The following is a 72,089-nucleotide window of genomic DNA, read 5'->3' as shown; positions in this document are numbered from 1 at the left end:
TGTCCATTTGTAAACATAAATATCAACAAAACTGACCATATTGATATAAAGCTGGCGGTTAGTGTGGTCTGACGTACTGTCCTTTATTTGAAAACCTATTTTCTCGAAGAGACAAATGTTAGTCTCATGTATTGTCCTTTGTTTGAAAGTTAATTCTCGGAGGAGTCGGAGATGGTGGTTTGTGATGTCTGATGTCTGATGTAATGTCATTAATTTAAAAGCCTATTTTCTCAGAGGAGTTGGTGTTGGTGGTAGGTAATTCTGTTGTATTGTAATATATTTAAAAACCTATTTTCTTGGGGGATTTCGGAGATGGTGGTTGGTGTTATCTGATGTAACGTCATTTAGTTGATAGCTTTTTTTCTCGGAGGAGTTGGGTGTTGGTGGTTGTTGGTCTGTTGTATTGTCATAAATTTAAAAACCTATTTTCTCGGAGGAGTTGGATGTTAGTGGTTGGTATGATATGATGTATTGTCATAAATTTAAAAGGGTTTTTTCTCGGATGTTGGTGGTTGGTATGATATGTTGTATTGACTGTCATAAATTTAAAAGGCTATTTTCTCGGAGAATTCAGGTGTTGATGGTTGTGGTCTGTGGTATTGTCATATATTCAAAGCCTATTTTCTCGGAGGAGTAAGATGTTGGTGGATAGTGGTCTGTTGTATTGTCTTATATTTGAAATCCTATTTTCTTGGAGGAGTCCGTTGCTGGTGGCTGGTTGTCTGTTGTATTGTCATATATTTATAAGCCTATTTTCTCGAAGAAGTAGGATGTTGGTGGCAGGTGGTCTATTGTATTGTCATAAATTTAAAGCCTACTTTCGCGGAGAATAAGGATGTTGGTGGTTGATGGTCTGTTGCATTGTCATAAATTTAAAAGCTTACTTACTCGAGTAAGATGTTGGTGGTTGGTGGTCTATTGTATTGTCATAAATTTAAAAGCCTATTTTCTCGGAGAATGATGTTGGTGGTTGGTGGTCTGTTGTATTGTCATAAATTTAAAAGTCTATTTTCTCGGAGAAGTCGGGTTTTGGTGGTTGGTGGTCTATTATATTGTTATATATGTTTAAAATCCTATTTTCTCGGAGAAGTCGGATGTTGATTGTTGGTGGTCTGTTGTATTGTCATAAATTCAAAATTCAATTTTATCGGAGGAGTCGGATGTTGGTGGTCGGAGGAGTCGGATGTTGGTGGTTGGTGGTCTATTGTATTGTCATAGATTTAAAGCCTACTTTCGCGGAGAATAAGGATGTTGGTGGTTGATGGTCTGTTGCATTGTCATAAATTTAAAAGCTTACTTACTCGGAGTAAGATGTTGGTGGTTGGTGGTCGTTTGTTTTGTCATAAATTTAAAAGCCTATTTTCTCGGAGAAGGATGTTGGTGGTTGGTGGTCTGTTGTATTATCATAAATTTAAAAGCCTATTTTCTCGGAGAAGTCGGGTTTTGGTAGTTGGTGGTCTATTGTATTGTCATATATGTTTAAAATCCTATTTTCTCGGAGAAGTCGGATGTTGATTGTTGGTGGTCTGTTGTATTGTCATAAATTCATAATCAAATTTTATCGGAGGAGTCGGATGTTGGTGGTCGGAGGAGTCGGATGTTGGTGGTTTGTTGTATTGTCATAGATTTAAAAGCCTAATTTTTCGGAGGAGTCGGATGTTGGTGGTCGGAGGAGTCGGATGTTGATGGTTGGTGTTCTCTTGTATTGTCATATATTTAAAAGCCTATTTTCTCGGAGAAATCAGGTGTTGGTGGTTAGTGGTCTATTGTATTGTCATAGATTTAAAAGACTGCTTTCTCGTCGGTGAAGGATGTTGGGGGTTGGTGGTCTGTTGATCTGTCATATATTTAAAAGCCAATTTTATCGGAGGAGTCGGAAGTTGGTGTTTGGTGGTCTGTTGTATTGTCATATATGTTTAAAATCCTACTTTCTCATAGGATTCGGGTGTTGGTGGTCTGTTGTATTGTCATACATTTAAAATCCAATTTTCTAGGAGGAGTCGGGTGCATATGGTTGTGGTCTGTTGTATTGTCAAAATGTAAAAGCCTACTTTCTCGGAGGAGTTGGTGGTTGGTGGTCTGTTGTATTGTCATAGATTTAAAATCCAATTTTCTCGTTGGAGTAGGATGTTTGTGGTTGGTGGTCTATTAAATTGTAAATTTAAAAGCCTATTTTCTAGGAGGAGTCAGGTGTTGGTGGTTGGTATGAGTGTTAGTGGTTTGGGGTCTGTTGTATTGTCATTCATCTAAATGCCTATTTTCTCGGAGGAGTCGGGTGTTGATGGTTGGAAGTCTGTTGTATTGTCATAAATTTAAAAGCCTACTTTCTCGGAGGAGAAGGATGTTGGCGGTTGGTGGTCTGTTGTATTGTCATAGATTTAAATTCTACTTTTTCGGAGGAGTCTGTTGTTGGTGGTTGGTGGTCTGTTGTATTGTCATAGATTTAAAAGCCTATTCTCTTAGAGAAGTCGGGTGTTGGTTGTTGGTATAGCCTGTTGTATTGTATGTATACGTACTTCGGCAGTATTTCTGATTTTTATGATCTTGTATACATTTATAACTCGTTGAACTGCATTTTGATACATAAAAAGTTATATAAGTAGCACTATACTTCCAGGAATAAAACTAATGCAAATTGTGAAACAGGTCTATAAATGTATTGAGTGTTCAAAAAGGCAACGTAAAATGCATTCATTCTCTTTAATTAGCTATTTGTCGGAAACATGTGTACAAAGTTTTATTTGAAAAATTTTTATTGCTATGAATATTTCCGGTTTATGATATGATATGAAATTCATATGAAAGTTAGTTTTTCATTAAAAAAACAACTATATTTAGTGAGAAAATAGCGTCAAAGGACAAAATAAAAAATATAATCGTGATAAAATCACGTCGTTAAATTGCATTGTTTTTCATATCTTTTGTTTAACTTTCGCTTTAACTAAAATAATTATAAAGCGGAAATGTTCACAGCAATTACATATATATCTATGTATGAAAAATGTGTGGACGGAATTATGAGGTATCATTTTTTAAACTTAACAAACTGCATTTTTGCCGCTTTTAACGTGCAGTATAGAATTTGTAGATCTAATTCACAACTATCCTCTTTTCGGTGATTTTGATCTGAGTTATCCTGCTTAGTCCGATGATGATCGCCTTTAACAATTTAAAATGAAGGAAAATGGAAAATTACACAATTTTAAAATTCCGCATATTTTTACAAAATATGAAACATAATTAGTATATAATACAACATTCTTTTTGCTAGCAATATAGGAAGAAATAAAAATTCAACACGGTCCTGTAAAAAGATAAAATTTTCTATTACATTGCCTACATTATGTAATCATATTTACAACGATCTGGATGGATATAAAAGGGGAGGCAAATAGGTTTACCTTGTAATATTGTTGAAATATCCAGTTATTTCCCTTTTATTATTACATTTTAATTATTATTAAAAAAAAAAAAAAATAAAAAAAAACATTGTTGCAATACTTTTAAACACCCTTACAAGCGATTTATATCAAACTGTTATATCTGGTCAATGTACAAAGTATTTAGAAAACTTAACCAGAATTCAGGTCTTCATTTTTCCATTTTTTTCCATTTCTTTTTTTTTAATTCGAGTTAATCAGATGTCTTACAGAATATATAAACTGAAGATAATCTAATGAATAAAAATCGATGAAAACTATATAAAGTTAAAAGTCCTCCTCTTGGACTTTGATATGGGTAAGACTATTTATGTTTAGTTTTAACGATCATATGTCGCCGGCAAAGAGCTGTATTCCAGTGGATTTCGTTGGTTGCCGTCTGTCATAAATGTCTTTGAAAATATTATTTGTTTGTTTGTTTGTTTGTTGTTGTTTTTAATTTAATCAAACCGTTATTCAAGTCCTGTATAGAGTACAATAACAGTACAATTTCTGGTCGTTTGTCTGTGGTGGATATTGTCTCATAGTCAATCGTGCTTTTGTATTTATTGTTTATGATTCTTACATCTATTCTCTGTTTGTATGATACAAAATGCAAGATGTGCCATCAGCTATGAAGTACATGTCATCAAATTCAGACGATATTGTTCATGCTGGTCCGGAAGAACTATAAACTTTCAATTTTAACATGGTTGTTAATTTTTAACATTGCATTTAAATGTCAAGCATGAATTGTCATTAGAAGATTCTACACTTGTGTGCATGATGCAAATAACAATAGTTTGTCAATAACTGTCAAGTGCCATTATGAATCAATAATAGTTTCTAAAACAAAAATTAACGGAAGTTTAATTATATTAGCATGGAAAAGAAGAGAATCCAATCGTTTGAATAAAAGGAGATTTATGGTATTCGTATTTTTAAATTAGCTCACAGACCTCACAGAGCTAATATAATCGAAAAAGGTATAAATGTATACCAAACCAAGATAAAAAATCAGAAGGAGATTTATTCCTTAGTTTCAAATCATTTCACATTCTATCACTGCGAATTTTATATAAATACAATATGCGTTATAAATAATATGTATTTTTTTTCACGCTGTACCTAAGTACTGGGCTAAGTAATTGTACTAAAACAAGCAGCAGTCAACCAATATTGAGCTAATAATCATGTACGAATAAGCACGTGTGTCTTCTTCGTCTCTAGATCTGTCAAATACAAAGACACGGGTGTCTGCTTCGTCTCTAGATCTGTCAAATACAAAGACATGGGTGTCGTCTTAATCTCTAGATCTGTCAAATACAAAGACACGAGTGTCTTCTTCGTCCCTAGACCAGTCAAATATAAAGACATGGGTGTCTTCTTCATCTCTAGATCAGTCAACTACAAAGACACAGGTGTCTTCTTCGTCCCTAGACCAGTCAAATATAAAGACATGGGTGTCTTCTTCATCTCTAGATCAGTCAACTACAAAGACACAGGTGTCTTCTTCATCTCTAGATCTGTCAAATACAAAGACACGGGTGTCTTCTTCGTCTCTAGATCTGTCAAATATAAAGACATGGGTGTCGTCTTCATGTCTAGACCTGTCAAATACAAAGACACTGGTATCTTCTTCGTCTCTAGAACAGCCAAATAAAAAGACACGGGTGTCTTCTTCAGCTATAGAACAGCCAAATACAAAGACATGTGTGTATTTTTTATTACTAGATCAGTCAAATATTTAAGAATTGAATGCTTCTTTTTGTAAATTCATTGGGGTGTAAAAGCGTTGACCGAAGTACATTTTGTATGAAGCGCTTCATTCTAAAAATGTACGCACGGTCAACGCTTTTACAACCCTATGAAATTACCAAAAAGAAGCATTCAATACTTATAGTTTCATTTTTTCGCTATGATCATGAATAAACACGATTACTATCAAGTTTTTCTTTTATTTACCTGTGCATTTTATTGTGGAAACGTGTGTCATCATGTATGTTTCAATTCATGCAATTCATTTTGAAATGAAGAATGAAGCGAGATTGCTGTTAGCCAATCAAAATAACGTATGATTATAATGAAACATACATCTAATGTAATTATAAAGAAATGGGTATCTTCTTCAACTCTAGATCAGTCAAATATACAGACATGATGTCTTCTTAATCTCTAGATCAGTCGAATATACTGACGTCTCTAGATCAGTCGAATATACAGACGTCTCTAGATCAGTCGAATATACATAATACAGACATGGATGTCTTCTTAATCTCTAGATCAGTCGAATATAAAGACATGGATGTCTTCTTAATCTCTAGATCAGTCGAATATAAAGACGTCTCTAGATCAGTCGAATATACAGACACGGGTGTCTTCTTCGTCTCTTGATTAGTCAACTTAGTCAAATATAAAGACATGGGGGTCTTCTTCATCTCTATTCAGTCAAATATAATGACACGGGTGAATTCTTCATCTCTAGATCAGTCAAATATAAAGATATGGATGTCTTCTTCAACTCTTAATCAGGCAAATAGAAAAACATAGTTGTCTCCTTCGTCTCTATATCAGTCAAATTAAAGACATAGGTGTCTTCTTCTGGATCAGTCAAATATTGATAGAGGATCGACAAAGTAATTGTGTGCCTACTTTTCCCAAGTTAATCGATAAGGTACCTCGAACAAATATCTGTTTTGATCGTTATCAGCTCCAATAAAGGCGATATATTTTTTATTCGTCATGATCTTATCAAGGTCATTTTATAAACATCTTGTTAAAAACAAATATGTGTAATATATATTTAATATCCCTTGAGAGCCCTGCATGCATACATTGTATGTACACAACTACAAGTCACCTCTAATAACTTTCAACATTGAGCAAAACCCAAACCTAAATGTCCCGGCATAACAAAATGTGACAAGATATAAAAGAGGAAACTCAAGGCATGATTTGAGTTTTAACATCAAACGGAAAATGAATATAACAGACGGTAACGATAAGTTATTATTCAAATCCCAGCCTCTTATGGGGAATGGGTAATACTCTGTGTGTGTTAGAGCAAAAGTCTTTGCAGGGTCCGTGGAGGCTATTGGAAAGCAATAGTTTTGGCTCTATCTATTATACCCTCCCTCTTATTTACCAAATAGATGATAAATTCATTACTTTTTTATGATTGAAGCATTGGACTACTATAGACATTAAATCTATAACTTGTTTATGATTAAAGCATTTAATTGATTTCTAAAGACAATGAATCTATTACTAATATGTATTGTCTTTAGAAATCAATTGCTTAAATCTTAAACAAGTAATAGATTTATTGTCTATAGAATTCCAAAAATCATAAGCAATTGATAGATTTATTGTCTTTAGTAATCCAATGCTTATATCATAAACAAGTAATTCATGTATTGTTTATAGATTCAAAACTGAAATTAAAGTATGACAAGCAAGTCTTCTCTGACATAGCAGACATGGTAATAAAGTCTGACAAGCGAGTCTTCCCTAACATAGCAGACACGGTAATAAAGTCTAACAAGATCTTCCCGATAGCAGACATGGTAATAAAGTTTGACAAGCGAGTCTTCCCTGACACAGCAGACATGTTAATAAAGTCTGACAAGCGAGTCTTCCCTGCCATAGCAACATGGTAATAAAGTATGACAAGCTCTTACCTGACATAGCAGACATGATAATAAAGTCTGACATGCGAGTCTTCCCTGACATAACAGATATGGTAATAAAGTCTGACAATCGAGTCTTCCCTGCCAAAGCAACATGGTAATAAAGTCTGACAAGCTCTTACCTGACATAGCAGACATGATAATAAAGTCTGACATGCGAGTCTTCCCTGACATAGCAGATATGGTAATAAAGTCTGACAAACGAGTCTTCCCTGACATAGAGGACATGGTAATTAAGTCTGATATGCGAGTCTTCCCTGCCATAGCAACATGGTAATAAAGTCTGACAAGCTCTTACCTGACATAGTAGACATGATAATAAAGTCTGACATGCGAGTCTTCCCTGACATAGCAGATATGGTATTAAAGTCTGACAAGCGAGTCTTCCCTGAAATAGAGGACATGGTAATTAAGTCTGATATGCGAGTCTTCCCTGACATAGCAACATGGTAATAAAGTCTGACAAGCTCTTACCTGACATAGTAGACATGATAATAAAGTCTGACAAACGAGTCTTCCCTGACATAGAGGACATGGTAATTATGTCTGATATGCGAGTCTTCCCTGCCATAGCAACATGGTAATAAAGTCTGACAAGCTCTTACCTGACATAGTAGACATGATTATAAAGTCTGACATGCGAGTCTTCCCTGACATAGCAGATATGGTATTAAAGTCTGACAAGCGAGTCTTCCCTGAAATAGAGGACATGGTAATTAAGTCTGATATGCGAGTCTTCCCTGCCATAGCAACATGGTAATAAAGTCTGACAAGCTCTTACCTGACATAGTAGACATGATAATAAAGTCTGACATGCGAGTCTTCCCTGACATAGCAGATATGGTATTAAAGTCTGACAAGCGAGTCTTCCCTGAAATAGAGGACATGGTAATTAAGTCTGATATGCGAGTCTTCCCTGACAATAAATGCACTACAACCGCTGTCTACTGTTCTTCCTGACTGCTCCAGATTTGATTATAATATATACAAAATAGGATACGTAATTATAGGGGTAAAGTAATTAGGATGTTATTGGTTATAATTATATACATAAAAGCATTATCCATGGCATTAAAATGTGCACCTTTCTTACTACTGCTACAATTTGTCGTTTTGATACGGGTAGGATAATTGTTCATTTAATTAAGACATAAAAGCATGACAGTCTAGTTTTGTGATATCGTCTTGTGATGTCTGAGGATATCAAAGATTGAGGATGTCAAAGATTGAGAATGTCAAAGATTGTATAGAATTTCAGAGAAAGGGTATATTAAGGATGGAGGATGTCAAAGATTGAGAATGCCAAAGATTGAGAATGTCAAAGATTTGGGATGCCAAAGACTGAGGATGTCAAAGATTGAGATTTTCAGAGATAGGGTATATTAAAGATGGAGAATGTCAAAGATTGAGAATTTCATAGATAGGGTATATTAAAGATAGAGGATGTCAAAGATTGAGATATCAAAGATTGAGAAGGTCAAAGCTTGAGAATTTCAGAGATTGAGAATTTCAGAGATAGATTATATCAAAGATTGAGGATGTCAAAGATCGAGAATGTCAAATATTGAGAATTTCAGAGATAGAGTATATCAAAGATTGAGAATGTCAAATATTTAGAATTTCAGAGATCGGGTATATTAAAGATAGAGGATGTCAAAGATTGGGGATGTCAAAGATTGAGAATTTCAGAGATAGAGTATACTAGTAGCAAAGATGGAGGATGTCAAAGATTGAGAATGTCAAAAATTTAGAATGTCAAAGATTGAGAATTTCAGAGATATAGTATATCAAAGATTGGGGATGTCAAAGATTTAGAATGTTAAAGACAAAGATTGCGGATGTCAAAGATTGAGATTGTCAAAGATTGAGGATGATTAAGATTGAGAATATCAGAGATTGATGATATCAAATATTAAGGATGTCAAATAATGAAGGATTTGTATATTTATTCATCGTTTATTTGTTTCTCCTAACAGAGTTTCTTCTGGCAACAATATAAACAATGCTATAAGTAATTTTTCTTTTGGAACAAGTATTATATACTCTTAATTCCATCAGGAACAGATACTGTGATATGTCTTCCTGTTGAAGTAGTATTCCAGGATATTTATTCATTTTGGAACAAATATTACAAAGAATCTTCTCTTCCATGACAGTTCAATATAAAAATATCGATATGTGGTATAATTGGAAAATTCATAAAATACCAAAGGACAAAGGAGTGAAAGATTGCAGGCCACAGAAGTGCTTTCAACAATGAACAAAACTAATACCGTATAGTAGGCTATAAAACGCTCCTGGACGTCAAAATGTGAAATAGCCTAATTTAAAATTAAAACTAACGGCCTGATTTTAGTACAAACATGCACGGAAACAATTATGACATACATCAACTAAAGACGTCCACTAGATAACAGTCTCCTGTCTTTGGACAGACACCATTTTACTTTCCCTTTTAGTACTTTTAGTTTAAAAGTCTAGACCATATTCATTACGGAAAAAAAAACGTAGATGGTAGGCGCTCAACCAAATAAATGAAAAATATAAATCATACCTGCAGTTACATAACTTGTACGTGCACATACAAGCAGGTACAGTTTATTATTGAACTCTCATTTGCAAATATAGATTGAAATAGTGATACTGCTGGTTAAGTGAATAAATTGGATAAACTTTACGTATTTTCTAACAATGTCCTTAATAGGAAGTACAAATCAAAAACATTGAGACTCGTGCACTAGATGTGGTAAACATATTAATCACAACAAAAAATAACGAAAGAACAAATTACGTTTGAACGTGACAATCAACGTGCTGTATTGAATAATATATTATATAAAATACCGTAAAATGGAAATATAATATGCGTTAATTTTCCTAGACAAAAATACAAAGGCTTCGAAAATCGTTAGTATAAAAAGGCCAATATTTTGTCTAAATTGAATAAATCATAGCTATGGCAATATCATGAACAAATGAAACACTTTGATCAACTGTTCGGATAACTGTTAAATCGGTAAATAAGAATTCAAGATTTTACCAAACAAAAATTCCCAATTTTAAAAAGGACCGAGTGGTGACATGCACAGTTCAAAATTGTTTCATTAAAAAGAATAGTATCAGCTATATAAATATCTTGTGTTAAAAAATATTAAAATCTTTGTATTATTGTGCTACACAATAATACAAAGATTTTTATACATCCAATCTCCCAATTTTTAAATGCTGCAACTTTCAAACGAATGCATGGAAATTAATATGGGCAACAGATTAATCTTTCAAATGACTGCAATGTTTATTATATGCAACTATTATGTAAACAATTATGATGTAATCAGTTGAATAAATCACGCTATGTAACAACAAAAGAAAATAATAAAAAAAAAAAAAACACTTCTGATTCGAACAAAAAAAGTTAACAGATGTTGCCTGATCAAAATGCGTGGTTGACACCATATGTGTTCCATTTCTTAGGTGTATTTTTTAACTAACATGTTATTGCCGACTGTGGCAGTAATCGTACATATGAAGACTTCATACATGGGCTTCTTAAGAATAATTAAAAGAATCTAGAATCATGATTTACATTCACATTCCGCTATATAGACGATTTCCCGCTATTGATTAAATCAAAGTTAGGATACTATGTTGATCAAATTGGGCTTTAAATAAAGGGTCATGAAACTTCATATCTTGACTTACAGCTATAAAACTTAGGGTTTGTCGAAAACTAAACTTTACCATAAAAGAGGTGCTTTCATGTTTCATATTATAAACTTTCCATGGCAGTTAAACCCTCCAACTTTCAAGCAGCACCTGCATATGGAGCATACATTTCTCAGTTGGTGAGATACTACAAGGCTATCATGACATCTTTGATAAAGCTAACTGCGAAGCAATTGAACAAATGATTTTAATGGAAGAAAAGAAGTAATTCCCTTGAAAGTTTTACGGTGGCAGACATGATTTGTTTGATCGTAAGGAATATCTGTGTAACAGATGACCATGGATATGACACACAGAGCCGCAGTATCTTCCTCCTCTTCTCGAGTATTCTTAAGCTTGAGATAAATCATCAAGATTCTGAACTAACAATACTCTCTCACGTACACGACGACCAATTATAACCCAGACATGTTCAATCGATTATTTATCTCAAGCTTGGCACCAGGAATGGCAAAGACTGACACAAAAACAAATGTAATCGTTACGTAGTGGATTTAATGTTATAAAGAGATAGTCATTGTAACGCAGGGGATATACATGTACAACAATACACGAATTCCTGTTCGTACATTCGAATAAAAGTATATATTTATGTAAACAAGATCTTTATAGCTGCTTACGTCATTTGGACTCATGTGAAACGATGTAGCATTGAAAATCATACCAATTCTCTCTATTTTTAAATAAGAGTTTTTTGCGTCAACCCACTGAGGAGTTTACGCCTATGTATTGGTGAGTTTTGGAAGTGGGCCATTCGATATCCTCGGAACGTTTCGAAAATTTTCGATCATTTATACAGGTAGTTATCTATGTTTTTGATACGTTCCCTCTATGGATAGGCTACCACGCGACATTGTATATTTTAACAATCAAAGTTCATTTGTAGATTGGAAAGTAAAACAATAAAGACTAGGCTGCAGTCAAAAAATCATATATATGTTAGAACCTGTTAGCCTTTTGACAAAACATATGTGTTTTTAATAATGTGAATGTTTATTAAATATCAAGTATAATGATAACGCGATTATATAATTCATGCTTTGAGACGGTCCATGTATCCGTTGTGTGAGTAGTATTTAATACAGCGTGCTGTTGTGCATCGTGACAATAAACCTGGGAATAGTTTATTGATATATAATGTCCCAGAATAAACTGATTATTTCTGAAAGTTTATCATTTGATATTTTGTATTTCAATCATAGCATGGAAAAATATCGAAAAGAATGAAGAAAATTAAGAAAACGATATTTCTGTTAAAAATATTTATCTTAGGTCGGAAACACAGTGGTCGGAAAGCAGAAAGATAATCAAACAAAAGGATTGTTCTGTCAAACATATCTAATGTCATTAATAGATACTACCAGACCAAGAGAATATTCATTATTAAGTTTAAACTGAGACTAAATTTATTCTTTAAGTTAATAGAATGTAATTGAAATTGTTATACATACGTGCATTATGTCTCACAGGTTTGAACAGTCATTACATTATGAAAATATATGTAACGTATGAGCACCAATGAGCAGGGATGTGTACTTAAAGTTAGCTAAATATCTAAATTTTATTAAAACGGTCGTGAATGAAAAAAAATACTTGCATGGTTTCAATTCACAATGATTTTAAATCTTTGCATTTCACAAAAAACGTAATTAATATTTTACAATAATCATTACAAAATTTAATTACTATCATAATTAAATGTTAATTATTTTATACTGTTTTAGTATGGATTTATAAGTCTCTGCTTATATTTTGTATAGCAATATATTCATATAGTGGAATGTTAGACTTTAAAAAGAGATTGATTTGATAAATAAAATGTCCATCCGTACTTGACGTTTTTATTGATATTATATTTTAAGTTTTCGGAAAAAAATCACTAACAGGAATGTATGTTAATTATAAAATTTCAATTCTTTTTTTGTTTGTTTGTTTGAATAGTTCAACCTTATAGCATCTAAATATTTGTACTATGGTACGATTTTGAAAATTGTATTCATTGTGTTGACCAGCTATCATTCACATTATATCATCACCTTGTTCACACGCACACTATCGGTTTGCGTTCACAAAAATTCCAGGTAAAATATCAATGAATCCAGAGTCAAAACACTTGAGGTAGGTAGTTTGACATCCGAATTCAACTATTAGATTAATATATGTGATGACGCAAATGCGTATTCTTATCTAGAGTATCAGTGCGTATGCTTTCTATTTACTATTTCGTGCGCAAACATACCACGTGCTTGCATAAATATTAATTTCACTCGTGAATGTGAATTTTCGCTTTTCTTATCTAAATTCAGGACACGCAGTAAGAGCTTGACATGTGACTTTCAAGCATGCACGGTCATCATTACTTACGGCATTTTGACCTCTAGCTGTTTCTCTTTTGTTTTCTTTTTTGAGTCACTATCCAATTATAAACTTTGACATTTTCGAAATGCTACGGATTTTCTACCCAAGGAATAGATTACTTCACTTCGTACTTTATTTGGCCTTTTTAACTTTTTTTTATTCGAGCGTCACTGATGATTCTTTGTAGACTTAACTCGCGTCTGGCGTACAACATTTAATCTTGGTATCATCTTTTCATATCTACATATCTTTTTATATAAATTGGTTCTTTTGAGAGTATGTTCAGGTATTCATTAACTTCTGAAAATAAGATATTCTTCAAAACCAAGTTTTCCTATAGAATATTTGGATTGATTTAAGTAAAATCAGGAAACCCTTAAAATTTGAGATGTTTTATGAGACCAAAATAAGTCTTCATATAAGAGGTCCCAATGAAGCTGGTGTGTTACTCTCAAGAAAAATATACGAAACCTTCTTATAAGTTGCATGCCACAGGGTTTCACTTCACATGGAAATTGGACATTAAATTTATCAATACAACACCTACCATAAGAACAGACAGCTTCAATAACGAATTGAGAATAATTGAAGGCATCCAGGAAACAAAATATGAAGATATGATAGATAAAATAAATGCATCCAGATTATAAAGCAAACTGAGTGCTTAAATTTATATTGCGATTGGTTTGTGCAATTTGCATTAGACATCCAGTTTGTAGAAATTGGGAATTGCAAAAGGGTTCTGAAAAAATGATGTATATCCCAAGAAATAAATAAAATAGTCGAGCCTTAAAATGTATATTCAAATAGTAGCTGTATATATACACTTTTCTATTTACAACTATCCAAAATTGCTTTCAACTGACTTGTGCAAGAATCTACACACAATTACAAATCTTTAATAAAGGAGTTTTAACATCATCATTATCTTATTATATTCACAGTGAATTATTTCAATTCAACATCAAACAAAAATTCAGCAACAGTTTTTTGGTGACCAGTCAGGGATCTTGGGTTCACGTGTTGCTTTTCTTTTTTAAAGAAAGCAACTTGTTTTCTTTAGCAACAAAGTTCTATCGTATGCTTGTATAATAATATCGTAGAATTTTAGTCAACAACATAGGTTTTTACTTTTAACTTAACCTTTTTAAACTTTCAAATATAAATACATGTATTGGAAGATGTTGGGTATGCGTAAATGGGACAGTAACCCAACGACACAAATAACTAAAAGACATCTAGAAGGCAATTTGCGGTCTTCAACGAAAGTCAAATAACAATGTCATGTTTAAAATTGTTCCCAGTCGATATGTTATATCTTAATGTTTAGTTACTGGGTGTTAGTGTCAGATCTTTTGTTCTGTTCAATATATTCTCAACTTTTTACTCAACAAATAACAGTCTTCAAAACACAATAAGAAAAAAACACTAAAGACTGAGCAACACGGGCCCATCAAAAACCGGGGGGATCTCAGGTGCTGGAAGGGTAAGCAGACACAGCTCCACATGTGACAACTCTCGCATACTCCTATATAATTTGTTGATAAATTATCATTTAATGATTAGGTGACATGCAATAGACTCATCAGTGACGCTCGAATAAAAAAGTTTACAGGCGAAATAAAGTACGAAGTCGCAGAGCATTAAGGGCCAAAATTTCGAAAGGATTTTCCAATACAACTAAGGTCATCTTTTCCTGGGGTGGAAAATCCTTAGTCAGCCCTAAAACTTTTTGAAATTGGACAATTTCTTTTAATACAATACAGTGAAGATAAAGTTATTCGTCTATGGTTGAAATTCCAAAGGAACATTGAACGACCTATGATTATTTAGGATTTAATCTTAGGTAAGTATCGTGGGGGTATATGTTGAGTTTCCAAGTGAATTGTCAAGACCAAATTCCTTTATCAAGCAGTTTATGTAAATATTTACACACAAAAATAATGCTGTTTGGGTTTTAATCTGCGTTGAAAACAACATATTTGTCATGAATGTAGGACAAGTGCTTAGCGACATTTGGGTCTGTATAGACCCATTCAGTAGTTTAATTGTAATTTGAATCAACGACCTCACGTGTACAGTCTCAGTCATTCGTAAGGAGTATTTACGTCTTCTTTTTCGCGTTTAGCCTATTGCCTGGTATATTTCTCAGCTGAATCCATCAGTATTTGAAAGTTTGTTTCCAATTGATGGCTTAAGGCTGACAATATCTCGGGTCTTTGGATAACACATTTCGCAGAGAAGTGTCATTGACTATGTTCAGTTCATGAGTAAAAACGGAGGTTTTTTTCTATTGAACTGATTTATGATGAAGGATATTGCCAAAGTAGATGGCTTAGAGACCTTTGTTGGCAAAGAAACGTCTTAGAAAGGATCTTTTCTCCGTTCTGTCTTTTCCAATGCGCAGTCGTCCCGTCCCGTTGGTTGGAATAGTCGGACGTTTGGTTTTGTTAGGTTTTATGGACTTCCCCCGTTTTGAGTCTACTTTGGGGTTCGGTATTTTTGTTAATACTTTTTAACAATCCGAACCGGTCTGAAAAGTCTGTGACCGGCAATATCCGAGATAATAGCTTCAAGTTTGTATTAGTTTGAATGGGGATTTGTAACAGTGGTTTCCAAACATAAGTTTTGAAAGAGGTAGTTCATAAAGCTTCGTGCGAATGCGGTATATACTACCCAAACGGCTTATGAGGTCATTAATAGCGACATCGTAGATACTAGTAGTATGATTCATCACATTCACTGAGCTACGGGAAGGACCAACTAGAATACCTATATACCGTCAATTTTGTCATTGCAACCATATGGTGTCACAGTTTCCAATTCTCGAATCCAGTGGTTTACCTTTGATTGTTAGTCCTGTGGTATATTTCAAGATTCAACGATGCAAACCCTCATAGAAAGGATTGAATGATCTGACTGATTAAAATGCTGGTAAACAATGTCATTTGCGTTATTGCCAATGCCTGATCTATGACATAACAGACGTTTATCAAGCGACATATATCAATCCACAAAGTTTACACTCTAATCCGCAGAGGACATTTGTTGATTTACAATTCAGATCATCGTAGCTCCTGGTTAGTTAAATTGCTAATAAATTGAGCATCTGTGTACTAAAATTTTACCTGTTTTGCAGTTTTTTAGTTTTACATTTACATTAGACAGTGTTGTAAGTCATTAAATTTTAGTAGAATTGTATACGGTACAGTACAGTAAATATTAAGGGGGAAATACAAAAACATACAGTACGGTACAGTACAGTACATATCAAGGGGGAAATACTAGTACATACACATACAGTACGGTACAGTACAGTACATATCAAGGGGGAAATGCTAGTACATACACATACAGTACGGTACAGTACAGTACATATCAAGGGGGAAATGCTAGTACATACACATACAGTACGGTACAGTATAGTACATATCAAGGGGGAAATGCATAAACATACAGTACGGTATAGTACAGTACATTTCAAGGGGGAAAAAATACACATACAGTACGGTATAGTACAGTACATATCAAGGGGGAAATACATACACATACAGTACGGTATAGTACAGTATATTTCAAGGGGGGAAATACATACACATACAGTACGGTATAGTACAGTACATTTCAAGGGGGAAATACATACACATACAGTACGGTATAGTACAGTTCATTTCAAGGGGGAAATACATACACATACAGTACGGTATAGTACAGTACATTTCAAGGGGGAAATACATACACATACAGTACGGTATAGTACAGTATATTTCAAGGGGGGAAATACATACACATACAGTACGGTATAGTACAGTACATTTCAAGGGGAAATACATACACATACAGTACGGTATAGTACAGTACATTTCAAAGGGGAAATGCATACACATACAGTATGGTATAGTACAGTACATATCAAGGGGGAAATACATACACATACAGTTCGGTATAGTACAGTACATATCAAGGGGGAAATACATACACAAACAGTACGGTATAGTACAGTACATATCAAGGGGGAAATACATACACATACAGAACGGTACAGTACATATCAAGGGGGAAATACATACACATACAGTACGGTACAGTACAGTACATATCAAGTGAGAAATACATATACAATATATGTACATTGTCGGAAAATATAAAATTTATTTGTATGAGCTTTAGAAACAGGACGAAAAGCGAGGCTCGCCGAGCTTTTCTCCTGTTTCGTAGCGAGTACAAATAAATTTTATATTTTCTGACAATTTACATATATTGTTTTTATCCTGAAATTTACACCCAACACTTGAAACTTTAGTTGTTAAAATCTAAATCATTGTCTCTAGTTTTTCTAAGAAATCGACATAGTTTAAACGCGGACTGCGAAGAGGACCCCAAAATGAACTGGTACGCAAAAAGAAATATCCACATTACCGCTTGCTCAACATGGAAGCGGGGTAACAGGAGACTTTATTTGTACAAGTACAAATAAAGCAAAAAATTATTTGTGTACCTGTTATTTGTACAATAGTTAGCTGATTGCAGGATAAATAAAGATACAAACAATGCATAACATTCCTTATTGTCATAGAAACTGTACATTCTATTCATTAACTAGGTACAGATTTGCACTTTATCACGGTTACTCGAAGTATGTACACTTTAGAATGAAGTACGGTGTCACCAAAACTTATCAAATACAATTCTAAATTGTTTTCTGGTATATTGTAGCCTCTAAACACACTAATGCTCACTAATTGGTGCCATTTCTGACAAAGTTATAGTAGTGGTGATGATGGTAATTACGTAACCACATAAATCTACTATCACCGGTTTATTTAAACCAGACGAGTATACTATTACCCGCGGTTTACTAAAACCAGACAAATCTACTATTACCGGTTTACTAAAGCACACTCCTTAATTCAATGGACCGAAACATATTAATGGGAGAAATATTTTACTAGGAGTTAAGAGACAGTCAATAATTTTAGAAATAATAATACTTATGCTCACTAAATAAATGCTACATTATTACTTGCACTAGTAGAAATATTATTCATTGTGTATTTGTTGTGAACAAATTATTTTTTTTCACAAACTACAAAAAGTGTTTTTAATCCAGCCAAGCTGGAACTATGTTATCACTCCCGATTTTAAGATGGTGCAGAATTCTGAATTGAAGGCATATCATGAAACCGTAAATATGTCTTCTGGCGTTTAATTGATCTGTAAAGGTATAAAGCACCATTGTAATCAACTACAACTATCTTTTGACATGTTGTTTGCCCTTGAATTAAAAAAAAAAGAGATTGAACAGTTACTAAATTTAGATAGACGCACTTGCATATATATAGTTCCTTTGTAAATCAAAGTTTATAAAGTATTACTATTAATGCATTAATGTGAAAGGGCGATACCAAATTAAAGCGGTTTAAAAGAATTATGAAGTATTTGAACACCATTTTAAGCTTGACCGTAAGTAATTGTATATGAAGTATTTATTACCATCTTAAGCTTGAATGTAAGTAATTGAACAGCATCTTAAGCTTGAATGTAAGTAATTGAACAGCATTTTAAGCTTGAATGTAAGTAATTGAACAGCATCTTATTTATAAGCTTGAATGTAAGAAATTGAACAGCATCTTATTTATAAGCTTGAATGTAAGTAATTGAACAGCATCTTAATTGGAACACTTATGAACAACATCAACAAACGACAACCACTGAACACCAGGTTCCTTACTTAGGACAGGTGCAAACAAATGCAGTGGGTTTAAACGTGATAACAGGCGCCAAACTTCACCCTAACCTAAAATAGTAGTGTAACATTACAACATAGAAAGACACACTATAAAATATCAATTGAAATGGCTTAAGTCAATCAAAAAGACATATTAACAAAAACAAGTAAACATGCACTGAACGAATTAATTTGATCTATGACACTAGATGAATACAATAATAAATAAAAAAAAAGGGAGATGTAAAACAATGTCAAAAGGACAACTATAACCTTGGACAAAATGGCGTTAAATGAAATGACGTACACAGGTAAATTTAGATATAATAATTTTGTTGTTAGGAGTACGGAAATATTTTTTATAAAGTAAATAAATTTGTTGTTCATAGTACGAAAACAGAAGTGAAAATTTATTCGTCATACTAAATACTTAGTTAAACATTGAATAACAAAAATGCATTACAAATTGTGTCAACAGGTCAATTTAACACGAAAGTACGATTTGAGAGTACGCACAGTTACTGAAAGCTAGTTAAAAGCCAAAAACAATTAATTATAAAAAATCGTGCATCAGAGACTAAAATCAACTAGGGATTTAGTGTTTTAACTCCATGGACAGTCAAAGAAGACATGACTTGTGCAATGCCAATATAAAAGTATCGACAGGCAGTAGGATAGTTGGGATTTAACCTTATAATAAATATGAATAATGCTATATATAAATAAAGCAATCTCTAGATAGGAAATGAACGTAGATGTGTATTTATTATACACCCAAAAAAACATTCGAAAAGAATACAAATTTATAGTTATGTTTAATTTGTTGATGACAAAATCGATATTTGTGCCAATGTAAACAATATACAAAGATCTTATTACAACATTATTAAGATAACCTTTACTAATAAGTTTGTTTACAGGTTCGATGAGTTAACACGGATCACATAGTGATTTCCGCGCTTTTAGTACAATATTACCGTAAAATTTAAGATGTTTAAGCTAAATTTAAGCTTGAATGTAAGTAATTGCATACACGTTGGTTCAATCTGCGTATCTATTTCGCGTGGATTCCGTCACTTTTTACAAATAAAAGAGGTAGGGCCATTTTCCCGTGAGTTTTTTTTCATTTGATTAGCTAGGTAAATTATGTTTTTAAATAGCCCGATAGATGCTAATTATAGTATATGAAAACACGTCACATCATCTATTTTCATACCTTGAACAGGTATTCCTACAATAATCAAGGCCAAGACTATTGATTTTTTTTGTTTATCAAAACCAATATTGATTTTGTTTGTTAGTGCCCTTGAGGAGCATTAAAATATGAATTATCAACTAATAGATATTCAAAATTAGTTTTGTATTAAAAAAAAACATGGTGCTTCAGTTAGCGTGTTAATGTTGGTAGGTGATTTGTAGCGTACATGTATTTCACAGCTTCGATTAACTTAAAACTAACAAAATATTAAACAAGAATGTGTCCATAGTACACGGATGCCCCACTCGTACTATCATTTTCTATGTTCAGTGAACCGTGAAATTGGGGTAAAAACTGTAATTTAGCATGAAAATGAGAAAGATCATACCATAGGGATCAAGTGTACTAAGTTTCAAGTTAGTTGGACTTCCACTTCATCAAAAACTACCTTGACCAAAAACTTTAACTTGAAACGGGACAGACGGACAAACGAAGGGACGGACGGACGGACAAACAAACGAACGGTCGCACAGACCGAAAACTGAATGCCCCTAAGTGGCGCCTAAAAAAGGGGGTTAAATATAAATACAAGAAACATTTAATAATCTAATTATCTGATATAAATCAGCTAATCTGATTCAAGATCGGTCTCTGTTTTAATGCCAAGAAGCCAAAATATATCGGACGCATTTAACTGGGATGTTGTTTTCCTCAATCTGGATGTATCTATATCTATATACTGTTCCGGCTTTTAAGGTTTACCGTCTATATGAACCTAACATAAGCTTACACCAGTTGCTACTAGAACGGCTTGCGTAACAAACACATGTATTCTGGTCTTCTCTGTATGGCATTGTACCAAATGGATCGACCCTATGTTGTGATACAGATTCAACACTTTCTTGATGTTTTACCTACAGACACGATTGGTAGTATAATTGATTTTTTCTGTGGTGTTGTTTCATTTTCTGATGACTTAGGTTTCGGTGTAGGGACGGTGGTACAATGTAACAATGCCAGTACTAGTATCTACACAGTTGGTTGATTGGCGATAAAATTACTGTCTGCATTTGTTACATATCATACCATTTTCTAAAACTTTCTTGTTCAAGATTTAGAAAACATATTTTTGTTGTTTTGAAATTTTTCTGATATGGCCTTTTTTCGTTATGTGTATAACACAAAGAACATTTGGGCTTCATTGCTATATAATCAATTCTCGTGTTATTGGTTATGTACAAGCACCTACTTCAGTGTGACTCTTTGAATTAAACAAACATCCGAAAAAATGTGATAGAAACATAACATTTTAATATTTCAACATAGAAAATGAGAAAAATTAGCGTGAGATTTGAACCCCATCTTAAAAACAATCCATTATTTACAGTTTTAAGCGCTACCGATGGAGCCACGGCGACTCTTGAAAACATAATTGATATTAAGCAGCTATATAGGTAAAATTTAGTGATGTTCCACTTTTTATTAAAAAAGTTGTTTTTTAGGTATTAAGGACACACTAAACCAATTTCTTTTTTGAGGGGGAAAGTTGTATAAATTACAACAACAACAAAAAACATAACTTTGTTTTGGTTTGAAGTGTCCTTCTAGGGGGATTCCCTGTTTTTCCAACCTAAAAAACACGGTAAATTCCGCATATTTGACTTTCATCCTTTTTTGGAGGTTAAATTAACTATTTTCCAGACATAACATAATACATAAAAATCGAGATATTGACCAAAAAACCTTTTTATTTCTTGTTTTTATCGTAAATTTTATTCTTTCAGCACTTTTTGAAATTGGCCCTTCTGTGAAAAAAATTCAGGGGGAATTGGCCCTACCTCTTTCAATTCTTTCCCGAGGTATTGAACTCACCAACCTGGATGTAGCTAGGTTAGCAACTAAATCAAAACAAACTGAAATATACTTCCAAATACTTATATTACGCAGTTGAACAGACACTTTATTACACAACTCAATCATGACAAAACTACATACAAAATTCTTGACCCCTGCAGTATGTTAGATCGCTAATATATATACTAGTCGTGACATATTTAATTTAACCTACATTACACAATTCTGGACCTCAATAGTATGTTGGATGGTTACCTATGATGTTTTATACCTTTTTAAGTCACTTACGTCATAAAATTATCCTGCAAATTATGTGTCAAAGATGAATGATTAAGGATTTATGAGATTTTTTTTCTCAAAGAAAACCCACAGAATAAAATATGTGTATAAGAAGGTGTGTATTTAAAGGGGCACTAGCTGTCAAATTCATGTTCACCGATTTGACTCAAATTCTCATAATTGATTTATAACCATATAAAACATTTATCCAAATTATAAAAAGTTTAAAATAAACTATTTACAGGGCATGGGCTCGATAATGTGTAGCTTCGTTTCGTGTGGGTTTTAGTCTCGACGCCATCTGATTGACTATCGAGTTGACCTCCGAATACCTCCGATGGTCATATAAGCGATATAAACATAAATAGAAATAGAAATAGAAAGTGAACTCGTGTAATTTGATTTTTCTAGGTCTGTTTAATTTCATATTATAGATTAAAAATATATGTTAATCATCGTTTTTACCTGTATAGAATCAGTAAATCAAATGATTTACCTTTGTTTCACTGTCAATGTTGACATTCTTTTCCTTTAAATAACTTCACACGCACAATGCATGCGTTATCCATCTCTAGCTTAGGGGTTAAATTGAAGTTCACATGAATACGGATTCAATGAGGTCGAATTATTCACTTGCAAGTTTATAATTCATCATCAATGTTTCTTAACTTATTTTGACAAAATTGAACCATACTGGCTGCTAAAAGCGAATTATTATTTCACTATTTCATTTTCATTAATGATTGAACAAAAACAATCATACTTTACATTTTTTTAAATATCTCGTAGCTAGTGTTCCTTTAAACAGGGTCAATCTAGTGTCATGATCATCAGATATAAGTCAATGATTTAGATTAGTTTACAATTGTCAGTAGATTGCTGTAACCTGAGCATTTACTGTAATGTTATTTATTTGTTCCCCATTATATTGCTTTTCAACGGTGTAAAGTACATGTATATTTGAATACAGGAAATCTATTTTTCCTATGAAAAATGAACACCAATTTCATTAAAACCAGTAACTTGATAAATGATGTTAACAATGTGCATTTGCAATGCCTCTTTCCGACCGCACACTATTCAAAAAAGTAAATATTCAATGAAAAAATATATTTCCCCTTCTGTTGAAGTTCGTCTTTCCATTCATAACAAAATTATTAAACCGAAAAATGATTTAAAAAAAGAAGTAACAAATCAGCGCACCGCACCTTACAGATTGCACTATTTTTTTTATCATTCATAGGTATTTGTATTGTTTGATTTTGCTGACTGATAATTTCCTTTCTCAGCGGAGTCGAGTGATATGAAAATTATCGCTAGAAACTAAGAGAACACGTGCCGTTGTCAAGGAAATTAACAACGTCTTCATAGGTAAAATAACGATAAACAGATTATCATTGGTCATCTCAACTCGATTGCTTTTCTCATTTTCGCCGTACCGGCTCAAGCGAAAAAATCAATCTCGTTGAGATGACAAACGATAATCTATAAGTATGCAGTGACCTTAACTACGAGACCTCTCGTTAGAACTTCAGCCACCGCACAGCGAAAGTGCGAGGGGGAAACGTGCACTGAAAGGTAAATAGAAATAACTGATTCTTAAAAAACAAATTACATACACCAAATCATTTAACAATTGTTAATGAAAAGTTTAATTAAAACATGGGAACGCATGGAAAATAAATATATATACATATATCATGGTTCTATCAATTTACTTATTTTCACGCGATCCACGTGTTTTGTGTTGATTGATTATATGTCACGATCCGGTAAATTTTGGAAACAAACTCGTAAGTTAATTTAATAGCTTGCATTGGTTATATATTATAACAATATAATTACAAAAAACTCGTTTCATATGACTTTAATGACAAAACTATCGCGTATGAGGCCACCATACAGAGCAGAAAAGTTCGCCAATGGAAGACTAAAATACTATTAGAAACTAGATAAACATTTTATGTCTTGGAATCTAGTATGAGCGAAAAAATATAAATAGAATATAACTAAATCTGGTCTCCTTATTTGAAAGCTATTTGTGAAAGAGGACGGTGCTTCATGTTAGGTTGGACTATACGAATTTGTGGGTAAAACATCAAGATTGTTAAACATTAACAACAAACTTGTATCCTCTAATGACAGAAAGTGCGTGTAAAAATTCGGATAACTTGTAAAACAAATCTCTACAAATAATAATTTGTATTTAAAAAAAAAAGTGGAAGCGGAAGATACCAAAGGGAGAGTTTTTATTCAGAAATGGATAATGATGATGGATGGCTGCTTAAAGTGGCACTAGCTGGGAAATTCATGTTCACCGATTTGACTCAAATACTCATATTTGATTTATAACCATGTAAAACATTTATCCAAATTATAAAAAGTCTAAAATAAACAATTTACAGGGCATGGGCTCGATAATATGTAGCTTCGTTTTGTGTGTATTTTAGTCTTGACGCCATCTCATTAACTATCGAGTTGACCTCCGAATACCTCCGATGGTCATATAAGCGATATAAACATAAATATAGATATAAATACAAAGCGAACACGTGCAATTGGATTTTTCTAGGTCTGATTAATTTCATATTATAGATTAAAATTATATGCTAATCATCGTTTTACCTGTATAAGAATGATTTTTATGGATCGAATCAGTCAATTAAATGATTTACCTTTGTTTCACTTTCAAATTTGACATTCTTTTCCTTTAAATAACCAAACACGCACTCTGCATGCGTTATCCATCTCTAGGTAAGGGGTTAAATTGAAGTTCACATGAATACGGATTCAATGAGGATTCACTTGCAAGTGAATAATTCATCATCAATGTTTCTTAGCTTCATTTGACAAAATTGAACCATAATGCATGGCTGCTAAAAGCGAATTATTATTTCACTATTTCACTTTCATTAATGATTGAACCAAAAAAATCATACTTTAGATTTTGTATATATCTCGTAGCTAGTGCCCCTTTAACGTCCAGCGGCAAATTAATATGCACATTCAGGACGAGAACATGTTAATGTAATATTCAGAAATGGATGATACCAAAGGGAGAGTTATTATTCAGAATTGGATGATACCAAAGGGAGAGTTATTATTCAGAAATGGATGATACCAAAGGGAGAGTTATTATTCAGAAATGGAAGATACCAAAGGGAGAGTTATTATTCAGAAATAGAAGATATCAAAGGGAGAGTTATTATTCAGAAAGAGTTATTATTCAGAAATGGAAGATACCAAAGGGAGAGTTATTATTCAGAAATGGAAGATATCAAAGGGAGAGTTATTATTCAGAAAGAGTTATTATTCAGAAATGGAAGATACCAAAGGGAGAGTTATTATTTAGAAATGGAAGATATCAAAGGGAGAGTTATTATTCAGAAATGGAAGATATCAAAGGGAGAGTTATTATTCAGAAATGGAAGATACCAAAGGGAGAGTTATTATTCAGAAATGGAAGATATCAAAGGGAGAGTTATTATTCAGAAATGGAAAATATCAAAGGGAGAGTTATTATTCAGAAAGAGTTATTATTCAGAAATGGAAGATACCAAAGGGAGAGTTATTATTCAGAAATGGAAGATATCAAAGGGAGAGTTATTATTCAGAAATGGAAGATATCAAAGGGAGAGTTATTATTGAGAAATGGAAGATATCAAAGGGAGAGTTATTATTCAGAAGCTGAAGAGCGAACGACAACTCATTGCAAAAACGATTGATTGATTGATGTTTGCTTTACGCCATATCAGTGCAAAAAGGCTACATCACTGCGAGAGCTTTTTTTTCAAATAGTTAACAAAACGCTTGCAAAAGCGAAAATTAACGAAAAGAAAAAAACACTAGTCTACAAAAAACTACTGAATAATCTAAAGAAAAAAAAACTGAACAACACGAACCCACCAAAAACCGAAGTGATCTTAGGTACTCATAAAGCGGGGTAAGCAGATCCCTGATTAACAGTAGCACCCGAAAAAATGACAACATATATTAGAATGGAGAAAGATCGCGGCTTTATCATATAATATATGAAACAGTGGTTTTCTAATGAAAATCATAGAAACATTGACTCAAATACTTTTAAATACATTTTAATCATCGTTTTACCTGTATAAGAATGATTTTTATGGATCGAATCAGTCAATTAAATGATTTACCTTTGTTTCACTTTCAAATTTGACATTCTTTTCCTTTATACCATTAAAATATTTTTTAATCTGATTGGATTCTTTAATAATCATATTGGAAGTTGGCAAACTATTCCGGAACCAAAAAATAATATAATTCAAATTAAACACATTTCTGCCTGAAACCCAAAATATTCCTTAGTTTTAATATATGTTCTTCGGGGTCATTTAGTTGACAATAAAATTGTTGGATTTAATTATACATAATAGTGTCAATATGCACACATCTATAAAAGAAAGTATATAAAAAGGCCGATACAATAAACAATCTATTACAGTCAGAGTTATACCGTTTATGATTTGTTATATCACAATCCGTACAGTGATAATCTACGTTTTTAATATCTCCTAGTCATGTACATAAATATAAGTGTAATTTAATCGCATGTAATTTACTGCGTAACAACAATTATTAAAGAGATCTCTCTTTCAGCCAATCTTTCCAATGACGTTTTTCTGTCAGTATAAATAGCACTGAATACGTAGTTTTATTTACTAATCGATATCTGTGTCTTTAACCGACATTCTTGCACCCAATATGTCATAATCGTGATATAAAACAGTTATTTACGAAATTGAAACACGGCTCAGCGTGAAATGTAAAGCCATGCGGAACAGTTAACTTTGGGATTTGTGTTTACAACCGTAACAAAAATGTCGGCTGGATATGTACGTCCTTTGTGTATTTGTTCAAGGATTAAATCTAGACACGTGTGTTTGATCACAATGTATTGTGCATAATAAACAACATATCAACGTCAATTTTACAGTAAGTTTTAATCTTTATCGTTTATATGTAGTTACACAAATGTGTATACATGTACATCTATAATGTAATGATTTTCACATAAATAATGACACGTGTATATAATCTATGAAAATACCTTTTTTTAATATATATATCCCAAATGCAGAAATGTTTAGTTTAAAAAAAACACAGTTGTTCAGCGAAAGTAAAAATAATGTATATTATTTCACGACTAAGCTATACAAAACTAACAGACACCATCGTAATTCGTATGTAAGAGATTGTGTTATTAAATAAACATGATAAGTGTACATGTACTCTAAACTGCACGTATGTAGGTAAATGGATTATAGGCGAGAATTGTTTTGTCCCTGGACATTTAGATAATACTACTGTCCCATTTTCCTGTGCTAGTCAAATGCGACTAAAGCGTTACTTGCGGAAGTAAATTCAAAGTGTACAAACATATGATACAACCAGCCAGGGTGCCAATATACAACCAGGCAGGGTGCCAGTACCAATGTATTATCGGGATTCCATAAAGCTACAATAAACAAATTAATTGACACTGAAGAAAATTAACTTTCTCTCTGACACAAGATCAATATCGTCGTAGGCACAGCAAATTAATTTAACAGAGAAGTAGGTCATTGTCCGTGTCTAGGTCAGTGTACTAACTTCGTCGGGTTAGTTATTACAAGTTGGTTATAAGAGAATTATTACGAGCAAAGGTAATGCCCTATCTCATACATATATATGAATCGAAAAGGTAATGGTGAAACTATTGCAATATATTTTTGTCATGGGTATTTGTTTAGTGCGCGAAACTATATCGTGTTTATAACTGTCGTGGCATATACGAGAAAATAAACGTACTTTTATTCAATTTTTAAAAAGGTCTTCACGTTCAAAAATGTATAATGTTATTGCAATTACCCACTCAAGTAAAAATCTTTACGTTCAATACTAATGTAATGTTATAACAATTACCCACTCAAGTAAAAAATGGTTAAACACCGACAGGGCAACAGTGTCCTCATACAGAAATTTGAATTATATAACCTGTAAACAAAAAGAGGAAAGTGAGCTTTTTTTTGGTCATCATAAAACTATATAAAAGAGAGGCGAAAGATACCAAAATACCAAAGGCATTATCAATCTTTAGGATGGACAGAAGGAAAACAAATGACAAATATTTAAAGTATACGATATTTGTTGTCTGTTGAATTTAATCGTAAAGATGGACTATTGCCCTTGGTAAAGACCGTGCGATGTACGCCGGTAACATCTACTATTTGAGTTAACTTGTATTGTATCGTAGTTATCATTCATATGTAAACCCTCATCCTGTAATGTCTGTATACGGATGAACCCCGCGGGCACATAAGGGTATAGAAATTGGAACCAGTGTCTCCAACTGAGGAATGAAGATGTCCGTTTGGCTCTGTGGGATGAATAAATACGCAACCAGGTCCAGACGGAATGGGAAACGTTGAATCTGATGCCTATTCTAGGGAAAGTACCACGCTCTCTATCTCGGCCTGTTTTTCACATTAAAGAACCCATAGCACAACTCTTTAACTTAGAGGTCCACAGGAAGTATGTTTCAATGAACTATTCTTACCCATACCCTCTTTTTTCAGTGGTCTGCCAAATTTCCTGTCCGCCAAACCAGTCAATCCATTTTGCAGAACCATTTAAATATATTGAATACGAATACAATATTTGCCCTTTGGCAAGCCGTTTTACTATTTATTCTAACTTCAAGATATCTAATAAACTTTATACATTATATGAGATATCTTGAAGTTAGAATAAATAGTAAAACGGCTTGCCATACTTGGCCCTGTATAGATACGTTAACCAAATACCAATCGACCAATTAATGATTTGCTTCGTATGAACTACATGGTAGGTTTTAATTTCAAACGCAAAGTATTCAGTTTGTCATTTTGATTGCTCATTACACAGCATTATCGCAATGAGCAATTATTAGATCAGTGCTAGGAGTAACATGTACCAAGCGCTGGGAGATATCAAGTGCATGTAGATATATACCAACTGCTGTGCGATATCAAGTATTGGTAGATATAATGCGGTGGGAAATTTCAAGTGCAGGGTAACATCAAGTGGTTGGAGACATATTTAGTGCTTGGATATACCAAGTGCGTAGAGATATTATATCTAGTGCTTGGATATACCAAGTGCCTACACATATATATATTGCTTGGATACACCAAGTGTTTGGAGAAATACCAAGTGCTTAGAGATATATATAGTGCTTGGATATACCCTGTGCTTAGAGATATTATATCTAGTGATTGGATACACCAAGTGTTTAGAGATATACCAAATACTTAAAGGTATTACTAGTGATTGGATATATCATAGATGTATAAACCCGTGGGTTTATACATCTATGGATATACCAAGTGCATAGAGATATATCTAGTGCCTGTATACAAAAAGTGCTTAGAGATATTAGGTGCTTGGATACACCAAGTGCTTAGAGATATTAAGTGCTTAGAGATATCTTGTGCTTGAATACACCAAATACTTACAGATATTAAGTGCTTGGATACTATAAGTGCTTACAGATATTAAGTCCTCGGGGATATCAAGTGGGTTTATATATTCAGAAGTGGGATATATAAATTAGTGCTTGTATCTATACAAAGAGATACTAAATGCGACTCGATAAATAATTTGATTCTTATTGTTCTGCGATAATTTTGTGTAATTGGAATCAATACTTTGATATTTGACTATTCACCACATTATCTAATAACACAGATAATGTCATATCTAACTTAAAGGTCCTTTACTAAATCTGAAATGTCAATTTATTTGTTTTGGTTTTTACAAACTTACAGTAGACAATTATGTCTACACTAATTCAACATACAGAGAAGGGATTAATTGTTTTACGTAAGGAAGTCGCCAGTATGTAGGTATTCAATTGAGACAAATTGTGTTACGCTTCCTCAATTTACTGTTTTATGCATCTCACTTGTTACAATTTTTTATCAACACATATAACATTACACTCCGGGCCATATGTTTATGGACCGAAGCAACGGAACGGCGCTAAAACTGCAATTTGGCATCATTATAAACGTAGTTGCAAACAGAAAAATTGAGAATGGAATGTGTCAAAGAGACAACAACCCGACCAAAGAGCAGTAGTGTGTTTTAACCGTGAATCTGAACTATATTGACAAACTCGTTTTATTTTTCAATGTATTGGGCAATCGGTACAAAAATTGACAAACTCGCTTTTTATTTGAATAATTTGTTAGCCGGACTTTAACAACATAGCTTGTTTTATTCACAACTTTTTAGCTCACCTGGCCTAAAAGGTCAAGTAAGCCTTTCTCATCACTTGGCGTCCGTCGTCCGTCGCCGTCGTCTGTCGTCGTTGACTTTTACAAAAATCTTCTCTGAAACTACTGGGCCGAATTTAACCAAACTTGGCCACAATCATCATTAGGGTATCTAGTTTAAAAATATGTCTAATATCTGAAAAACTATAATAGATAGCTAGAAACATAATTAAGCAAAAATATCAGCAAGACTTGATATACAAATAAAACAAATATCGGAAATCATCAGTCGACTCCTTGTAGGAGTACTTGCTCTTTAATGACGATTTTACCAATATTCTACGTTTTTGCCTACGATCTTGAAAACTATAAAAGATAGACACTTTAAATAGCAAAAATGATCAGCAATTAAGACAAGATCTACAAATAAGTAAATTTTTTGTTTGTTTTATATTTCCTTAATCCTGCATCAACTCTTAAACTACATCTAGCTCACGGAATGCCACCGATTTGCTGCAATACGCAACCAACTAACTTCAGTTCAGTGAGAGGTTTAGCTAGCTATACAACCAGATTTAATCATCCATTTTCTTACATAAGGAAATACCTGTACCAAGTCAGGAATATGACAGTTGTTTTCTATTCGTTTGATGTGTTAGAGCTTTTGATTTTTCCATTTGATAAGGGACTTTCCATTTTGAATTTTCCTTGGGGTTCTGTATTTTTGTTATTTTACTTTTTTCATATCAGTATTCACTCTGTATCGTCGAGAGCGGGAGGTTTAGGATTCGATCCCCGGCTTGGTCAACCAAAAACTTGAAAATTAATATTTGGTGTTTCTTTGCTAGAAGCACGCGGCATTTTATGAGTATAAGCAAAGACTGATCGGCAGATAGTCAGAATAATATGTCCGGGTAGGGTGAAATGTCTTCCTGCATGCAGACAGTTATTTTGTGAGCTAGCACGTTAACAATCCGGCTCATCCTGTCGGTCTAGTACATAGTAGGTATTATATTCATATCACATTTAAACATGTTCTCGTCCTGATTATATTTATATAGCATATATCATAATTATATGCATTTAATTTGCCACTGGACGTTAAACCGCCACCATCACATGTCTATCTTCACTGAACTATTTCAATCGCAAGTACTCGGCCAGTTTCGCTACGCCTACAATAACGTTACCGTAGATGTAGCGAGTAGTTTCGCCTGTAATATATTTTATTTATATATATATAATATTTGTTCTGGATACAAGTGTAACCAACCCTGACAATAAAACTATATTGTTATAAGCATGATAAGTAAATAAATCTTGTTTTCTTCTGAAATAGCCCCCATCAGGTTCGTTGTTAAAGTAAAGGTAATAAATATCGATTTAACTACGGCAGATGGATCTGTCGATCGCGTGGTACATATTTCAAAATAATTCCTGGTTAACAGAAGACATGAAAGTTTCTAACAGCACTACGTGGTCAGTGTTTACACAATCATTTTTTCAAGTTGTATGAAACTGATACAAAATGTAAATATTTGACGTGATGCGTCCCTAGTTTACCACGTATTTTACTTGGCGTGATGCGTCCCTAGTTTACCACGTATTTTACTTAACTTGATGCGTCCCTAGTTTACCACGTATTTTACTTGACGTGATGCGTCCCTAGTCTACCACGTATTTTATTTGACTTGATGCGTCCCTAGTTTACCACGTATTTTACTTGACGTGATGCGTCCCTAGTTTACCATGTATTTTACTTGACGTGATGTGTCCCTAGTTCACCACGTATTTTACCTGACGTGATGCGTCCCTAGTTTACCACGTATTTTACTTGGCGTGATGCGTCCCTAGTTTACCACGTATTTTACTTGGCGTGATGCGTCCCTAGTTTACCACGTATTTTACTTGGCGTGATGCGTCCCTAGTTTACCACGTATTTTACTTGACGTGATACGTCCCTAGTTTACCACGTATTTTACTTGACGTGATGCGTCCCTAGTTTACCACGTATTTTACTTGGCGTGATGCGTCCCTAGTTTACCACGTATTTTACTTGGCGTGATGCGTCCCTAGTTTACCACGTATTTTACTTGACGTGATACGTCCCTAGTTTACCACGTATTTTACTTAACGTGAAGCGTCCCTAGTTAACCACGTATTTTACTTGGCGTGATACATTGTACATCCCTAGTTAACCACGTATTTTACTTACATTCATGTTGCTCAATCAGATGTTTTCTATAGAGAGTATTGTTTGGCTATTGTTTTTGGGCCATGTATGGTTTTTGATCGCCCCTTGGTATCTTATCAGTCTACAAGTTGGGCTATATTTCAATAGTCGTGTTCGTTCGTCAGTCAGTTCGTCCAACAAATACTTTTTTCACACTTTTCCCAGAAACTGCTCTTCAGAATTACTTTATATTTGGTGACCAGCTGCTTGACAGTGTTAAGTTGTAATGTGGTGTAGCACTTTTTGGATCTGTCAGATACTTATTTTGTTTGTCGATTCTTTTAATTTGTCAATACATGTAAGTTAGATGAACGTAAAAATGTTCGTCAAAAATTCTTCAATACTACTTATATAATAAACAGAAATGACTTGATATTTTGTCAGCAGCTCAACAGTAATAAGTTATGACGTGTGTGAGCTTTTAAGATATGTCCGACACCTATCTATTGTTTTTCCACACTTTGAATTACGATTGGGGTGTACTAAGCACGACAATGCGTGCATTCTTGAATTGATATCATTTTGTGTACGAACTAAACTATACATTTTTTTATTTCATGTGTTTGAAGGCATATTAACACAAAACTCGACAGTGCATTAGTGGATAAACTTCATTACGAACGATAAAATTCACAATTGAGTAAATATAAAGAGAGATTCGTGCGTTGTTGCATTTATGTGAAAATGAACACGATGCAGATTTCTTCTTTTTGTCGATAAATGCTACGAAGAATTGAGTATAAAATATTCTGCGAACCTAAAATCCGTAATACTTGAGCTACTTAGAATAAATAAGTCAGAGATCGTGTCATTGGTTGTTACGTGTTATTGTTATACATTTGTGCTTGGCAGACTTCTGTATTGATGGCACATCGTTGGTATTAAATGCATTTTGTTCGCAACTTGTGTATAGAGGGGCAAATTATAGTGTTGACATAAAGTATAACCTTAAACTTGGATATTGTTGACAGCCCTGAGATGTCATTTTGTTGTTAATTTGTTGATTTTCCGATAGTAAATGTTTCCTTTTTATGTAGTCCCAACAGTACCAGCTACTTATGTAGTAGATATCAGCTATGCAGTTGAAACAACATTTCAGAGCTTGTGTTTCTTGTCAGGATTTCCTTTATAGAGAGTTGCTGCTTACAAAATTAATACATTTAATCAACGTTTGGTAAAGCTGAAGTAATCTTTTTCGAACGGAATATTTGTTTTACGATGACCACGCAGTTTTGTCCAATTTCCCATGGCCACAACACATACATTTACATTGTACTTACAACTGACTGTTCCTGTTGAAAACAGCACCACAGGTGCCATTAGTTGAGAAGACACTGCTTACCATCTTTAGAGAACATGATATGCTGATTGTTGCATGCTTAACGTACAATTATCAATTATGCACTTTTGACGAGGTCGATGGACCTGTTTAGTCTAAGATTATATTGACCGAAGAAGAAGTCCTAGTGTCAACATACAATAACAGGTCCATATATATAACGTGTTGACTGGCTTAAAGTCCTTAATTATTATATTACATATGTAAATAGTGTATTATGGAAATGGACTTCATTGTTCTTTCTATGTATTTTACATTGTATTTTGCAAGATTTTTAATATTGACCGTCAATATATATCTACGTATACATAGAAATATAGCGTCCATATACTTAAAGATAGAAACAAGGCTTCAGATACATGGAGTATACCCTTGAATCACGTGATCGTAATAACATATGAATAAAAAAGACTGCTACACCATATGTAATATTGAATATTCAAAACAAAAACAAATTAACAAAGAACACAAATTAAGTCAAGAGGAAGTTCTGCAAGGTAGAGTTAACGGGATGAAATGCGGAAAAATTAGACTGTCACTGGAAAATAAGGGTATGTTGGATATGGGGTAGACATTATTGCCTTTCAACAGGCCGCCAACAGACTCAACAGATAATTTTTTCGATGTTTTTAACGTACAAAGAGCATGGATTCAATCTATACATGGGTCATCGAATTTAACGTCCACATAGATCCGACCGTACGTGCCTTCTAATTTATACATATCGCGTTGCCAAACGAACGCCTCGAAGGATTTTACGAAGTACAAAGATGACCACATTTCTTTACCCGCGTCAACTTTTGGGGTCTCCAGAGAACATTTACTCCCTCGGTTTTTGGTTGAATAAGTGTTTTTCAGTATTAAGTTGATTAGGATTTTCTCGACCTCTTTTTTCTTTGGCCATGGGACTGTCTGATAGTCTGCTCTAATTCTTCTGTACCTTTTCTATATTGTAAGCTATCTTTAAATTAATCAACATTCAGACGGGTGGTAAACATTTCATGCATTGAAAATAAATTGAATTCACCAACCGATTGTCTAATCAGTCACTACTACTTACTCTTATATAGACTCAGCAATCGATCAATTAATCAAGGTTCTTCACTTTTTTGAAAATAGGCCGCGAAAAAAAGGCAATCGTAAATGTGAGCCATAGTCACGATAGTGTTAAACTAAAGCTAATTTCAATATTTATAGATTTTTTGTTTTCTTTCAATCGATTATAAACACGTACATATATTTGTGAATTATATATGTAGCACCTAAGTAACTGTGCTTAACTATCAGACCTTAATTCATAGTTTACTGTTTTTCATAGAATATTTTTGTTTTTGTTGCTCTGTTGGTACACAGAAAAAGAAAGGCGTTTATTAATGCATCATTTCTTATATAAGGAAGTTTATGTGTGTGTATAGTGCACTGCCCTTTAATGACGTCAACAGACTGTATCTACTCGAGTTAAACATTAGTGTGGCAAATCGATTTCATTCTCAACATGTTTGTTTCAAATTACTTTATCTGAGCTTTGAAGGTAAGTGTGTATCTATGGGTTGTAAGTGTGTATTTTTTGTTTGTAAGCGTGTAATTACTGCTTTCACAGTGGTTCGTACTTCTCTTTGATATAACGACATAATTGATATTATTTATATACAGTATATTCTTTTGTTTGTGGTATATATCACATACGCTATCGAATGGGTGTACAACCATTACCATCCATCACGCTCCTTCAATGTTACATTAAATTTAAGATATATATTCTCTGATTTAAATTAAGCTATTTTTTTATAAAATGACTGACACTTTTATCTTCTTATTGTAATTTCATTAGAAAACATTGTAGGTTGACCGTACTTACATTTTGATCGAATTGCTTTATTCAAATTGTGTTTTCCATCAAAGCTTTACAACCTCTATATGAAACTATATAGAAATAATCTATATAGTAGATATAAGAAGATGTGGTATGAGTGCCAATGAGACAACTCTCCGTCCAAGTCACAATTTGTAAAAGTAAACCATTATAGGTTAAAGTACGGCCTTCAACACGGAGCCTTGGCTCACACCGAACAGCAAGCTATAAAGGGTCCAAAAATGATTAGTACTCTATTCTTTTAGAAACAATGAAAACAATTCGCAGAATAAAATCGAACTAGTGATCGAATGCTTGGTTTATATGGTTATTTTTTATGATATTGTATTGTCTCTGGAATTCGAGAACCATTTTTTATTATTTTGGATTTTTTTGTGCTCACAATTTCTATCTTGTAAGTTAATCAGAATGCTGAGATGAAATGTACCGGTCGATATAAGTTCTAAACATATTTCTGTAATATTCACAGTATACAGTATTCTTTCTGACCATGATTATTAACTATTCCGTAGATTCCTTTTCGTCTATTGTCGCCTTTCCAAAGATGATTGTTAACTATTCCGTAGTTTCCTTTTCGTCTATTGTCGCCTTTCCAAAGATGATTGTTAACTATTCCGTAGATTCTTTTCGTCCATCGGCGCCTTTCCAAAGATGATTGTTAACTATTCCGTAGATTCTTTTTCGTCTATTGTCGCCTTTCCAAAGATGATTGTTAACTATTCCGTAGATCCTTTTCGTCTATTGTCGCCTTTCCAAAGATGATTGTTAACTATTCCGTAGATTCCTTTTCGTCTATTGTCGCCTTTCCAAAGATGATTGTTAACTATTCCGTAGTTTCTTTTTCGTCTATTGTCGCCTTTCCAAAGATGATTGTTAACTATTCCGTAGATTCCTTTTCGTCTATTGTCGCCTTTCCAAAGATGATTGTTAACTATTCCGTAGTTTCTTTTTCGTCTATTGTCGCCTTTCCAAAGATGATTGTTAACTATTCCGTAGATTCTTTTTCGTCTATTGTCGCCTTTCCAAAGATGATTGTTAACTATTCCGTAGATTCCTTTTCGTCCATTGGTGCCTTTCCAAAGATGATTGTTAACTATTCCGTAGATTCTTTTTTCGTCTATTGTCGCCTTTCCAAAGATGGTTGTTAACTATTCCGTAGATTCTTTTTTCGTCTATTGTCGCCTTTCCAAAGATGACTGTTAACTATTCCGTAGATTCTTTTTTCGTCTATTGTCGCCTTTCCAAAGATGATTGTTAACTATTATGTAGTTTATTTTTCGTCTATTGTTGCCTTTCCAAAGATGATAGTTAACCATTCTGTAGTTTCTGTTTAGTCTTTTGGCGCCTTTCTGAAGTTGATTGTTAACTGTTTCGTAGTTTCTTTTTTGTCTTTTGGGGCCTTTTTGAAGACGATTATTAACTAATTTCGTAGTTTCTTTTTCATCTATTGGCGCCTTTCTGAAGACGATTATTAACTATTTCGTAGTTTCTTTATCGTCTATTGTCGCCTTTCCTGAGACGATTGTTAACTATTCCGTAGATTCTTTTATGTCGATTGGCGCCTTTTCGGAAGACGATTGTTAACTATTATGTAGTTTCTTTTTCGTCTATTGCGCTTTTCCTGAGACGATTGTTGTATATAACTATTCCGTTTGTTTCTTTTTTGTCTTTTGGGGCCTTTTTGAAGACGATTATTAACTAATTTCGTAGTTTCTTTTTCGTCTATTGGCGCCTTTCCCTGGGACAATTGTTAACTATTCCGTAGTTTCGTTTTTGTCTATTAGAACCTTTCTGAAGACGATTATTAACTATTCGTAGTTTCTTTTTCGTCTATTGGCGCCTTTCCTGAGACGATTGTAAACTATTCCGTAGATTCTTTTATGTCGATTGGCGCCTTTTCTGAAGGCGATTTGTCAACTACTCCGTAGTTTCTTTAACGTCTATTGGCGCCTTTCATTACCTAGAGCTTTAACTGGTACTGACAAAAAAATCATTGTAGAAAGGTATATTATAATATTGTGCATAGTCGCTGAACGGCTTACAAATATTACAGCCGTTGATGGATTGAAGAAAATGTGCGGAATTTTGATTGCCTGAGTGAACCGCAAACCATATGTTGTTGACGACCATATGTTGACATTTTGATGTCGTTTTGATTATTTGTAGTTTTGGATTATTGTCTTTTTAACGTTTACTTTTCATCTCCTTTTATTTACCGGGTTTTCCGACGGAAATTTGGTTTTTGATTTGTGGTTGTACGACGGGCTAACACCTTCAGCTGGGTCTGTGCGTTAACTTATGATAAATTATTTCAATGTTGTGACTGGTATCAAAATGAAGGACAATCTCGATAAACCAAAAAATACGTGGGGTAGAATATTATGGCTAGCACAAAATTACAAAAACGACAAATGACACGTTTAGTTGAATACTATGGCTAGTATGAAATTACAAAAACGACAAATGACACATGTGGTAGAATATTATCGCTTGTACAAAATTACAAAATGACAAAAGACACGTGTGGTAGAAACTATGGCTAGTACAAAATTACAAAAATGACTCATGACACATGTGGTAGAATATTATCGCTAGTACAACATTACACATACGACAAATGACACGTGTGGTAGAATATTATGGCTATAGTACAACATTACATAAGCGACAAATGAAACGTGTGGTAGAATATATGGTTAGTACAAAATTCCAAAAACGACAAATGACACATTTGGTCGAATACTATGGGTGATACAAAATTACAAAAACGAAAAATGGCACGTGTGGTGGAATACTATGGCTATACAAAATTACAAAAACGACAAATGGCATGTGTAGTAGAATACTATGGCTAGTACAAGATTACAAAAATGGCAAATGACACGTGTGGTACTTTATTATGGCTAGTATTAAATTACAAAAATGACAAATGACACGTGTGGTAGAATACTATGGCTAGTACAAAATTACAAAAACGACAAATGGCATGTGTAGTAGAATACTATGGCTAGTGCAAGATTACAAAAATGACAAATGACACGTGTGGTAGAATATTATGGCTAGTACAAAACTACAAAAACAACCAATGTAACGTGTGGTAGAACACTATGGCTAGTTCAAAATTACAAAAACGACAAAATTACGTTGTTATTAGGAAAAAGACATATCCCACAGCTGGATCATTTGTATCTCCGGGTTATATATCAACATAATATCAGGGGTGTATTGTCTATTTATAATTTATTTATTTACGGATCATGATATATGAATATTCTGTTTGAATGATTAAGGGAGAAAAGATCGTAGGCCCAAAGTACGTTAGTTTTTCATTAATTTTTAAAACTGGTATGCGTAAGCAAAAATAAACGCCTTACATTAAGACGTCATTTGCCTATCTACTTCTGGTTATATGACATTTCAAATGAATAGCTCAATATAACAGTTTAAACGTGCAGATTGTATCTATTGTTGTCAGCTGTTTTTAATCATATATAATGAGGTAAGTACTTTTGGACATTGCACTCGGTCCCTACTGCACTATTTTTGACATTGCTGTATTACATAAGTACGGACACCGATATACGAGTTGAGGACGACATTACTTCATATCACCAGATAAACAGTTTGAGTTTGCTTTCAGTGTAAAAAGTAGGAGATATTGTATGGTTGTCAATTAATGGGACAGCTATCCACCAAAAACCTGAACAATTACAGGTCACTGTCGGTAATGAGCAATTAGTATTTATACATGTAGTAAGCTATTAAAAGCTCACAGATAACCAAATGAGAATCAAGTTAAAAGAGAGAAAAACAAAACGGATTTACGTATGCTAAAATAATAAACGACAAGCAACTACGACAGACAGCAACCAACGAAAAAACACTAGATTTCAGGCTCCGGGCTTGAGACAGGCATATTAATAATGTATCGGGGTTAAACACAAGCATTCTTTTCCTCGATAGTGTTTATAGTTGTTTTGTTTTGTACTTTTGTTGTTGTTTTGTGTCTATTTAACCGTCGCTTTAGAGTAAACGAGGTTAATATCATCAGCTCAGTAGCCAGTGCTTCGCTTCTGACATGAACAGATACTTATCTAAAAATTCCCATTCATAAATTAAGACATTATTTTAGAAACTAAGGTTCCAACTCCCTCGGATAAAGATAACCGTAGAGTAATTTGGCTATTCCGTTTATGTCTCATTTAGTCCTATAGCTCCTAATGTTTCTTCGTATTTATACACCCTTGGCTTCAGATATTTAAGTCTTCGTATTTATACACCCTTGGCTTGGTAAATCAATTGTCTTCGAAACACCTTTCTAGCTTGAAACAGATACACTCAGACATAAAAGACAAATCGAAAAGATGTATAAATGTAGATTCAAAAGCAACATGATCAATATGGATCTTTTAATCAGTATTATATGTTGATATCCTATTTTTCGTATTGAATTTAATGTTTTCATAGGATGGTCAAAGTTTTTTCAATGCTAGCATGTACATGTTGTAGTCATAGATGAGAAATAGTTGTTAGTTAGTTGACAATCTTTCCAATGCTATAAACATGTACATGTGGTAGTCATAGACAGGGCTGTAGCCAGGAATTTTCAAGAGGGTGTTACATCGACTCGCGACAAACAGAATCTCAACTTTTAATAGTCACAGTTCAAACAGAACATCGACTTTAATACTGCTTATTTGTTTTCAAAGGGGGGTTCGTACGAATAGATGAACTCCGGAAATAGTTGTCTTAATATACAATCTTTTAAATGCAACACGTATTTATATAAACGTATACAAATGAAAACCAGTATTAGATATGATAATATAATATAACATTGGAATTTTATGATGACGTGTGCCACATGAGATAAATTACTACACGTTAATACATGTATTATTTACCTTTACGTAAATGTTTATGAAAGTGTATCCGCAGTTAATTGCATACATGTCTAATCATATCATATCAAAACTTGTTTATAATGTAATTACAACATCCCACTATTTAGGAGTTCTACACGTACAAATCATAAACTGACAGATCTGAAACAATTTGGTTTTTAGGAAATTTTTGTCCCAATTCACTCAGACATTCTGCTATTGATTTTTCAGATATATGTTTTATGAGCATTGTGACACGTCTTGCTCCATATACATGTACGTCCATTAAAAGGTGCACCCCAACTTTTTAACTTATCGCGTTCTTGCCATATATATTAGCACACGCTCACTTGACGAAAGGCGTGAGTTAAAAAACCCACACATATAACCATATCACATAGCCCCACAATGTTGTTATAAAATGCAATAAAATTTGAGTAACCCTAATAAAATTGATTCTTTGACGAACGAAATCAATCATATGAACGTGGCAAAAAATCTTTGACCATAGCAAATTACTATATGTAATCTTCTCAGTTAACAATAAGAATTTTGAAAATCAACACAATACAATTAACATGCCCATGATTTCGCGGTTATCGACTAGTTCGTAACCTACTGAAATAAAGCAAAACATTATTTCCACCTTTTATTTGTACAAAGGTAGCCGATTGCAGAAGAAATAACCATATTAATTGTTTTAATATACGAATTAATTAATGTTTGTGTCTTTCGATGTAAGTTTACAAAAACATAAAGAAATTACAAATTTAAATACATCTTATAGATAATTGTAGAATTGTTCAATACTTAATGAAGTATATTATTTAGACCGTTTCTCTTTTTATATCGTAATTGGGTTTATAAGTCAAATTTCGGTTTTTTTTTGGAACCTAAGATAAACGCATCAAAATGATCAATGCGTGATTTACGATACTCAATTGTAGATCATACTAAGCAATGATAATGATGTCAGATGTGATAATAAAACATACCATAATGGCAAAAATAATTTACAGAATTGAACTATGGTGCTACACCAAAATTTAGTTACTACTGTTTTTTTTTGGTGAAAACCGTTAAACAACTTTCCGATTTTCTACATTGGGAATGAAAAAAAAATAATGCGTTTTATCTGACAAATTCGTATACAGTTAATAGTTTGAACAACTTAACCTACGATATGGGTGCTTGTATGGTCCATTTTTAAAGACTGCATGGTAACCCGAGATGTCTGTTGTTAGTTCTTTTAATGGGCTTTTATCCGACATCCCTTTTTATCACGACTCGACTTTAAACATATGAAACATTAATTATGCTAATTTTTCATGTTCCATTTTTTATTTCAGATGAACAATAACATTCAGCCAGGGTTATCGTGTGATTGGAATGGACAAAAATGGACACCGACTGTTACAAATTTACAGGAACAATGGACAGCACAGAACCCCCCTGGTGTAGCTCGAGGGAAGGTATGGCAACCAAAAGTTGCTCCTCCTCCACCGAATCGTCTGCCACCACTCGAAATCGACGAAATGAGTGATGAAAGTCTGGAGAATGCTGTTGCTAACGGATATCCTCTAGATTTATCAACTTTTAATAAAACAACAGTGCAACACTCAAGACAGGCGGAAAGTCCTTTAGATTTATCGTTGAAAACACGTAAGCGATGTGCAGATTCAACACTTCATTGTAATCAGTATGGACAAATTGGCAAAAAAATGTGCTTACCTTCTCAGAGTAGATCACACGATAGATCACATGACCGACAATCGCTAGTTCAGCAAGCGATTGTTGACAACATGGGTATGCAAAAGCAAGCATGCCAACAGTATACTCCTACAGTAGATCTCATGCATCCTGAAAGTGTGCGCCATAAACGAGACTATCATACTACGTCACGACAGCATATGCAAAATATAGACTCAATGCATATGAAACACAGTTTTAGTTCTGCAAAAAATGTGCAAAATGTGCAAACAGTGCAACAAAAAATGTTTATCCCCGATCAAACTGATGTCCGTCAGCGGTATTCAAGTCAAACAATCAGTCGTCAATACGTGACGTCTAGTAATCAAATATATCCTGATGAAATATCAAAAGTGTCTTCTCATCATTATGGTAGCTCTGTTCGTAGGGCCAGTAGTACACAAATCCATGAAGCTCAAAAATTTTCAAACTACTCTGGGAATAATTCAAGAGAACGGCAACATAATATGTATAGGGAACACCCGCAGTATTATGCACAGAGGCAAGAGGTTTCATCTCAAAATCATGGTATTTCACCAGCAAGTAAAAATCATGAGACAACCAACTATCAAATGATGTCTCAGGTTCAAAAGAACGTTTCAAATTCAAATTCAGCTTCATTATTAAATTCATCGAAATATTTAGGTAACCGCTCTCAACTTGATTCATATGGGTTTGTCCGTCATAACACTGCAGCTGTTGCGACATATTCTCCTAGTAGTGTTTCTATATCCTCAAGATCGCCTTCATTTCAGGGTCATCATAGTCGACCGAGTGTATTGTCAGGGGGGTTGCAATTTAAGCATCCCCAGGAGTGCTGTAGTCCAGACAGTACGAACGTATTACAGTCACCTTCGGACTATATTATTCCATTATCACGTGATCCATCAGCCAATAGTCCTAGTATGTCACGTGAAACTCTGCAGGTGCGCAGAAATGGTGAAATGAAAAGCAGTCGTGTATCTAGTACGAGTTATACCCCTTCATCTTCACCAAGATGTGGGTACGTTTCAAATTCTCCAAGTGGATATGTTTCAAATTCTCCTAATATGATCTCAAATAGAAAATCACCGTCCATTCAACCGCAGTCCAAATTGACCTCTTCTCCAGGTATTGACAGTCTTGAGATAACGTCAATTATGCAGCGTTCTAATCAAAGTCGTTCGATAATTATGGGCACAAGTGGTTCAATAGTAAACGACATTCAAAGCAAAACAATCATTAAAAACAGACCACGATTGTGGAATCGAGATCAGTTGAAGCATAGTTTATTTAATCTAGAAAAAAACACGTTTGAAGAGAAGAATATAGAGTCAAAAAGTAAATTAGCTAATTGTGATCTCAACTCTTGTAGAAATGAAACAAAAAACACTGATGGGTGTGAGAAAGCTGTTTCTACAGAAACAGAATTTACTAGTCCTTTAGAAATAGCAATTCCAAAGACTGCTGAGAACAAATCAGAAAATAGACCGAAACCGTTTTCCAAGAAACATATAATCATGAATGCTTTTAGAAACGACGAATCTATGAAACACATTCTCGAAGAACAAAAGCCACAACCATCTATACATCCATCTGAACAACCATCTATACAACCACCTGAGCCGATAAGAAGCACTACCTTTATTTCTCCTGAATCTCCTAAAATGCCGACTTTAAGTCCTCAACAAAAGTTACCAGCACCAAAAGTGTCGCCGTTGATGGGAGAACCGCCAACTCTTGATATCGCAGGTTCTCAAGGAAATCGTCGAAAGCAAAACAAAGTATCCCCGAATAGGAAAATACAGATAAAACATTCTTCTGATAAACCAACCAATCACAATGAAAAACAGGATTATTCAATACAGCCACAATCAAGTTTTCCTCAAAGACCAAAATTACCATACAAGAGAATTCCTGTTGCAAATGTTGCACCAATGGTGCACGGTAGATGTAATTCTCCAAAAGATAAAAACATTCCTATGTCAGAGAAAGGCACAGCAAATCAGGACATTAAAGAGTTTGTGTCAATTCCAACGCCGCAACCTATACAGGTATTCCGTGTGGAAACTATAGTAACGAATCAAAATGACATTTCAGAATTAAGTATTAAAGAATCGTCTCATTTAAAGTCCAAGGAAGAATTTATGTTAAAAAGAGGAAATCCAAAATATAAGGCAATCAAGTCAAATTTAGCCCTCCACACCAACAAGGCAAAATTCAAAGAGAACACCACCGAGTGTACAGAAGATGACAATTGTCCAATGAAAACTCGAGACAACAGCAATTGTCCAATGAAAGTACCTGTTCATAGCAAATTTTCACCGAAAACGCCACAGAACAATTGTCCTTTGAAAACGACAGACCACAAAAATGTTGGAAAGGAAAGTGCTATTGAAATGCCAATTAGGGAATCAAAAGACCATAATCAGGGCAAAACCGTTAGAAAGGTATACATAAACAATAAGTACATATACATCATGTATATTAAGGTTTCTACCACGTTAAATGCAATGAACTATCAATTTTATTTATTTATACTACACATTTTATTAGATAAACTTAATATTTGTTCACCCACTTTTAAATAAAACTTTTTTCAAGTTAGGACAGTCATTTTACTGTAAAACAAAAAGAAGAAAATCATAACGGAAAAACAAAAACAGATGTGTTACAAGAATTTCAGTCATAGACCTCCACTTTTATGAAGATATTTTCATTATTGGCCATATTTAAAAAAAAAATAACATGATTCAAAGGCGTTATATTCTTCAAAAAGATAACGATAGAAGCCATATTCGTTTACTAAAAAGGGGCACACAATCTAGTGCACATACTTGTCACTTTTCGAATTTGAAGACTGCAGAAGGTGACTGGATCTGTTAAGTTTTATGTAGACATATGAAATAGAAAAAAGTAGGCTTTTTGGATTTTTTTTCATTTTTTACAACATGTCTGTTTTGCGCGTGTTCTAAACAAAATGACTTAGTTTGTAAATCATTTCTCCATGTACATGGTATTATAATGAAGTATTTCTGTTGTGTCTGTTTTACCTACGATTGTCATTACTCTAATTGCAGAGGCCTAAGCCAAAACAACACATCAAACAGACCCACAGAAAGTTGAGAATTATCTCAAATACTAAAAGGAAGGTAGGTGTTTTCCTTTGATATAAAATGAACGGTTAAAGTTTCGTAATGTTGATTGTTTCCTAGGATATGTAAGTTTTAAGCTTACACAACTGAATGTTCAAAGTTAGAAAAAGTGTAATTATCAAGGTTTAGAACTAATTTAGAAACATACAGAGCAACGATAATTATCTAATCTAGTGGCAAATAAAAAAAATTCAAAAAGAGGGACCGGAAGAGCCTTCTGAAAAATACGAAAATATAGTAATAACAAATTTCGGTCACCTAAGGGGTAAAGGGGCTAGGGCCCTTGATCCGCCCCTATCATCCCACACTTTCAGTTGCGAGAAAGAAATAAGGTTCCCTTTTTGGAGTCCATACGATTCATTCAGTTTTTGTTTGTTACCTTGATTTGTCTCCTCCCTACAATTTACGAGATTTAAATATCAGTAAACTACTGTGGCCTTTTAAAATGCACTAGTCGAAAGTATGAAGTGGACAGTGAAGATGAATTACTAGAGGACCTGTTCACCAACTTATCTTATTTTAAGCCCTTTCTAGCCTTTTTGGCTCAACTCAACCAAATGTTATGAAACTTATACATAATGCTTTTTACCACCAAACCCAGATGAAGTTTGAATTTTGGTGGCGTCACTTTCACAATTCTCGAGTTATGTCCCTTTATTAATAGACATATTTGCCGTTTCCGCACTCTTACTTTAGTTTGCCTCAACCAAATATTAGAAAACTTATACACAATGCTTATTACCACCAAACACAGACCAGCTTTGAATTTGGATGGCGTCACTTTCGCCGTTCTCGAGTTTTGTCTCTTTGTAAATCGAAAAATTGCATAATTAGCCGTACATTTACAAGCGGGGGGTATCTGTGTCCTATGGACACATTCTTCATTTGTTTACTTTTACAATAGAAATAGTATAATAGTAATGCACACTCCATTTTCCCCAGTAAAGTTAAACTAGTCTAGCTGATTGACAATGTGCAATGTGCATAATTGGTTATTATAATAGGAACCCTTATACTTCATCTTCACTGCCCACTTTTTAGCTTTCGACTTGTTGGTGTATTCAAAAGAGAAGATCAAAGCTTGGCTTTTTTGTGGAGATTTTTAAATTGCGTTAATTTTCTATTCTTGAATTTTTTATATATTTTTTAAATACAAGGCAAAAAGAAATTCATCATTTGCATAACTTTATATTATAGGCTGATGAAATCAGAAGAAGAATAAGAAATGTCCCTGGATCTATGTCAGGTAAGAAACAAAGACTATCTGGCTGTTAGCATTTTCATCATGAATTCGTTCTATTTGCATATTCCCACAACGGATGAAAACACCAAGAAGAACTTGCACCCATTTTTTGACATTGTTTAAAACAAAACGGTTAAAGTCGTGTATTAGTCAGAACAGAGCTATATGATTGAGAACCTGAAATATTTTTATTGTCAATTTATTCAGAAAATTTTAAATGAATAGAATATTTATTCAAATTAGGTTATATGTTACTAAATGTAATACTTATTCATATTAGGTTATATGTTACTAATTGTAATACTTATTCATATTAGGTTATATGTTACTAATTGTAATAATTATTCATATTAGGTTCCATGAATATTAGGCGAATGCGTAGAAGATTGCAGATCTCAAAACATAGTAGAGGATTTATTGACTTCCAGCCACAAGTTTTAGAATCTAGAACAAGACGAAAATCAGGTACTGGTATACAAACACAACACAAATGAAATGCTTGCTCCTAAACATGTCTCATGGAATTATTGTTTTGATGTGAAGGATTTGATTAATTAAGAACACATCAATATTATAAGCATAAATAAATAGGAAAATAAAAGATAACCTTTTTATAAGTGTTAAACTAGGTTGGTTTGTTTGGTTTTCATTTGAGTTAAAAACATTTTATTTAATGTTTGAAGTGATAAAGTCACAATGATATCATGACTACACCAAACCAATTATATTTTACAAATCATTCCATTTTGAACTTCTTCAAGTTTGTTTGTTACATTCCCATTTTGTTGTTAAAATTTTCTGTGCTCTGTTATATAAAATCAATAAAACACAACTACAAAAAATTAATAAAACACAACTTTAACAAACCAATAGAACATAACTACAAGACATAAAGAACACTTAACTGTATACAGTGTCCATTGTACAACATTCAGAATATTAACCTCATTTATGTTGATAGCTGGGAGACGAGGTTATCATAGAAATGCAGCATATGAGAAAGAATTACGAAGGGAAGAGAAACGCAAGGCATTTCGTCATCGACAACGTGTACACAGGTTTAATAAAAGATTAAGTATGAAAACAAAAGCCAGGACAGTTGCACCGCCTACAACAGAACAGGTCGAAACAAGACTTCCTGAACAGAACAATGAGGAGGCGACACCTTCTACAGTGGAAACTGATAATAGCGGAACATGGGAGGTAAAAAATACCAGCACAACGCTACGAAATGGCAAAAGTAAAGGTGTTAGCATGAAAATATTGTTTAAACCTCAAGAACAAAGGAGGTTCCGACGCAGGATAAGAAAAAGAGGGAGAATGAGATACGGTTTAAAGAAGACAGTATCTGCACCTTCCAGATTAACATTGCAAACACAGACCTTTGATGATGCTGGATGCTCTCAAGTTTTTAGTGGTTCCCGAATGCCTTGTATGGATGTAAGTTTTCTTAAAAAGCCTTATGACTTACATCGTTTGACTATCTGTCTGGTAGTTTGTCCTTATGTCACCAATATTGAAATGGAAACGTCACTTTTTTATTACGGGTTCTGAAACTTCATTCCTAAATCTGGTATTGCTACTCGTGACAGGCAGTTATTAACATTATTGATACTTTTGTCTCCCAAGCTTTTAAATTTTAAAACAATGATGCAAAATTAGGAATGAAAGTGTTCTCTGTATTGTAGCATTTTAATCTGGTTTTTACCGCTTGGTGTAAAGATTCAAGAAGACAAATTACTTTTATAAAACTTTCAATGCTCTAATAAATAATATTGTCTCTTTTTCTATATATTTACCTGACCATTGCAAGTTTCATCTCTAAAGAAATAATAGATTTACCTGACCATTCAAAATTTCTCCAAACAAACAATAGATCTACCTCACCATTCCAAGTGTCATCTCCAAACAAAAGATAGATTTACCTGACAATTTCAAGTGTCTCCAAACAAACAATAGATTTACCTGCCAATGTCAAGTACCTTCAATCAAACAATAGATTTACTTGACAATTCAAAGTGTCATCTCAAAACAAACAATAGATTTACTTTCGACAAAATATGTTATGTAAGTTGACAAACAATATTGTTTTAGATACATTCAGCAGACTATTCCCAGTATGATTTTGATGCAACCGATCCTGTTGATCATCTTGCACCGGTGCCATATATACCATCTCTTCCGGAAGTGAAGAAACTTAGTGTGTGTAAGGACACCGGAGAAACAATACTTCACCGTGCTGCTAGAATGGGACATGAGGTAAGGTTTATATTCTCTTATTTAAGATTTTTTGTTTTTATTATTTTGTTAGATTTGGAATGTTTTAACCAGGATTCCAGTTTTCTATTCTGTTTTCATCGAATTTGAAATATTTTCTTGTTTGATTTATTTGAATGTTGTGTTCTCAGGATTGCTGGTTGAATAGTTATCCTGCATGTTATATTTTGAGAATTGTTGGTTGAATAGCTATCATACATGTTATATTTTGAGGATTGCTGGTTGAATAGCTATCATGCATGTTATATTTTTAGGATTGCTTGTTGAATAGCTATCATGCATGTTATATGTTCAGGATTGCTGGTAGAATAACTATCATGCATGTTATATTTTGAGGATTGCTGGTTGAATAGCTATTATGCATGTTATATGTTCAGGATTGCTGGTTGAATAGCTATCATGCATGTTATATTTTGAGGATTACTGGTTGAATAGATAGCATGTATCTTATATGTTCAGGATTGTTGGTTGAATAGCTATCAGTAATGATTTGTTTTTATGATTCTTGGTTGAACAATTTTAGGAAATGAATATCATGTTTTAACATGTTTAAGGTTATTGAGTAGAAATGCATTCATTAATGTTGTGTTCTCCGTTTGTATCTGTTTATGTCTTTTGTTAATTGCATTGTCGCTGTCCTTCATGTATTCTTGCTATGTTTCTTTAGTTTCTTTAATTTTAACTGTAATTTATTTAAAGCTATCATTCCCTTTTTTTCTTGGGATACCTTAAATATCGAGGGTCTTTTTTCTTTTTGTCATATTTTCCTCATCTGAATTGATTTTGGTGTTTTTGTCAATATTTGTTTATTCTTCGATCCAAGTTATTCTGCAAGATGTCAGCATCCAAGTTTCATGTTAAAGATCAATGATGTCCTTGGATGGTTCCTTTATCAATGTCCCACATTGACCTGCTTTGTTCCAACTTGACCTTATTTGTTCCATCTTGACCTTCTTTGTTCCATCTTGACCTTCTTTGTTCCATCTTATCTTTCTTTGTTCCATCTTGACCCTCTTTGTTTCATATTGACCTTCTTTGTTCCATCTTGACCTTGTTCGTTCTATTTTGACCTTCTTTGTTTCACATTGACCTTCTTTATTCTAACTTGACCTTATTTGTTCCATCTTGACCTTTTTTTTTCCATCTTGACCTTCTGGGTTCCATCTTGACCTTCTTTGTTTCACATTGACCTTATTTGTTCCATCTTGGCCTTCTTTTTCCATCTTGACCTTCTTTGTTCGATCATGATCTTCTATGTTTCACATTGACCTTCATTGTTCCAACTTGACCTTATTTGTTCCATCTTGATAATTCTTGTTCCATCTTGACCTTCTTTGTTTTACATTGACCTTATTTGTTCCATCTTGACCTTCTTTGTTTCACATTGACCTTCTTTGTTCAAGAATTATTGATTGCTTTTCTTTATTTAAAGATCCAAGTTTGTTTTCTTTGTTTAATGCTATCAGAGAAACAGACCAGGAAAACGTATGTGCATGATTCCATAATAAAGGTTTTCTTCTTTTTCCTTTTGTACCCATGTTATATTTCTTTGTTTTCATACCAAATGTTAGCCTTCTTTTTCCTGGTTTTCATTGATTCATTGCTTGTTCGTTGTTTCATTAACAAAGATAAGCACCCTTTCTTTCTCTTTTCCTTCATCTTTGTTCATTTGTTGTCAAGACTATAATGCACTTTTCTTAAAGATCTTTCATTGTTTTTGCTTTACCTGCGTTTCTTTATCTCAGTATTTAGTGAAACCCGTGTATTGATAAATAGTCATCCTTCGTGTTAAAAGTCTTGTGCAATTCTATATTTTAATTGGAAATAGGGTTCAAAGACCTCAAGTTATAAAAATGAGGCGATGTGGTATGATTGCCATTGACAACTTAATCTAGTTTTAAAATATAACGTGCAACTTATGTTATAATGTTTATAACTCCAAAAAATATAAAAAAAAATGTTTTTCTAGGAAGTAACCTAGTCCAAGTAATGTTTAAATATTGTTTCTAGGAAGTTATCGATTGATTTATAACTTCCTTGTTTTTAGAATTAATAAACGTTTGCCATACGCATAAATTGTCTGAAACTTGTAATTAGATATATCATGGAAATATTTAATTTGTCCAGGAAGTTTCTCAGATCATATTAGCAATAGGTCGACTTTATGTAGTGTATGGAATGATTGTCAGGTGTATATATCCTTCTGGCAGAGTTCATCTTACTGTGACCTCATTTTCATGGTTCATTCATCAATGTTAAGTGTCCATGGTTCAGTCCGTTTCTCAGATACTATAAGCAATATGTCAACTATATTTGGTGGATGGAATGATTGTATGTAGTACATGTACATGTCCGTCTGTATGGTTTATCTGAACATAACCAATTTTCATGGTTAATTGGTTATTGTTATTGTTTGATTATGATATTATAAGCAATCGGTTAACCATATTTGGTGTATGGAATGATTGTAAGGTGAACATGTCCGTCTGGCAGGATTCAGATGACATTGACTTCATTTAAATGGGTCATTGTTAGTGTAAAGTTTATGTGATACTTGTTTTAGAACCTTTATCTTAAAGACTTTCGACATAACTGAAATCTTTATCTATAAAGCAGACGAGACATTTCAGCGTGTGCACTCTTGTTTATTGTAATCTCTCATATATGAATGACAAACACACTATATACATACCATCAACATTATAAAAACAGAAGTAAGTTAATAGTAATGTGTAATGTAGTATGTAATCGTTCCCTTAATGCACTGTGACAATACTAAAGCTGCAATTTATAATGCAGACAAGAAGTACTTAGTAATACTCACTTACGTTTATTAATCATTGATTTTGTTTCTAATTATTTACAGTCTACTAAATCAGATTACAGAACTAGTTTGTCGTATTATTAGTTCTTTATAATCCATTGTCTTGTTAAAGTGTGCTTGCACGAATCTGACGTTGGCACATTAGATTCTATGAGGTTTAAATGGGTTTTTATATTGAAACACAATTATATTATGTGAAAGTTTATACATGTTCACTTGAAAAAAGGTATAAAAATATGTACAATAATTTTCTTTCTGGTCACTGTCATTTCTCAGCAAAGCAGATGTCCTGAAAGATTTTGTATATTATTATGTCTGACGTCCCTTCATTCATTTAATAACCCTTTTAAAGAACCTTCGTTATAGAAATGGATTTTAAAAATATATTACAGAATTTTTTGTGGACTTTTTGGCCGTTGATTTCCCAGTATCGTTGTTTTGTTCTAATGATAGCTTTTAAGTTTTAAGATGTATTTGATATATACCTTTTTCCGTCGGGGATTATTGGGATTATTATTTTCGTTGTTTATTAGATAAAGATCACGGAAGTTTATTTGTTGCAGTTTGGATTTTTAAATAATTATGTTGACTGTATTTTTCCACTGTACTTCAGAACAATATTTTCGGCAAGTTATTTGTCCCTTTCGATTTTTGTCTGGAACACCAAATTCGTTAGAACGTTGAGAAACAACTATCACATTCACCTTTAAATATATATCCGCTAATCATGTCTTATTTTAAGTTCGCATCATCTTCCCTTTCTATAAAATTAGATTGCCGTCACTTGATTTCAGTTAATTGAATCGTACTGGATAATTTTCCATTTGTTAGGTTTACACCAGTTTGCCCTTCCAGAGATGTTTATTTCCTATGAAATCAATATGTAACAATGTCTTAGGCTTATTGATTAATCTTGTTTATAATCTGTAACAATGTCTTATAGCTTGTATTGATCGGTGTGTAGGTAAGACAAAAAGGTCACTAGAGGACAAATAATCAACACAAGGAAGTCTTTTTATATTATAACTAATCATGCGGAAGGTAAACATAAAAATTGTATTTCCTGCTTCAATTGGTACGCATATATAGTACCTATGACCGATTAATACTGGATGTTAGTTTAAACTTTTATTAAGCTATGATTCAATTCATTCTATCAGCTATTGGTCCCAAAATAGGTTCCTAGACTAGCAGTTGTCTTATAATGTTAAATCATTTAGTACAAGTATGATGATAATTATAAGATACGTAAGCAATGCAAAATGTTAAATGAATTATTTAATGGGTCTATGCTCATTGTTCCATAGTTGTGTTAAAGAAGAAGTCTTAATGATGGATTATTGATGTTTGGTAATTCATTCATTTCAGTTTATTGCTATCAGATCAACAGACCCCATTCCATCACATACTTCAGTGACTTTGTGAAGTTTACATTGTTCAAATTGTGCAAATGATATTAAGAGTAATTGTGTTTTAGTGAAGTACTTACAATTTAAGTTTATGGCAGATCAAAGGGCCCCATTCCATCACTCATACTGCTCCTTTGGAAACTTTACATTGTGGAAATGATATTAAGGCTAATTGTGTTTCAGGGAAGTACTTACAATTGAAAATAAGTATTTTAGTCTGATGATGATTGCCTTATTCATGCGTCTTTGTCACAAACACTTTGTTACAGTATATTAAACCAATTTCGATGACTTTAAATATTTCAATGTTTCAGTTGTTGTGATTAGGTGAATGTTGAGAAAGTAGCTATATATAGGTCAGTCATGCATCCATTTACTAACACTTACAGTTTATTATTGCCTGTCCCATGTTCAGTTTGCAGATATTTCTGCATTTTATCACATAAAGATCTCATGAATAATTGTTTGAATTAAGAATAACTGATGTTAGAATCTTTATTTGAATGAGTTTATATGTTAACCTACCTTTTATTTGTAGTTTAATCTATGACTATGAAGTTTTCGAATTAGCTGAGTCTAATCATACACTAAAAGAGATAAATATTTCTATATGTATGTATGAATTAACATGGTCAACCATAGAGTTACATGTATATGTTATTGGTTTTGTTTGTTTTTTGTTTTCCTGCAAATGTCAGTGTTGCCTCTTTAAAGTTTTTGACTATACAGTACTGGGAACGTGTGGCACGTCAGTCTTATAAAAATATCCTTTTTTTTTTTATCTCTGCAGAAATATAAAACCTTTTATGTGTTATTTCAGGATGTGGCATTGTCCTATCTGCAAACTGGAATTGTAGACGTGAATGTCCGAGATAATGCGGGATATACCCCTCTTCATGAAAGCTGTGTGAGCGGGAACATGGTGATTGCACGCATGTTACTCTCGTATGGTGCCATGGTGAACTGTGCTTCTCAAGATGGAATAAGGTTTGTAAAAAACGCTAACGATTGAGTTTTTTCTTTATTAAAATTGATTCTTTGCCAGATGCTCTAGTTTCCTTGTTGAATTCCCAAATATAACAAACCAACTGGTCCGTAGTTCATACTGAAATCCTGTGTCTTTCCATTTGTTACAATGAATTTCGTTCTAACTTTTTCATAAATAATTATTTTTGAAGTTCACACTCAAAGGTATTGTTTAGTCGTGCAAGTGCATATCCTGTAGGTATAAATTAGAGCTGACAGACTTACAGTATTGTAAATCCAATAAATGCATTAAGAAAGTACAAATCAACTGAGGGAAACGCACAAACTCCAAATGTAGGGAGACCAAATATCAAAATCTTTGGAAAACATAAAAGAAAACTATGGAAAATGGATTGTCTTTTTTAACCAGTGGACACCAAGCATCATATTTACGAAAACAATAGCTCTTTATCTGTCTTATATGATATACCATGATGGCTATTTATGTGTACTTTATAGATATCATGCTAGCTCCATATCCTTATTTTATGAAAGATGCTAATTCTATATCTGTTACTTCGTGAATAAATATGCTAGCTCTATTTCATTCTCAACAAAATGTTATGCTGACTCTATATGCTAACTAAATGACATAATTAGCAAGCTCTGCATCCCTGCTTAAAGATACTTGTGGTCCTACAGCAACGAAATATTGCTCTTGTTCATGGTTTTGTCTGGCTGCTTACGACGTCTTTACACAAAATCCTTAAGAGATATATTGATTGATAATTCAGTCTGTGAGAACATGTTTTATTTTACTTGATGGACTTTACACTAGCTTTCAGTAGAGACGGATACTCTTAGATTGGTATTTTTTGTCTTTTGTCCTTTTATTTGGTTTTTTCCTAATTACCGATCTGATAAGCAAACCTTTTACAGCTTATTTTTTACAGTTTTTTCTTGTCTTGTGTTGTAACACGACTCTGACACAGGGATTGGGAAGGACTGAGCACTCTTAAACCCCAGGACATTCTTTTATGATTGTTCCAGGGTCAAGCCAGGAACCTGTTATCCAGTAGTTATCGTTGGTTGCTGTCTGCCATTTGCTTTTCGTTCATTGTTGTAGTATAAATCAGACCGCAGGTTTTCTCTTTTGAATTGTTTGTATGGTTTTTGTTGATTGTTGATCGCTATACGGTGCCTGTTATTGTTCGCAGTCTTTTGTCCTTTAATCTTTGTATAGTTATTAGTACCCTACTGACGAAGTCGAAGGGGACTTTAGGTTTGCACTCCGTCCGTCTGTCTGTCCATCCACACTTTTTTCTTCACGCTTGAAGATATTGATTTGATATTTGGTGTATTGTTTTATCATGACAAGTTACAGATCAAGTTCGAATTTTGTTCCGGTCTGATGATTTTGTGCAGAGATATGGTCCTTTGACTTAGAAAAATTCACTCAAATAATCAGTTTTCCGCACTTTTTTTGTCATGCTTGAAGATATTGATTTGAAAATTGATATATAGTTTTATCATGACAATTTACAGATCAAGTTCGAATTTTGTTCCGATCTGATGATTTTGTGCAGAGATATGGTCCTTGGATACTTAAATAATCAGTTTCAACACTTTTTTTCGTCATGCTTGAAGATATTGACTTGATATTTGTTATATAGTTTACACCATGACAAGTTATAGATCAAGTTAGAATTTTGTTCCAATACAATGATTTTTTTAACGGTAGGGAACTATGTATTGCCATGCAATACTCACAGAATGCTGGTCTCATTAGCAATCCACGGGGGTCTCAACATGGGATTTTGGGTACAGTTGTGCAGCTTGGATTTAAAAAACACCCCCATTCATATATTGAATAATTGTGAAATCCCTACCTATACATACATTTCACAGCGAAATCATAACCCATTCATATATTCAATATTAAAGTGCAAAAGGTTCGATATGTGACTTTTTTTTTACTATACTCTAGTGGGTAAAGATTATTAATTGTGACAGTGTAATAAAATTTGATCAATAACAAAACTTGTGTCAATAAGTTTCAGCAGATGTGGAAATTTTAATGACAAAGAGTTTTGGAAATTCAGTGAAAATCGTTGCACAACAAACTGAAAAATTATGACCCATTGATATATCACAATTGGTCAATTACTACTTATTGATATATTTCCTCGGTAAAATTGCACCCCATTGATATATTTGACGTATCAAAAAAGGGACCCATTCCAGCGGCACATATGTATATTCCTTCATTTGGAAGAGACCCCCCCGTGTAGCAATCATATCTTGTTATTCTATATTTATGGAATAATTAGCTGATGTAACCCGTTTTAAGGAAATATACAAGATCTATTTCAGGCTTACTGTAACACTATGGTAGCCCTCTATCTCGGTGCTCTTTATCGACGCTTATGTAACTACAACGCTAGCGTTAAACGGCATGCTCCATATCTGTACTCTTAAAATATTATGCTAGCATTACAAGCGTACTTTGTGCGCTTGAAATTAGTAATTGATTCGTTAAATTGTTCTAAACCGTTCTGATTAGTCACTTTTGAGTCTTATGATATTATATTTTTTTTATAGTTTTTCTAAGTGAGGATTTTTGTTATTCAATTTGATTAAACATTTAAATGTGAAGTAAAAACAAAATTCTTATGATATTATATTGTATTATTGTTTTCCTAAGGATTTTTGTTATTGGTTAAAATTTAAATGTAAAGTAAAAACAAGATGTTTTCCGAAATTAAACATTATTTTAAATTATGTATATAGAAATGTGCATCCGAAGTACGAAGTGAGTAATGTGTTATTTCATTTAATGATATGTGCAGATACCATAGCTTGAAAACAAATAATAGTAAAACAATGATAAGGGCGACAGTGTCGATAGTCATTTCCTGAATTTTCGTTCATTTGAATATACAAATATTGTGTAATTATTAACCGTTACTACTATTAGTTATTTGTACTGTCTGACACGTCTCCCGTCAGCCCGAGATATCCACTTCAATTAGGTCATCCAGTGTGTTTTATCGCATCATATTTTCACGTTGATTTACGTACACTTATGTATGAAGTGTTTGTATTAGTCAGTACCAGTTATCTGGCTATAGGGCCAAAGTCGTTCACCAGTTCTTTAGATCCTGAAGAATTTGATTCGACTATAAAGATATCAGGAAATAGTTCACACGATATTATAGCTATTTATAATAAATATTAAATATGTTGTTATTTTATGCACAGGTGAATATAGACCACCTTTGTTGATATTAATAGAAAATAGCGTTATAAATATAAAGTTTTGTGCGTTGGAGTAATTGTGAAAAAAAAAGACTTTTACTTTGTGTTTAACAAATAATTTAAATCCCAAATACAAAGATAAAAGATAATTAACATTGCCATCTGTTCCTGTACATGTTGACATTTTCAAATCTATTCTATCTGTAATAATTTTAAAGAAAAATGCCGAGAAAAATGCAAATTAAAGAAATTGCTCCAAGGGGATTTAACTCTAAAAGGGGACGATGAAATCCTACGCAGCCTCATATGGTAATACATCATAATGAGATCTATATATTGTCCAAATAAGGTCATGATATCTTTAAAACAACGAGAGGGGGGCATGTAGAAAAAATACAATAAAAGGGAGATAACTTCTAAAGGGGATGATGAAATCCTACACAAGGTCATCTGGTAATACTTCATGATGAGGTCTATCGATGGTCCATATTTGGTGTTGATAACTGCAATGGAAACGGGGGGAGGCCATGTCAAAAAAATGTTGGAGGAGAAAAAAGAAAAAAAAACATTAGAAAAACAATAAGGTCTTTCCTCGCGTAGGGGAAAGGCCTTAAAATAATGAAGATAAATGAAAAAGCAGTTAGCCTCTCAATCTTTTTAATCTTGAGGGTAATGCAATTGATGGTAGTACAATGTTTGGACTTTAGTTTCAATGGTAATATATGATGATTTGATTAATATTTTAAATTTGAATTATGAAAAATTATACACAAACGTTCATGGACGTAATAAGTACGACCCGTGCAAATAAACTGATTGATCATTTAAAGAAACTTAATCTTGAAAGTTATCAATTAAACTCTCTTGTAAGATCTTTGAACACTGTTTTATGGGTAGATGTATTATTGGTTATCATACCATACATTATCTCCTTATTTTTATATTGTATACTATAAAATCATGTAAATGTCAACTTTGTCTAAATTCTCAGTACCTCATTGCGTTTGTTATAAATGTAGCCCTAATGTTGAACTATTGAAACTTGTTACATTGTCATGGCAGTGTATATGTACTCCATTAAGGGTTGTCCTACTACTTTCTTATGATGTATGTAGTGCAACTGTAAGATGTGAAAATTTTAACGAAATGAAACCCTTTCTGAAAAAGACTACATGCTAATTTTTTTTAAAACGATGTTTTGGTATGTTTGAAGAGCTTTAACAACCATTTGGTCGATGCCACTTTTTATGGACGTTTCATCATTAGTCCTGAAATCAGTGCTCTTATGCTGGCATTAATTAATGGTATGCTGAATTCTTGTAAATTTACTGTTATAACGCATTTAAATCGTTTAAACGATTAAGTAAACGACTAAGGTTTTCTACCGATACGCATGGATGGCCATATCCATATGCGACACAACGTTTTAGAATTTTGGTTTTCAATGCTCTTCATCTTCGTGTTTGATACTATATTTCTAGTGTATTAAATTATAAGCCTGGTATATATGATGAGGTTTTATCTAATTGCATTGCTGTATTCTGACAATATTGGAAAAGTATGCATTTAACGACCTTATACGTGATGTTATATCGACGGTCTGTCATATTGACTGACGTGGATGGAAAAAACTGTTATTACATAATACTAGAACTATTTGAGGAGTAGTAGCAAGACTGATTAATAATAGATTACAATAGTCGTTGTAAAGAGTAATGCTAAAGTAATTTTTGTAAATTTCTATATTTCTTTCTATATTTGGGATATTGACATTTTTGTCATGTTCGTACGTCTGTCTGTCTATTTGCCACCAAAATTTGTTCAATATAATTCTTCCCCTGTGTACATAAAAATGAAAAAAATACAGGCATAAGTGTTGTATAACAATATTGAATATGAATGTTGATATACAAGATTGATGTAAGTGTTTTCCTGAATGAACACATTTACTTTACCATCTCTACTATCTTGAAGTTTTGTCATCCATATTTGAATAATGATAGAACAAAACTTGAAAGATATCTTACAGACCAACCAAGTTTATGCACCTTTTTTTATTTTTGGAAAGACATTTTGGTTATTTTGACATATATATATATATAGATTCCCCCGGTATACTTAGTCATGTTGGCATTCGTAAAAGTTTTGAAAGGATGTTTAAAACTTCAGCATTTAGTTTCCTAGAGTAAGCAAAGTTCTAGATAACATTAAAACATATTCCATTAGTCCATATGCTTACTTTATGATTTATGTTTTACCTGCCTCAAAGTATAGAAATCATTGATGCAATAATTCGATGTACTTCCCGTTATAATTGAGTTTTGGGAAACATTTTATTGGAATCATTATTCGATCTGACACTCTTTATCTACCAGATTTAGGGTCCATTGCTTGATAATTAATTATATTACCGTTTTCAGGCCAATTCATGATGCTGTTGATAATGACTTTGTGCCATTGGTGAGACTTTTATTGTCATATGGTGCAGATCCAACCTTATCAACGTATGGTGGTAAAACTCCCCTGAAAATATCACATTCCAAGAAAATGAAATCTCTCATTCAAGGTTCGTATTATGTATAATACATATCTGGCAAGAATTAATTAAAAAGAAATGGTAAACATTAACATTGATCAAATTGGAAAGACAGTTAAGATAACAATTATGTCTCAGTTTAAAATTAGAAGTTTTACGAAGTCAAATATGTGACCTCACAATTTGTGCTTTTATAATATCCCATTAGAAAACCACTTATTACATTATACATATACATATACGTCCATCAGGTATTATTTTTTCATATTTACTAATTGATGATAGCTTTATATAATGCAGATTTTAAGTGTCTTTTGTAGTTTCAATGGTTTATTTTCTGATGGAAATAAATGGCTACTATTTTAAACTATGATGAATCTGTTATAGGATAAGAAATGTTATTACAAGAAAAAATCTCGGCAAATATATTTTACGCCATGAAGAGTATGTAAGATTTTACAACTTTGCAGAACTTATTGATTTTTTATTTGATAATGATTTCATGATAACTGAAGAAGAATTCGTTGACTGAACGCCCAGTACTCACTATTGTTGAGCCTCTTAGCGTTGTATATCCCTACCCCTGTATTGCTGACTTTTTATACCTCTTTTTGAAAGTAGATATGACAGGATTTGGTGTTAATAATATTAATTTCTTTCCTTGATTAGGTTATTTAGGCGATATCAATGGTTTTAATGAGGAATCTGATTTGTCTGTGTGGGAGTTTGGTGCCTTTCAGGATAATGGTAAGACCTATATCACAGGTATATAAAAAGACACATAGCACCAAAACTAAAAACAAACAAAAGTCGATAAAACATAAAGAAAACTAAAGATTTTTGCAACACAAAAACTCAATACAAACAAGGGTGATTGCATGATGTGAACATACCATTCGGTGCCAAATGGCAATCCATATTCAGGAGGATCTTACAGGTACACTCTATTTTGTACTTTGTGACGTGCAGTTTGATGGCAAAAATAACGGTTCGCATCAGTTTTTTTTTAGGTCATATCGTAAACATTTCAATGTTAAATGAAATGCTTACTATTTGATTTTGCGTTTTGAATTAGATTTGAAAGAGGGACGAAAGATACCAGAGGGACAGTCAAACTCATAGATCGAAAACAAACTGACAACGCCATGGCCAAAAATAAAAAGACAGACAAATAATAGTACAGATGACACAACATAGAAAACTAAAGACTAAGCAACACGAACCCCACCAAAAACTGGGGTGATCTCAGGTGCTCCGGAAGGGTAAGCAGATCCTGCTCCACATGTGGCACCCGTCGTGTTGCTTATGTTATTACAAATCCGGTAAATAGTGCAATTCGGCAGGTCACATTCGCGAAAAGGGAAGGGTATTGCAGTTACGACACAAAAGGAAATGACAAGTTTGCAAAATCAACAGATTCATACAACCATTACTATTTAGCAAATCAATAAGTCAACACCTGACTACACATTTGAATTTAATATTAACATTTATTTTCACACATTTCAATTCGAGATATGTGGTACAGTCAAAATTGTCAGTATTAAAGGCCATTAAAAAGTATTGACCAATATATTAGTTCAATATAATCAAATCTTGCATACATACACTCTTAGAGAATTGAAATTAGAAATAAGCAAATGTAGATGCTTTAAGTAGACAAACTATTTTCTCATATTCGTCAGTTTTTCTGTCCATTATACTAGTAATATCGCGTTTTTTCATCTCTTTTTACCCATTACAGCGATGACAGAAGATGGCATCTTAAACGACATCCCCTCAGATCCAGAATCCGATGATGGTATCTTTATAGAAAGCGACACTCCTTTATTCCAAGAATTTTCAATTACTCACCCGATCTCAAATGAAAGGTCAGTGTTTTCTAGTGGTAAATTTCTTTCACGATCTCAAATGTTTACTCTATTTTAGGTCCCTCATCGGAGGGGCCAATAGCAAAGATGCAACGAAATTTCAGTTTTATCAATATACACACCATACAGAACAACGTTCAAATATTTAACATATTTACCGGTATTAAAATAATATATAGGATAATTAAACCTTTTTAATGTCTAGTTCCTAACGTAATCTTGGGGGAGGCAAACACTTGAATTGATCGATTGCTTAGCTTGAGGAAGGCTCCAGGCAGGGGTCGTTGCTTAAGAGTCATACAGTTATATGTTTCTGGCCGTACGTGTGTCAAATCATTAAAGCAAGTAGTAACAATGATAAATAAGGGTAATTTAGTTATAGTTGCTTATCAGCTTGAGGAGACGACAGGAGGCGGTGATCGTATGAATAGGATTCACCCCATATAATGACCAGCCAGGCAAGCAGTTCAAATAATTTAGAGGGATAATTTACAAACAAATTATGAAATATAGCAATTTTAACAAATTTGAAAAAAAATTGAAATTGAAATGAAAGGTGGGATGTTTTGTCGAGAAATATTACTTTCCAAATATCGAACGAATTGCATTTATACGACAGCTTTTAATAACTCTTCAATTAATATGTTGTTTAAGAAATGCAATGTAGTAAATTGTGTTTAGTTTTATTTTTTGACTGCACGGTTAATGTAAAGCAGACATGCAAATCACGTTTACGTGTATATACATGCATACTTGTCATAACATGATTAAACGCTATACATTTTTTTATAAATTTGATTCGGAAGTACCTTTGTTAAACTCCAAATACAATTTTCATTTTGCATGAAATCTTGATTTTTTTTTTAAAAAGCATTTTATGCGGCAAAGAAAATTGTCGTTGAGAAAAAAAAACGACCTAATAGCACTTGGAAATTAGCATGAGATTAGGATTCAAACCATGTAGTAGTATAGATTTAAAAGAAAAATGTGTTAATCCGTCCATTGATTTTTGTATCATACCGGGATATAAGAACAACAGCTGTAAAGTTTATAACTGATTTAGGACATTCATAGAAAGTTCAAGGACATTTTTGTAATGGTTTTGGAAGAATATGAAGAACTTTCCGGTTACGAGATCTCAACAAAAATATTTGACAACGTAAATATTGTAGTGACAGAAAAATAGCCATTAATTTTAATATTTTATTAAAGTAAACAAACTGTGAGAAAATCGATATGAAAATTGATACCTGTAATGTACATGATTTTTATTTTCTAATGAGGTGGTAACATGTGAAAGTGTTAATAAAACAAATGGTATTGACTTGTGTACAAATATACTCATCAACAAGCTGTCACTAATAAACACATTTTCATAAACCAACATAGTCAATTTTACATTTTATTTTGTATTGATAATTATGTGTACGTTTGTTATTGAATTTACTTGATCACGTCAACATTCTCATGATTGACATCTGAAAATACAAGAACATGAAGCATTTTCTCTCCAAGTAATTCAGCGTTTTTTCCTTTTTAAAATATACACATGGACCTCATGGCGAAAAGTCTAATATTTTCTTTGTATATGAAAAAAATTGAAGTTCCAACTATTATTTTGTTAAACAATGATATGCAAATCATACCTTATGCCCTTTGATATCAAACAAACAACTTATTTAAGAGAAAATTTCAAATTAAATACCATTCAATGGCTCATTTGCAATGGCTTTCCAAAACGTAAAATCCGCTATATCAATAACATCATTTCACTGTATCATTCGAAAAAGAAGTTTAAAAACGTCAAAGTATTATTTAGGCCTGTATAATTGTTTTTGATCCAACAAATCAAAATAAGATAAAGAAAATAGAACAATTTCAGAAAAGAGCATTGTGCACAACTACATAGACCAAATACATGGCTGTGTCATAAATATGGTATAATCATTAAAATTGAAAAGCCTCTTAGAACAAAATTCAAACAGATTAAGCATGCATTTTAAGATCAAGCTTGATCTAATCGACATTGACCATCAACAATATTTGAGCCCTAAAGGACACCCGGACCAGCGATAAAACCCATTTCTACCAAGAACGAACAAGAACATATGACAGAGGCCAATCGTTTTCCCAATGACTATAAGGGCTTCGAAATAACTGCCAACATTTGTAACATTTGCCAAGGCAGTTGCGGGATTCAGAGCTGCCTGATGACTTTCTCTGAAATAAGCTAGACCACATAATCGTGTACATAGTTTTGATTGTATATAGTGGACGTTTTAAATAACCTTTATAGAGATATATTTTGGCGCGGAACCACTGAACAATTGTGACATTTCGACTCAGTGTGGATTCGTATGGCGGATGATGCATGCATAGCATGAGATGCTTACCCCGTCGACGTATCCGATCTCGCTCCTGTTGGAGTTCATCAGATTTCCCCAGTTTTTGTTTGTTACTTTGTTTCTTCTTAATCAATATACTAGAAGTAGGACGAAAGATACCAGAGGTAGAGTCAAACTCGAAGATCGAAAACAAACTGACAACGCCATGGCCAAAAATAAAAAGACAAATAGACAAATAATAGTACAGATGAAACAACATAGAAAACTAAAGACTAAGCAACACGAACCCCACCAAAAACTGGGGGTAATCTCAGGTGCTCCGGAAGGGTAAGCAGATCCTGCTCCACATGTGGCACCCGTCGTGTTGCTTAAATTTTTACAAATCCGGTAAATAGTCTAATTCGGTAGGTCACATTCGTGAAAAGGGAAGATTTGAACATCGGTAAACTACTGTTGCCTTAATTTATATTTCCTTTTAAATTCGGTTCCGCACTTAGAGAAAAAGAAGAAGAAAAACAGAATGCTTGACAGGAAATGTTGTCTCTTGATAGGTCATAACATTGTCCGAAACTAAAGGAATGTTTGCATTACACCATATGAATAAGAAAAGAATGCTAAATAGTTCACGATTAGAACAAAAATAAAGAGTATGTTAATATATTTCTAAATCAAATCAATTGTCATTCCGCCGATGAAAATGAACGTATTATGATCCAATTAGCATATTTAGAAATTATGTTAGATTTACATTTGTGCACATCGCGTATTTGATAAAAGTACAAATATCTTGGCATTCTGCCAAACGTTTAATTACACAATGTCTGTGGTATTTTATTTACGTTCTTTAAGGCGATCGATACTAGCTGGAACTAGGTCTGTAAATCACATTATATGATTTTTGTTACGTGATTTGGAGATATAAAAGATAATCAGAAGAAGAAATACAACTATTAAAACGTTATATACTTACTTGTATATTCTCATGCAAAATGCAAGAATATTGTAAAACAATAGATACTAAAATAATTTGCTTTTCTTTAGTTATAGTTTTAAATATCATTTTTGTCTCACCTTGATGGAGTCACAAAGCGAGATAAGGTATGTTGTTTCCGGCGTCGGCGGCGGCGTCATCAATGTATTAGTGTTTGATTAGGTCAGTTTATGGGGAACCACTAGTGGTAGGTCAATGATATTTGGTATGCAGTTGTATTATCATTGGCACCTCTCATTTCAAAGGAGATTAGTTGGCCTCGCCCCCTCAGTTATGGTCTATTGACTTTGAAACTTTTGCTTAGTTTCATGTATTAGTTTGTGATTAGGTCATTTTATGGGGAACCACTATTTGTAAGTCAATGGTATTTGGTATGCAGTTGTACTAGCATTGACACGTCTCATTTCCATGGAGATAGGTTGGTCCTGTTCCTTCAGTCATGGTCTATTGACTTTGAATATTTTGCATAACCTATATCTTAAAGTATTGCTATTTTAATTCAAATTTTTGCATTTAACTCTCGAAATAACAAAAAGGCGAGACATATATCTGTGTAAACAGTTTATTTCACTTGTTTATCTGAATTATTGTTTTAAATATTACATTTTTGACTTGCTTTAATGGCTGAATTATTTTTTAAATATATTTATTTTTACTTGCTTATCTGAGAGCATGCTACACACATCAATAAAAAATGTAAAGAATATTCTCAATGCCAGATTTTGTAAGAGGACGGGATGCGCGAAAAAGGCAAATTTTGACAAATTGGCAAATCAGGTAGCCAGAGATGCGGCAAATTACCAACCGTTGTCTATGAATTCCTTCTTTCCTAAGGTAGCAATAATTTCACACATTCCTTACTCAAACAGATGGATCCGCAAATAATTACAATACAACAGCTAAATCCCATGTATGGTTTTGGGGAAAGTTGAAACGAATTCTGCATCATACTGCTTCTGAGACCGTTTGCTCCAACATGTTCTATTGTCTATAGATTGTTTGGCATCATACAATCGCAACTAGAAGTGCTTAATATCTTAATATTTTCCTCAATGTTGACACAAATAGACGACTTCATACTAGAATCTATGAAAACGTGATAATTTCAACTTTCCAATCGTCAAATTCCCATTTCTCAGTAGTATTATACCCGTTGCCCTATCGTATGGCGTTATTTTCGGTAAATACGTTACGTTTGTGCATATTCCCACTATACGAACTTCATTAAAAGGTGGGCTCCTTACACAAAATCTGCTCCAACAGGTTTATGTGGAAGAGCAACTCAAAACGACATTACACAAGTTTAAATGTCACCATTACGAATTGGTTAACCGATACGATGTGTCGGTGTCTCAGCTCACTTGCGACATATTTTTTGCGATCTTAGATCTTTATATTCCTGTATTTTAATTTGAACTGTAGCTTTACATATTGTGTCATATTTCCGATGGTGATATTTTGACTGAATGTGGGTTTTCATGACGTTTGATGCATGCATGACAGAAGACGCTTACCCCGTTGATGCATTAGGTCTCGCTCCTTTCAAGGTTACTTGGCCCAACGCGCCAAAGTGAGCTTTTGCCATCACTTGGCGTCTATCGTCGTCGTCCGTCCTCGATCAACTTTTATAAATATCATCTCCTCTGAAACTACAACGACAAACTTAACCAAACTTGGCCACAATCATCATTGGGTTATCTACTTTTAAAAGGTGTCCGATAACCCCCGCCTTCCAATTCATCTGGCCGACATGGTTACAAATAGAACATAGGGAAGGGTTAAATACAAGTCGTGTCTTTTGTCTTGAAAACCACTATAGATAGTGAAAATCTGACGGGGTGAAAACGTTCAAAACGATGAGATCTCTCTTCTGTCTATTTACATAGTCACAAGCTGCTTTTCTAAAACTTCCGTGCATTCATTCGTTTTATATTGTTGACCATACTGTATCCACGTCTCTATTTGTCAATTTATTCGAGATTTGTGGGATTTGACCTATTGAGGCATAATGTTCCTTCATAATATAAGTTCTAAACGGAAGTTCTGAAGTTCTGAAATATTGTTTCCACTGGAACAAATATTACAGAATTTGTTCCTTACCGAATAAAGGATATATACTATTTGTTCCAATAGGAACAGATGTTATGGCATTGTTTATAACAAAGTTTCCAGATGAACTTCTGTCAGGCGGAACAATATACGTGCGACTATTTCGTCACTAATCAGTGTATTTTAATTTTTGTCCTTTTTATTTTTCAGACAAAACGTTGTTCTTTTGAAGGACGTTACAGAGTTACTACATGTGAAAACTGGTGATTTAATGAAAGACAAATCAATCAAATCTGTGATTATTGAAGACGTTAAAGAAGCAATACAGTCCATATCTGAATTCACATTTTGTTATGAAAGACTTCATTCTGTATGTGAAGGTAATTGTCGTCTGCTACAAACAAATGACTTCAACCTTGTGTTCTCAAGATCTGAGAAGAAAAAGATTTCTGAAAAACATGATAAAGGAAAGATGGTAATCGTTCAAAGTAATGCAACAGAAGACAAGAAAGAGAAGAAAAAGGCAATGGAGAAAGATAAAAGAAAACAAGAGAAAATATATGACTTTGGAGGTGAACAAAGCTCAGTGGCAAAGAGTCCTAAACATAAACCGTCACGTTCTTATCATCACGACTTTTAACTTTTCCTGAAATTAAATGGCTGTTATTATTATATGTATCCTATCAAAAAATTATTATTCAGTATTAAACAACAAATATTAATTTTATGATTGTCACGAATATCAAGTAAAAACATTTCTCATTAATAGCAATTGTTCTGCACGGGTTGGCGTAATGCCAAAAAGACAGTTTTTTTCTCAGGGAAGCCATTAAAGAAGAAATGACGTCTGCATTTTAACATCAACATTAGATATGACATTAAATGTCAGTATTGATGCCATATAATTTATCATTCATAGCATTTAAAAATGTATTGATGTAATAACCTTTCTGAACGTATTTAGAATATTGATCCATTTAAGTCATTTATCATTGCTGTAATGATGCTGAGCAGTAACGTCAGGCTTTGGTGAAGAAGAATTATCATGAGGTATTCACTTAGGGGTTTATACAATTATAGTCTGATAACATCTCGATGTGGAAAGACTGTATTAATTAGTATTGTAACATTGTAAGAAGGATTCTTTGTGATACCTGGTAATAGAAAAGATGATAAGAAGTTTCTGAGAGTACAATGACCGGCGGAGGTCGTTGCTCAGTATAAGTATTGAAATGTGATTTAGATATAAATCACTAATATGAACAAATCAATATTATTCATATTATGTAACAAAAGCTATATTGACGTTTATAGAAACATGCTGAAAACGTAAAAAATTCAAATATCTCACAATTAAACAAAACGACCTATCCATCAAAATAGGAGCTATGAGCTCTAGCTGTAATAGATAACAATATGTTGTATGAATATATGTACATAAGAATACAAAGTGTTTAACAGAAGAAGCAAACAAATTTGTTATAAATACTCGCTGGACGAGAAAATTGTTGTTATAGTTTTTTATTTTGCAAAATCACATAGAACATAGTCAATTTATAGTTGTTTCAAAAATGTTAAATAGTAAGTTTGCCAAAATGAGGTGTTGTTTGTTTATGTTATGTAATTTTATATTATACGTTTGTACATGAATGTAGAAGCATGCATGATTGTTAATGTGCAAAGGTTGTTAAAGATTTGTTTAGAAAGTATAATAGAAATATATGTTTTGGTCTGCTATAAGTATACACAGTAGATATGCTATTTAGGCAATATAAACTTAAGCATTCTATCTTGTTGTCTGAATAACAGTTGTCACACTTCAGAAACAAAATCGTTTTCCCTAGAAATCTATTAGATAGAATATATCGATTAGGTCCCTGAAAAAATATAACAAACAAATAAATATCTTTTGTATATCAGCTATATTGAAACCTATTAAATCTTGCTTTATGTCTTATTTCAAAAGCTTTGAAAACAAGGTTTCATTTTGATGACTGAAAAAGATATACTTAAGGAAAGGTTTCGTTTACTTTATTTTTATCATAGTATTATGGAGTCTCTAGACTTTTTTCCTCTAGTTAGTTCCCCTTTCTTTTTTGATGCTTAAATTATCTAACAGAGATTTAAAATATATAGTGCTTATACTTTATTTTTACTCTCTTCTGTAAATGCCTCAATTGTTTTCCTTTTTTGTTGATTTTTTTCACTTTAGATGGCCGTAAGTCATAAAATAACTTATTTAACTAATTGTTAAGTGTTTGATATGAATGACTTGTGTCTGACATGTTTATATATTTAACCAAGTATCAGAGAAATTCATAGAATAGACACAGCTTATTTTGATTATACCAACTTGCTGTGGAATATATATTATAAAGAAATATTTTACAGCAGTCAGATATTATTTTCATCTGGGCAAAATGAAAAATGCCTTAAGCAAATTAAGTAATAAGTACTTGGGAAATGATGCATTGTCACAAATGTAAATTTGCCTGTTCGTATCATTTTACCACCTAACACTATTTATATTAAGTAGATCTGCGTAAATTCGGTAAAGGATCTGCACTATAATGAACGACAAAACAGTCATTAAAATGATCAAAATTCATAACATTTCCCTACAGTTGTATATATTTACAAATTTATGTAAAAAGAAAATCCATATTTACATGGACGGGTTAAATAAATCAATTCCTAGATGTGTTTTTATTATTATAAATCATCTCATTAAATTTTGAATGTTCATGTGACATGTCACACTAAAATAGATAGCAAACTATATTTGTAAGAGAATTGTGTTCGAAAGAGGGACACACAAATATGGAAAAAAGATTTTATAACGCTGTTAGATTCTTCTTATCAATATACAGTGATCTTTGTTCAAAGAGACTTCATGGTTTGTGTATAAAGTCCTCTGTGAAGAATGTTGTGGTGTTGATAATGAATTGTGACAGATAGCTTCATCAGTATTGTGATGTTTTCAGATGGTGCATTTGTTTGTTACTTATTGTTCATATGAAATAAACTTGTTTCTGTACTTTAGTTTCTTTTTTAAATTTGGCATTAAATTTGTTAGATGTTTGTTTACTCTTTTTTATAAGATTCTAATTTCATAGAAATACGACAGACCGGATATTAATCTATTTCATCTTTGCTTTTCGTTGTGATAACTACTTTTTGTTGTTGCTCACCAACAATATAGCGGTATCATTTCATAGGATTTTATTAAATCCTCTAATCCAAACAGAAAGTACAATTATAATTTTGTGCGAACGTTAATATGTTTATAATGTATCAAAAATTATACTGAAAGGTTCAATAGGAGCGTACTTTTGATTAAAGATTTTATTTTAGCTTTATACCAAAGTCAAGAAATAAAAACAACAGATAGATCCGGAGCATTGACATGAAATAATTGTAGTAATGGTGGTATGCACACATAAGAACAATATGTGTATTCTAATATTATTAAAGGAATTAATAACACAAGTAAATTATTTTTTCTATTATTCACTATCCTGAAAACTCATTTTCTTCTTTATACATTTAGTCTAAATATTAAATATTTCATACTTCTTACAAATAACCATAAGACCTACAAAAGGATAAATGCTTGAATGCATTGCTCATGGACCTACTTTTTAAGTAAAAACGTCCTTGCTTTGATTTTTGTCGAGCCTTCGACTTTTGTCGAAAAAGCGAGACATAGCGATCCTACATTCCGTCGGCGTCGGCGGCGTCCACAAATATTCACTCTGTGGTTAAAGTTTTTGAAATTTTAATAACTTTCTTAAACTATCCTGGATTTCTACCAAACTTGGACAGAAGCTTGTTTATGATCATAAGATAATATTCAAAAGTAAATTTTGTAAAAAAAAAATTCCAATTTTTCCGTATTTTACTTATAAATGGACTTAGTTTTTCTGCCAAGAAACATAACATTCACTCTGTGGTTAAAGTTTTTGAAATTTTAATAACTTTCTTAAACTATCCTGGATTTCTACCAAACTTGGACAGAAGCTTGTTTATGATCATAAGATAATATTCAAAAGTAAATTTTGTAAAAAAAAAAATTCCATTTTTTCCGTATTTTACTTATAAATGGACTTAGTTTTTCTGCCAAGAAACATTACATTCACTCTGTGGTTTAAGTTTTTGAAATTTTAATAACTTTCTTAAACTATCCTGGATTTCTACCAAACTTGGAAAGAAGCTTGTTTATGATCAAAAGATAGTATCCAGAAGTAAATTTTGTAAAAAAAAAATTCCATTTTTTCTGTATTTTACTTATAAATGGACTTAGTTTTTCTGCCATGAAACATTACATTCACTCTGTGGTTAAAGTTTTTGAAATTTTAATAACTTTCTTAAACTATCCTGGATTTCTACCAAACTTGGAAAGAACCTTGTTTAGGATCAAAAGATAGTCTCCAGAAGTAAATTTTGTAAAAAAGTAAAAAATAAATTCCATTTTTTCCGTATTTTACTTGTAAATGGACTTAGTTTTTCTTCCAGTTAACATTACATACAGTCTGCACTTTAAGTTTTTAAAGCATTTATTAGATTGATAAACTATCCTGGATTTTTACCAAACTTG

General features: G+C 33.1%; 1 protein-coding gene across 2 annotated transcripts; it reads left to right on the top strand.

The window, feature by feature from the left end:
• The first annotated feature begins 26,868 nt into the window (after positions 1–26,868).
• Positions 26,869–70,529, top strand: LOC127737474 (uncharacterized). 2 transcript variants are annotated; one of them, XM_052248186.1, is made up of 12 exons: positions 26,869–27,210; positions 42,190–45,018; positions 45,649–45,720; positions 46,921–46,969; positions 47,321–47,431; positions 47,928–48,406; positions 49,061–49,225; positions 54,297–54,463; positions 60,121–60,266; positions 60,906–60,983; positions 61,981–62,107; positions 67,703–70,529. In XM_052248186.1, the coding sequence occupies exons 2-12, from the start codon at positions 42,190–42,192 to the stop codon at positions 68,130–68,132; spliced, it is 4,653 nt and encodes a 1,550-aa protein (XP_052104146.1). In that variant the 5' UTR covers positions 26,869–27,210; the 3' UTR covers positions 68,133–70,529. The 2 variants fall into 2 exon arrangements, with proteins under 2 accessions (XP_052104146.1, XP_052104147.1); XM_052248187.1 differs by lacking the exon at positions 26,869–27,210 and adding an exon at positions 35,497–35,615.
• The last annotated feature ends 1,560 nt before the right edge of the window (positions 70,530–72,089 follow it).

This window comes from Mytilus californianus, unplaced genomic scaffold (assembly GCF_021869535.1).
Source record: "Mytilus californianus isolate M0D057914Y unplaced genomic scaffold, xbMytCali1.0.p SCAF_4, whole genome shotgun sequence".
In the NCBI taxonomy this organism is placed as follows: domain Eukaryota; kingdom Metazoa; phylum Mollusca; class Bivalvia; order Mytilida; family Mytilidae; genus Mytilus; species Mytilus californianus.
Note: the sequence above shows the minus strand (reverse complement) of the source record. Positions and strands in the feature narration are given on the sequence as shown.

Coding starts and splice junctions, on each gene's coding strand:
- LOC127737474 (XM_052248186.1), top strand. CDS start 42,190: ATGAACAATAACATTCAGCCAGGGTTATCGTGTGATTGGAATGGACAA. Junction 47,432..47,927: donor TAGAACAAGACGAAAATCAG/GTACTGGTATAC, acceptor TTATGTTGATAG/CTGGGAGACGAGGTTATCAT. Junction 48,407..49,060: donor CCCGAATGCCTTGTATGGAT/GTAAGTTTTCTT, acceptor ATATTGTTTTAG/ATACATTCAGCAGACTATTC.